The following is a 72,089-nucleotide window of genomic DNA, read 5'->3' as shown; positions in this document are numbered from 1 at the left end:
CACTGGAACATGTATGGATAGCATACTACCATCAAAAATACATGTATAGATAGCACACTACCATCAAGTTATTACATGATTTATATTCATTCATTAGAAAACCCATGGTCTCAATAATTTAAAAACATCCCCGTACATGTGGTCTCAATAATTTAAAAACATCCCCATACATGATAAGGATTGAGATTCTAAAGCAATGTATGCATATGTTGGCATATTCTTTTTCCTTTTGAGAAGATGTGAGATTTGAAAGTGATGCATGCAATGCTTAAATTCACACACACTATCCACATGCTCAAACCACTTGGGCTACCACCTCATCGATCTTCTTTTTAGCTATTTTTACTTTTCCATACTAGAACCTATCTATAAAGAAGTTGATATGAAAACCATCAATCAATATTGCAATATATACGGATAGCGCCTACTATGATCAAGTCATTATATGAGTTATATGTTCATAAATATCTAGAGGTATCATACTCCTTACAAGAAGTAAGTGGTACCTTAGTGCTCCTAGTAGAGAACCTTGCTAGCATATATGCATTTTGGCATACATATCCTCATCCATTAGACCTTGTTTCTATATGAAAAACATCCCACAAAGCTTGGACAAAGCCACATATAGGAAGAACACACACCACTCTCTCTCTATCTTTTTCTTAGTTAAGATAGAAAATCTCCTAATACATATACTTATCTATCTTTTCATTAGAAACCCCCCTTATATATCCCCTCACATGTACACATGCACACACACACACATACTCTCTCTCTCTCTCTCTCTCTCTCTCTCTCTCTCTCTCTCTCTCTCTCTCTCTCTCTCTCTCTCTCTCTCTCTCTCTCTCTCTCTCTCTCTCTCTCTCTCTCTAGATTTAGGTTGTAACAATTTTAATGTGTAACCATTCCATAAGCCTATTGTTGCTGGCCCTAACTCTTCTCCATATGTATTCTTTGTTTTGTTAAAGAGTTTGAATACTTTAGACTTAGATGCTTGGAATTGCTACATCTTTCTCACTATATGGAAAAGTCTCATAGAAATACACTGACTTAGTCCCATTAAATGATTAGCCTTCTTCTCTACTCTAGTATCTTAGGTGACCAAAATACACACCTTATGCTTAAGCATATGTTTTATTTGGCATTGATGAGGCTGATAAACTACTACTCTAATATCTTAGGTGACCAAAATACACACCTTGTGCTTAAGCATCTATTTTATTTTGCATTGATGAGGCTAATAAACTACTACATTTTTGTAGATTTGGGTTATCATTTTGTAATATATGTTATTTCATTTGCCTTGGGTGGACCATATTGAGAAATATCACAACTTTTTGCAAACCAATGTGTATGATTGTATGGTTGGCTAACACAAGTGTTGGTAGGATGGTATTAAAATGAGGGGGTAAAAGCTAGCTTGATGCATATCCAATTATATTCCCATGTAGAGAGTGATGCATTGATCTATGCAACCATGAATTTCATGAGCCCATTGAGCTATGTTATAGTCTTTATTATCACATTCTCTCTTTATCCCATTTGTCTAGAGATTTCCTATATGTTTGCTTTATGACAAGATTTTCTCTAGGATCTACCAATGAGTTGTGAATTCACTTCCATTAGTTGTATTTAGCAATACTTTCTATTAAAATTTGTAAAAGACTTCTTTTCTCCACCATAGGGTATTTTGTTAGTGTTGGAAGTTTGCAAAAAAACCTTATCACTTTCATGCATTCAATTAAAGGTTCTTAGAGATGGCCCTCTCATATTTTTGCCCCTTTTAGACTTGCCTCAAATCTTGATATGTCAAAAATGTCCTCCAATGATTGAAAAATATCTTCTCTAATGCTTAAATGGATCTTAAACAAACTTAATACACTTCACTTACATATTAATCAAATCCCATTATTTTCTAGTGCCAAAAATAATGTTGTTATGCTTCATAGCTTCCACACTCCCATTATTTTTCTAGTGCCAAAAATCAACTTAAGCAATCCCATTATTTTTCTATTGCCAAAATAATCTCCTTATGCTTCATAGCTTTTGCACTCATGGATCTTTTGGATAAAATTTCCTATCCTCAAACATCAATGTGTTTTAACCTTCCAATCTTAGTAATCAATATTTCTTGGGTTGTTTCTTTTACTTATGGATTTATAAGTTTCACGTGGTAATATCCCATGTACTATGTTTTCTTTTTGATTGATTGATTTATTGAGAGAGAGAGAGAGAGAGAGAGAGAGAGAGAGAGAGAGAGAGAGAGAGAGAGAGAGAGAGAGAGAGAGAGAGAGAGAGAGAGAGAGAGAGAGAGAGAGAGAGAGAGAGAGAGAGAGAGAGAGAGAGAGCTCCCTTGTAATGGAGAAAAGACGTGATGGATTAATGTGTAAATCAATGTGTAAGAGGCTAATTAATTTCAAAGTTGACAAAGGTTTTGAGGTTTGCCAATCATGCCTTCAATTTGAAGGTTGCAATATCCCTCAAAGGGGGGAGGTCATCCCTTCATGTGAGAAAAGTAGAGCCAAATTTTCCATTTGAAATAAAGGCAAGCTTATGAGAAGAACAATAATGCAAAGAGATTTATGCTTTTCTAGAGCCTTTCAATTTAACAGGAGTTAAAATTTGGATGTGATCCTCCTCTATAGAAGAGAGAGAAATAAGGAGTATCAAAACAATAGATTGAAATGTAAGTAGTATGTGTAAGTACAAGAATGAAGATGTCTAAAAAGAGATTGAATGAAAAGATGTCAATAAAAAGACAAAATAATACCTTGGCATCGGTGATGTAAGTCTCAAGTGGCAATTATGTTCGCATTTCATTCCTTTAAATATCTAGACTCACTTTACTTGATAGACTTCATGAAGGTCTATTCAAGCCTGAGCATTTCACTATCCTTGCATGTAAGAGCAATGATATTAACGATTTCATTAAATGTTTATTTATATGACTAAAAAATTGAAGTGAAAACCCACAAAATGAAGATTCAAAGAAGTTTTAAAATTTTAATATTCACGTCACAAGCAATCAAATATTGCCACAAGTAAGTATTTGAATACCATTAATACCTCTGATTAAATAAGGGGCATAGGTTGCCTACATTACATTAAGAAGAAAGACTCAAGTTGTGCCAAAAAAGGAAGTGAAAATGCAAGATAAACATAACAAGAGAGGTTGGGACAATATTTAGGTAGCATTGATATAAAAGGACTTATGTTGTAATTTTGCTTAGCTAATCACGACCTTTTAAAACATATAACATATAGATCACATATAGTACTCTATAAGTCAATTAAGTTTTGCCATGTGTACTATCCTCTTCACTATAGTTTAATTAAAATTTAATTATGAAATTGAGAGAATACTTGAGTTCAAGAGAGGAATAGAGACAACAGTGCACAACAAGAGAATGGGTATGATCTCCCCCTATGCATGAGGTGCTTCCAATGCATGTATCTATGGATTTGTATTTTTTAGGGTTTCTCAGAAATCATGAAAAGCATCCTTTTGGGCTTTTTTTCTTTTTTGGTACGGACACCTTGCTTTTGCCCAATAATTTTCCTATCTAATTCTATTGAAGCCTAAATCATGAATCTAACCTTATAAATCCTAAATTAATTATCCCACCTATCAAAGGCACTCCATTAGTAAATATAAAATAATTACAAATATATTACTACGACTTCTAATAATTTGCTCACTAGAAACAAAAAACACATTGATATCTTGCAATCTATCTATTTGACACAATGTAACTAGTGTTACACACACATGCACACATGAAAAAGTCATTATTATGGGGCATATAGAACATAATACTAGAAATTTACCACACAAATAAATAATATACTATCTTCCTAGTAATGAATGCTATAATATTGTGTATGCAAATGTAGGCTTTAAGTTCCACCATTACAAGATATACCCTTATACTAATGTTTCTAGCAACATTTTTATTCTGTGTATAAATTTCCCCTATCATCACAAAAAATCATTGCTATTAGCGATGCCATAGAACCATCACTATTAGCAACCCTACCACCCTTCTAGCCACATGGGCTAAGAACAATATTCTACCACATTGCATTTACAATCAATCATACCATTAAGTTTATTGATTCTATGTCTAGAAAAGTACAATGATAACATGATTATCATAGAATTGTAATGAGCAATAGGGTAGAACAATGATAGAAAAAGTCTCTATAATCTCAATCAATATGAGCCATATACAATGAAGGAAAAAGTAAGTATAAAAGTAAACTATATACAATGAAGAGGAAAACAATGTATAGAGCACAAGGCCAAAAAGGAAAAGGGTGCTCTAAGAATCCATTCTCCTATAGATGGTTGCTATTTGAAAGCTCATCTTGACACAAGGAACATCTAACAAACATGACATACCGTGGACCACTACATGTATAAAGCTTGTTAATGAGTGCAGTGAGACCATGTATTTTTGCATATCTTGTTTCAAGGCATATCATATCTAGTATATGTCCTTTCCCACTTGAGTATACTCCTTTGCATAACTAGGAGATCCCTGTGCATTTGGTGTACCTATAGAAGTGGCACTTATACGAGTACCGCCTACAAATAGCTGAGTAAATCCATGCATCACAAGAGTGGCAAGGCCTATCAGTGTAGCTAGTTCAAGCAATGGACATCCACTCAATTGATGAGAGGGGGACATTATATATGTATCTTCGTAGCAACCACCAAAGCCACCCTTTGAGAACCTTGACAAGAGTAAGAAGTGCCAACCAACCATGGGATCATAGCATCTGTATCTTCATAGCATCCCTAGGAACTAGTCCTAGTACAATGAGGAGAGGAAGTCTTTAGCTCTCATTGGCATCTATCGAAGCCATCACCTCCACTAGTCAAGTAAGACGTACCTAAGCCACCTTCCTCTGTATCTATCAAAGCCACCACTAAAGTGAGGCGTACCCAAACCACTTTCCATAGTATCTATCAAAGCCACCACCTCACCACTCAAGTGAGGCATACCTAAGCTGGCTTCCTCTCCAGAGCCAATCTAGAGTGTTTACTATGCCTACTGGAGATCAACATGGTGAATTGTATCAAGGTAGAATGCATGGATTCCAATCAAGATAACTTTGCATCTACTCTATCTTTGAAGTTGCCATCTGATATGGAGACATACATACAAAAACCCTCTCTAGATCCTCATCTATGAAGGATTGGCTCATACTACTCTTTGGATTAAGTGTGGTAACCTACATAACCAAAATGACATATCAATTAATTCAATGTAGAGGTGAAAATGAAGTACAATAACTATGTGTGTGTGTGTGTGCGTTCGTGTGGACGCGCATGTGTGTGTGAATTGATAGGTAAGTTAAAAAAGATGTAATAAACTACCAACATAAGAAAGGAGTCCTTTGACACTAAGCTATCATAAACACGATTGGTCCTATGGGTCCATAACTTTATATTGGCATAGCTCAATATACATTGGAATGTCTATGTAGAGGTCTCCACAAAAAGAATAGTATAATCTTCTCTTGAAGAATTCTTGTATGCCTACACCCTCTACTGGTTGTGCTAGATTTTTTAAGCTTGTCTCCTCCACATGATGTTGCAAGCCCTCCTCATCCTCCACTTCTTGCAAGTCCTTCTCCCCTACCTACACACTCTCCTTATCCATGCTAGGAACATTGCTTTCATCATACACTTGAGCTGTTCAAGGTGTTATAGGCACAATTTACATTTCAGTTTGTTGATTTTTTTCAAATGACATGTACCTACTCATAGTGGCTCGACAAGACAAATATGTCTCGCAAATCATTCCACTTCTTCTCGAAATCTACCTCTAGGAATCTAGATAGCCCTCATTAAATGATGGCCCATGTTCCCTCCAACACTACTTTAAACCACTACACATCAAATATGATCATGGAAAGCCTACAATAATCTATTGAGTCACACTTTAAAAGTTGCCAAAGTATTCCATCTCATCCACTACAATATTTGGTCTGTGGCCCGCTGTCAACTTTCTTGATCAAACTATGCCATGACACTACAATTCATCATTGATCATAATTTATCGATGCATTCTACTTGAAAATGTCACCCATGTGACCATGCCACACTATAGACTTTATACTCTAAATTGAAACTTTAGGGCTATCACTTATACTTACTAGATACAACAATGATAAAAGTATATGCTTATCTTTGGACTACATCCATGGGAGAACTCACACTCCTCTCCTATGATTACCTCACATTCATGTGATGTTCTTGTTAATGTGTCATGCAACCACCTCACAAGCTTAAACCATGGCAACTCGTCTAGGCCCTTAGGATATCGAACAAGTAGCTAAGGTCAACATTCTAGCCCCATTGCCTCTTGTTGCCTTTTAACAACCTTGTACCTTTGAAGCCACTTCTCCATGAATGCATGGTGCAACATACAAATACGATTCACCTTCTCCTCCATGATTCCATCCATTCTCTTCTCTATCCCATTTTCAACCATCATGTCTCCAATTAGTCTAGTTGTTGTCATTGAGGATCCATAACTATTTATTGTCTATATCCACTATCACAAAACCACTTAGAAATATGTACCAAGGCCTTTGAAAGTAGCTCCAATCTTTAGCCATGCTACCCTTAGGACAAGCATGTGGTTGCACAAAGCCTTTCAAGGTCTTCATGAACCCTTAAAAAAGAATATCCACCAACTATGCATTAGTCCTATAACCTCCACTTCATCCACAAGATGTTCTAGGAGATGGGTTTTTATCATGAGTATCCTTGTGGGTAAGTACTTCTCAAAAAGGTAAACTATCTCCACTGCTCCTTACCTTGCCAATTGAGTTGAGAATTTACTTATCTCCTTTTGCTAGATTCATTGCACTAAGGATGACAACTTATAAATGGTCGAACGAATCTTTGGAGTAAGACAACCCACAATCACGATTAGTAGTATGAATAATCACAATTCTAATGCGTTATATATTACAAATCAATGCAAAATAGAAAATGCAGTGAGCACTTAATCCGGTCAATGACTATCTTGGTTGGTACAAACCTAGAATATATTATGACAATCATGAGATTTGAGTCCTATTAGATAGTCATCTTTAGAAAATGTGGTCCTAAGAGAGTGCATCATATCCATCAACGTGTGGATAGACCTAATGATTTGATACACTTTGTGCTTCTCTTTAGTAGTTAAGACCCAAAGAGCATGAGGTAGTCATACATGACCATCAGAGCTTGTTTGTAGTCAATTTACCTCCGTCTTACCTATCTCTTTCAAGTCCATCCTTGCCTCCACATTGTCTCTCTTTTCTATGATATGGTTCCATAGTAAGCTACCAACATTCTTGCATATGTGTATGGGATCCAAAAGATGATTGATTTGCAACAAATGAGTCCAATATGGTAACTCATAAAAAACTAGGAACCGTCGCAATCCACTTGGAAGCTACTCTTCTTGGACCTTATACCAGCTTTGGGTATTCATCCTGTAGTCTAATGAATCCTTCTCTCAAATCATGGCCCTTTGGCAAGAATGTTGTGTGCCCCTAATAAACTATTGTCTTCATCATTCAAGACCTTTAGGAATCTCATACATGAGACATGCATGGTAACCTGAGGTGACTAGCCCTGCAACCAATGTATCTAGTCAACATGAACATAAAAGTACGATATTAAGAAAGCAATGATAATAGAGACATTTACCTGAGCACTCGTTGAAACCTAAAAAATCATATATGGTCCATATAATAATGGCCCTTATATCAATGGACTGCCTCCTAGAATGCTTGCCATAACTTCCATTGTAATTCCCTTTTCCCACAACATTTTAAGCTCGTTAACAAATGGACGAAGATAGACATCCATATTCTTTACTTATAGTATTCAAGCACAAGCAAGCTAAGTATTAGGTATCCTTTTTTGGTAAAAGGCCATGGTGAAATATTGTAGTTAACGAGGATTATTGGTCACACACTGCAAGAGGTTGAGCACAATTTGAATGGATTCACACCATCCATCACAAGACCAAATCAAAGATTCCTTACCTCTCTTTTGCAAAGTCTAGAAACATTGAATGAATGTGATGCTATGCCTATGAGTGTGCTACTATATAGTGGATACCATCCATGGGTCTATTTTGCAGATGCCATGTTGTCAAGCTTGTCATGCTTGAGATCTGAAACATATGATGGACACACGATATGAGTAGAAAGTATTTAAGAATATTTTGAGGAGTATATGATGGACACACGATATGAGTAGAAAGTATTTAAGAATATTTTGAGGAGTCGTTTAACCTTTCAAGTCTTATCGATACCTATATGCTCCACACTTCAGACATGTAGCCATGGGCTCATTTTCTCCTTAAAAGAGTATACAATCGTTGACACAGGCATGTATGCTATTGTAATCTATGCCTAGCTTCTACAACACTTGCCTTGCATCATCACAAGACTCTAATATAATATTTTTGAATGGCAATATGTAACATTTCAATGTTTTAAAAAATCCTTAAAATGTTGGAAAAATTAATATGAATTATTATACAATTAAAAAATTAATGTATTGTGTATCTAAATAGCTTGGTCATCCTTGCATTGCTCCATCCATATTTTGCTTGTATACTAAGGAGTACAAGAAGCATCTTTAAGCGAGATACCTAACACTTGTCATACAATGGTATGGAAGCATCCTCTTTCAATGGGTTAGAGAACTCGGCATCTATAGGTTGCAATGCCATGGCTTCCATCACGCGCTCCTATATTTGAAGGAGGTCCAGTTGGTCCCCAATTTTTTTCCAATGGAGGGTGCATTAGAAGGGAAGCCTACTAGAGGATGCATCTGCTTGGGTTCTTCTTATATGGTATTCCCATAAACTCTTCTTATTAGGTGCATGACATCCATTGCTTATGATCTACTGATATTCTCTTATGAAGATTTTCACATACAAACAATATATTAAAGAATATGACCATTAAAGCTTGACTATGCCCAACAATTAGTGCACACTTTACTTACTAGTAACTCATAGTTCAAGATCATCTAATCAATGCTTTCTGGTTGGAACTTGCCATAGCATCACATGGATAAATGACGTTTTGGGCAAATTGCAAACTTGCATTGAGTGAAGGGACATGGAACACACAAATTGAGATATGGCTCTTGATCTCCAATACCATGATCATAATCCTTAGTCATTTTGCTTACAATACGGGAAATCCATCATGTACGTGCTATGTCATGCTCTCACTCTCATTCTCTTAATTTATCTTTCTCTCTTCTTTTCCTTCTTAACTTCTCTTTCTTACTCCTTTTCTTTCTCCAAATCTCCCTAAACTCCATCCCCCCCTCTCTCTCTCTCTCTCCCTCTCCCTCCCTAACTTTTCTCTACTCTCTCTCTCTCTCTCCCTCTCTCTCTCTCTATGTATCTTTCTATGCATATATATATATATATATATATATATATATATATATATATACATATATGTATGTATATATGTATATGTGTATATATGTATGTGTGTGTGTGTGTGTGTGTGTGTGTGTGTGTGTGTGTGTGTGTACACACACATCCATTTAACTTTCTCCTTGTTACTCTATCTTTCTCACCCTCTCTCTCTCTCTCTCTCTCTCTCTCTCTCTCTCTCTCTCTCTCTCTCTCTCTCTCTCTCTCTCTCTCTCTCTCTCTCTCTAAATAATCCATGGCAAAAATGCCATGGACTGTTTTGGCATTCTTTTTTCCGTAATAAGATGTCATTATATGCATTTCTATATGTGTCACTATTAGCATCCATGTATTGTTGCTATTAGCTTGGCTATAAGTATCGCTATTAGTGTCACTATATAGCGATGCCAAAAAAACATAGCTACTTGCTATCGTTGTATTACCAATCCTTGAAGTGGATGCACAGGTTAAAAGTATGTAAACTCCACACCAAACATAGAGTGAGGAGAGAGAAATAATTATTAGGGTAAGTTCAAGGAACACATTTCTGTCATATAAATAAGACTCCAATAATAAACATCCTACCCTTATTTTTAAGGTATTATTTTGTGTTGATATTCTAAATCCCCTCATTTGATAGCGCTTATGAAAGTTGCAATTTGTGCATAAAGCTTTTTCATGAAATAAACATTTCTTAGTCTTGTGGGATCCCCAAATGCCTCATGCATTTGCTCCTAGGAACATCTCCAACTATTTGGATTAAAATCCAAAGGTAAAGTAAATACCTTACTCATAATTTCCCCTGTCAAATCTATATTGCTTACAATCCAACCATTGGTTTTCTTAAGAATATCCAACTGGATAGATGCATGGATATTCACTAACCATTTTTCCCATAGCAACCAAAAATGACAACATGCCAACATTCTCTAACCGTGCACAGTTTGCAACCTCATTAATGTCATGTACAAGTGTTGAATTCATGCTCCATTTGCTTTGCCAAGTCCAAGTCTAACTGAAAGTATTCCCCCTTTGTGCCAAATGTCACTTCAGTCTCATGGTCTTGTGACTCTTTAGACATGTCCTTGTTTAAACATGACCCCATTTAGGAATAATAAGATGAATAGGGATATAATATGACTACACCATTCTTTTCACTCTAAACCCATTAATAGCAAGTTTAAGGATATTTTCCAAATCCTTCAATAAAAATGTTCCTTGACCCAAATCTTTAAAATGGTAAATGGTCCAATATACCTCAATTTTAATTTACCAAGAAATTTTCGGAGTCTTGAATTATATACCACAACCCAATCTCCCTCTTCAAAGATCTTCTTCTTTACATGCTTGTTCACCCATGCTTGCCTTCTAGACTATGTGACTCCTAGTGCATAGGCAGTTAACCCCCGATCCTCTTCCAGCTTCTAGAGTTGTTCCAACCTATGTTATGCTCTATAACACTCCTTAAGGTGGAAACTATGAACTCCATGGGCATAATAGCCTCTAAGCCATACACCAACATGAAGTGTGCAAGTCCAGTTGTAACTTTATATGCAGCCATAAATGCCCATAATACAAAATCTAACTTTGCATCCCAATCCTTTCTATTATCCTCAAATATTTTCTTCAAGATATGGAGCAAAATCTTATTGGAACTCTCTGCCTACCCATTAGCTTGGGGATGGTATGGGGTAAACTTCTTATGTAAAATCATGTGCCGAGCTATCAATTCCTAAATAACTTTATTCAAAAAGTGCTTGCCCCTATCACTAACCAGCTCTATAGGGCATCCAAACCTAGTCATGATGTTGAAATATAGAAACTTGGCTACACTAGCTACCTTATTGTCTTTCAGGATGTGAGCTTCTACCCATTTCGTATAGTTGTCTCAGTGCAGACAAGAATATACTGATTACCTATCCTCTTTGCAACCAGCTTGATAGATCCCACAAAATCTATCCCCCATTTTTGAAATGGCTCAAGCGACAATACATGATGATCCTACATTCTATCCCAATGTACCCTCCTTCAAACATTGCAAGCACCCTTTGGCAAATTGGTGGACATCCTTCAAGACAGTAGGCCACCAAAAACCTACATGTAAATTTTTACCTCATGTAATCTCTCTAGAAAAGTGACCTCATGATAGTTCGACATGGGCCTTATGAAGGACTTCTAGCTATTCATACTCAAGCACACACCTCCTTAGTACATTGTCAACTTCTATTTTGTATAATGTATTCGTGATAACCTAAAATGATCTACTCTTTAGTGCCAACTTCCTCCTCTGATCCATTGTAAGATGTGCTGCCATAACTCCTTCCATCAAGAAATCTAGTAGTTGGTCATAATATGAATTTGGGTCTACAACCTAAACTTCAAAGAGTTCAGCATCAAGTAGCTGATCAAGAACCCCTACCTTTATATCATCATTTTCCAACCTATTGAGATAATCAGCCACTACATGTTTCTTCCGTGGAGCGTGAATGATTTTGTAGTCAAACTCTTGTAAGAGCAACATCCATCTAGCTAGCCCGCCTATTAACTAAGGTTTATTAATTAGGAATAAAAGAGTCTAGTGGTCCACATGGAATATCACTTGATTACCCAACAAAGTAATGCCTCCATTCCTACAAAGAATAAACCATCCCTAATGCTTCTCTCTCCATTACTAAATAATTAATTTTAGCAATACTTAATCTTCAACTTGCATAATGTATCCATCTAAACTAGGCAAGTACTTTTTCTTGCATGAGCACAACTCCCATAGCTACATCAGAAGCATCAACAAATACATGGAAGGGTAGGTCCCACATGCAAGAGGCCATAGTATTGGAACCATCATTAGCATTTTCTTGAGCAAAGTGAAAGCTTTCTCTTGGTTTTCCCTCTAAACATACTACATGCCTTTCTTGGTTAAAATAATAAGAGGAGAACACATATGTGATAAATACCTCAAGTATCTACTGTGCCACTTCACCTAGCAGACAAATCTCATGACTTCTTGCACATTTGGGCCTTCTATATTATTGCTATCTTTCTTAGATCTATTGCCATACCTTCGTTAAACACTATATGGCCTAAGAGCACGACCCACTTTGCTACAAAAATGGACTTAAAATGATTCAGGGACATGACAAACTTCTTGCACCTCTCAAAGCAAAGCCTGAGATGCTTTAGATGCTTTAGATGCTCATTCCTCTTGCCAAAGACACAAAAGTCATCTATAAACACTCTCATGAAGGTTTTCAACTATGGGTCGAACATCTTGTGTGCAACTCCTTAGAACTCTAAAGGTCCATTCTTAAGGCCAAAATTCATCATAGTACTGACATAGGCTCCCCATTTAGTGATGAAAGCAGTCTTAGCCATGTCTTCTAGATGCATCCTAATTTGATTATATCCTAAAAATCCATCTAAAAAACTATACATCTCATGTCTTGCTACATCATTAAGCAAAGAGTTAGTAAACTGCATCAAGAAAGGATTTGAATTTTTGATTGCATTCAGCTTCCTATAGTCCACACATACTCTAATCTTCCCATTCTTCTTAGTTACCACAACAATAGGAGATAACCATGTCACTTCATTAACTAGCTTGATGAAACCAACCCTCAACAACTTGTCAATCTCTTCCTTGACCTACTTAGCATAGTTAAGGTTCATCATGTACCTCTTCTGGATTATTGGCTTAGTATCCTTCTTCAATTTGATTATATACTAACATACTACTGGATCAAACCCCTTCGTACTAGTATAGTCCCAGGTGAAGATATCCAAAAACTCCTTACACAACTTAATATGATCTTGCTTGAAGTTCTCCTCCACATGTATGCTAACCTTGATAGGTTTAGGCTCTCCTTCCACATTCAGTTAACTTCCTGCACATCATCCTCCACCATTCTTGTAGACTTGCTCACAGTGTGTTCATATCTTTGCTCAGCCTAAATAATAGCCTTTTTTCCTTTCTCATCCTACATATCTAAGCTATCCATACATTGGTCCTCCTTAGTTTGTTGGTTTTCACATTTCCCTTGCTGCCTAGATTCAAGATAACTGGTTCTAGGGTCTTGAAGCATTGCAAACTCCTCACTTTCTAACCTCTCCTAAAATCCAATCTGCTCTTCTTCCACAAAAAAATGTTCATGATGCTATACTCCTGTGACCGAGTTTGATTAAGAGGTTGAATAGTTTGTTGTTTAGGAAGTGCATTTCTAGTCGTTCTAGGGTTCTCCTAAAACCCTTGAATGATTCTATCAACATATATCTCAAATGCTAGAACTATTGAAGGGTCTGCCTGAAGAAATAGTTCCTCCTCATCATCTTCCACTTCTTCAACAAGATTGATTGTCTGAGCTACCATAGGTCTGGAAGTATTCCTTGGGATTACTTTATTAATAGTAGATAATCTAATCTCTTTGGGTCCTCTAGGGATGCCACATAATCAGGCCCCCAGTCCTACCTCAACTTGGCAAGTTTGAACCATGGTCTTCCTAGGAGCATGTGATAAGAATCTCAAACTTCTAACATTATGAATATGACAAAACTTACCTTGAACTTTAGACAGAATTTCAAGCCATCCATCCACCTTTATTTGCTGATTCTTGAGGATACCTAATGGTTGTAGCCTCCTTTGGCCTACCATCTTCACTTGGAATGGGGATGGTAGCAATTCTCCTTGCTTGTTGGCTAAGTATGTCTCGTCAAGAACTATATTCCCTCCAAAACCACCATCAAGAAGGACATCATCGAGACATCATCATGCTTCTTCCTACATATTCAACTTGGATAGTGGGAACCTGATAGTCCACAACTTCCTTTTGTGTGGCTATTACTGCTTGACATTCAAGAACTGCCTAATCCTGAAATGATTTGCCTTCAAGAACCTCATGTTGCTTTTGTTGAATTTTCAATGAGTCATCAAAGCTCGTGAACTCGTACGACATCTTTGATATCCTGCAATCACCCAAAAAGTTGTGTCTTTTAAAGGAAGGTTATTACTTGCCACCAGAAGGGGTTGCCCACATTAGGGGGTTGTTGCCTATGCTAGAGAGTTGCCACTTGTACCAAGAAGCTGCTACAATTAAAAACACAAATTTGTGTTTGCAATGAAATGCAGAAAGCTAGAGTTGCCTGATGAGTGGACACGGTCACTTGGTCCTAGATGATGTCGCCTGGTCTTCAAAAGGGTCGAGTGGGCTCTAGACCACTTGTACAGGTTGTAAACACAATAAATGTAGGCTAAAAACCTATGTTTGGAAGAATACTTCACTAACTAAAGAATAATGTTGATACATTGATGATGGACTGATCAGTCCCTACACGTAACCCAAAGCGCCAGTGAGGGCACCAAATCAGGTTGATGATGGTGGTAGTAACAAGCATAGAGAGTCGGAGTGTACACCTACAAATGGAAGATTAAAGACTAAAGAGTGTGTGTGTCTCCCAAGTGAGGGGATTGGCTATAAATAGCCATAAATGCCCAAATTAGACAGACCTACACCAGATAGTGCCAAAAAAGTCGGTTGACCTAAGAAAAATGCCCAAAAATAGGGGTGACCCTAGAAAAAACCTAGATGATAATGACATGTCCGACAGGTGTAGGCAAATTGTGGAAAGTAGAAACTGGCCTAATAATGCACACATGAAGCCAACAAATAATGAAACCACACCTAAATTGCCAAAGCTCCTATGTCTCTATCAAACTTTGACAGGAGCTCACAACCAGGAGATGACAAATTGAAAATATTAACATAGACAGGCTAATAGAACCATCCTAAAACCATAGTCCTACATCCAGGGTTCAAGATTCTTCTACAACAAGAACAAGAGCTCAGTTTATCATTGAATAAGAGCTTAGTTTATCCTCTCAGGATCCTACCCAAAGAACGATACTTGTAGAAGCATCCTCCACAGCCACTACATCTTGTGTAAATACCACACAAGTACCAAGCCGTATAACACCATGAATAGACAATAGATTAAAATCTAAATCTAATACATAGAGAACTTTGACCAAAGAAGAATGCTAGTATGGCAATAAAGGAATAGTTTCCACTTCTTGAATGGGAATGGTAGAGTTGTCACCAATGGTGAATATGCCCCCCTCTGGCAGTCAAATCTTGAAGCAAATCTTGTCTACAGGTCATGTGAGAAGAGGCCCCACTATCAATGAGCCAAGGCTTTTCTTGAGCAAAAGAAGCAAGAGTTGTATTCTTCTCAACAAATACTGCACAATGACAGTCTCACAGGATGCCTTCATATCCTTCAAATCCTTCTCCTTTGGCTTCAAATGGGGGTACTTTTGCCAACACTTCTCTTCAAGATGAGTGCCCTTCCCACAATGTGGGCACTTGGGCTTCTTCTTCTTCTCATCCTTCTTGTCCTTCTGCCTTTTGTCCTTAGCTTGTTGTGCCTTGGCCCTTCTTTTTCTTCCCTCCACCTGTACCTACAATAAATGCATTGGTGGAGCTAGAAGCACTAGCCCCAATCTCTGTGAGTTGCTTGTCATGCTCTAAGACAAGTGGTGAAAGATCCTCCCATAAGAGTGTCTAGCAGGTCATTGATGTGATAAGGTTGGTGTAAAAGATATCAAATCGAGGAGATGGCAACGAAGTCAAAAGGATCATAGCCATGTCTTCAGAGGATATCATTTGACCAAGAGATGCAAGCTCACCTCTCATGTCCTTCATCTTTATGACATGCTCCTTCACAGAGGATGAATCATCAAGATTGAGTATTCACAACTTTTTCTCAAGGGAAATCTTGTGGCTTATGTTGATACAAAGACACAAGCTTCTTTCGCACTTTTGCCGTAGTCTCCAACCTGCGAACATGCACAAGGAAAAAATCTTACAAACTCATAAAGGGGAAGGATCAAACTTGAGAGTTGAGTTGATCTCACAAAGTTGCTCGATCCATAGAAGTTCCATCTACTGGATCCTCCTTAGGACAGGGTATGGAATTTGAAACAAGAGCCCAAAAGATCGAAGGTGTTGAGTGTGCACTCCATCTTATATGATGACCACAACGAATAGTGCGAACCATCAAGTTTGTCTTCTTGGGTAATGAAGGTAAGACATGCATATGCATTGAGGGTATCAAGGATGACATCTTCACTTCAAATGGAGCCTTCTATGATAGATTAATAGAGGGGGGATGGGTGTGAATAGGGGACTCCTCTCACTGATTATCATTGTGATAATCACATCTTCACTCAAAAGAGTGTCTAAAAAGAAGTTCCTCCTCTGAGTCATCAAAGCTCGTGAACTGGTACAACATCTTCGATATCCTGCAATCACCCAAAAAGTTGTGTTTTTTAAAGGAAGGTTATTGCTCGCCACCAGAAGGGGTTGCCTACACTAGGGGGTTGTTACCTATGCCAGAGAGCTGCCACTTGTACCAAGAAACTGCTACAGTTAAAAACAAGTTGCCTGATGAGTAGACACGGTCGCTTGGTCCTAGATGATATCGCTTGGTCTCTGGAAGGTCGAGTGGGCTCTAGACCACTTGTACAGGTTGTAAACACAATAAATGTACGCTAAAAATCTATGTTTGGAAGAATACTTCACCAATTAAAGAATAATGTTGATACATTGATGATGGACTGATCAGTCCCTGCACACAGCCCAAAGCACCAGTGAGGGCACCAAATCAGGTTGATGATGGTGGTAGTACAAAGCATAGAGAGTTGGAGTGTACACCTACAAATGGAAGATTGAAGACTAAAGAGAGTGTGTGTCTCCCAAGTGAGGGGATTGGCTATAAATAGCCATAAATGCCCAAATTAGGCAGACTTGCACCAGATAGTGCCAAAAAAGTTGGTCGACCAAAGAAAAAGGCAAAAAATAGGGGTGACCCTAGAAAAAACCTAGATGATAATGACAATGTCCGACAGGTGTAGGCAAATTGTGGAAAGTAGAAACTAGCCTAATAATGCACACATGAAGCCAACAAATAAAGAAACCGCACCTAAATGGTCAGAGCTCCTATGTCTCTATCAAACTCTGACAGGAGCTCACAACTAGGAGATGACATATTGACAATATTAACATAGGCATGCTAATAGAACCATCCCAAAACCATAGTCCTACGTCCAGGGTTCAAGATTCTTCTACGAGAGGAACAAGAGCTCAGTTTATCTTAGATGTTGAGAGAGCTACATATTCATGGTAGACTTCTAGAAGACTAACCATCAGTTGGTTATTAACAAACACAATGTCCACGTTGTTGCATGCAAAAACTTGTGTTGCCCCCTACGGTCCATTAGGGAGTGGAAGTCCCCTAATCACCCCATCTTGGACTCTCTTGTCAATTTTCCTAAGTGGAGGATTCGTAATGAGAGCAAGGAGGGGTGCCCAGAGGGGTGCCAAATGGGCACCCCTGGCTAATCGATCTCTTGAATGAAAAAGGAGCAAAGACTAGTCCATTTAGATTGACAAAAGTTGAGGTATTTTAAAATAAGGTTGGGTTTAGATGAGTGGCAACAAATATATATCAAAGGGGCACACTTTTGACATGGCATGCCCCAATTGGTTGAGATCTCCCTCCTCTTTCCCCTTCGGATCCACCCTCTTTTTGTAGCCCCGGCCCCCCCATCCTCCCCCCTTTTCGAAAGAGCCATGGTATTAAGAAGAAAGCTCTCTTATCTTCTTATAGCATACTTTGCCTTTAGCTTCATAGTTCACACAAAGGAGACAGAAGGCTAGTCATGATTTTCATTGCGATCGCACCCAGCCTTGACCAAACTAGTTGCCGTCGCACCGAGCCTAAAGCTTCGACCAAACTATTTGCATTGCCACCTCTGATCCATTAGGGAGTGGAAGCCCCCAAATCACTCCATCTTGGACCCCTCTTGTCAATTTTCCTAAGCAGAGGGTGTGCAGTGATTTGAGAAGATGTTTTGACATACAAATCTAAAAGGAAAATAGCCATCAAATTTGGGCACGAGTTGGTCGGTTGTGAACTTGTGAAGGCCCAAGGCTGGGTTGACCGTTGACCCTGGTCTGTTGTCACCAGAACGCAAGCCCCGGAAAGTAGTACGTACAATCATCAACCAATTTTACTGGTGGTCGGGCCAGGATTGTCGTGACTCGTCACGTCTCTCAGCCCTACAGTCCCGACTCCCGACTCCCGAGCGGACCCGATACTGAAACTACTGCCCTGAACTACCCTGCCTACGGAAAGAAGGGTGTCCTGTCTTTGTGGGTTCGGGCTCCTTGCTGCTAGACAGAGAAAGGCGGGCCTTGCATAATGCCTCGTGCGCAGCCACCCCATGAGCCTTACCTTCCGAACTCCATAAGGGAATGGTACAAACCCATTCCCGGCCCACTTCCCAGAACTGCTCTGCTTTATTGGCAGCCTCTTCTCAGTAGCCACACCCTTGCTCGAGCCTCTGACGACCAGTTTCCGAGTTTAACCTGGCAAGGAGGCTGAATCAGAAACACGCAGGGGCTAAATTTTGGCCCAAGCTGGGATTTTTTCAGCTCAATCTTAGCTGGTCTCCTCCATTGTTCCATTCATCATGGACTGCAGGAGCCTGTGCTGGTGCCTTTCGCTCTGCGCCGTCGTTCTCTGCCTCTGTCAAACGAATGCCATTGCTCCTCCGGAAATAAAGATTGGCGGCTTAATTGCTGAAAACACAATCATTGGGAGGATTGCAAAGTCTGCAGTAGAGCTTGCGGTCTCCGAAATCAACAAGGACAGTAGCTTGCTGAACCGATCAAAGATCGTCCTTCATATCCTGGACTCCAATTGCAGTGCCTTTTTAGGCGCTGCGGCCGGTAGGTGTACAAAGTTTTCTTTGTGAAGTCAGTTTATAAGTTCATGTGTATATGGAAAACTGACGTACAGATTTGTCTCAGCCTAATGGTTAAAACATGAGCTTCATAGCCACGAGGTGTGGGTCCGAATTTCCTCAGCACTATTGGTAGGGATGCCCATGTTTGAGAAGTGCTTTTTGGGGTGTACATGGCTCATGGCTCCTACCTCTTCAAGAACAACTTCTCTTTCAGTTGCTCCACTTCCTTGCCAGACTGCATGCACATCAGGCGATTTTAAGACTCCTGCATCAGCTTTTATCCAAAATGGCTCTCCCCAAGGATGGAGTGTTGGTGTGTGTGAGTGTCTTAGCTTTACATCCGATACCTGTGTAGCTTTGTACAGTCTTCTGATAGAACACATCTGAGGCTACTTTATTTCTCATCTTGATCATTTAAGATTGAGAAAATCGCTCTACCACATAGCAAGCGAATCAAAGATGTGCAATCATGCTATGTCAAGCTCAGTGCATCAGTCTAAGATAAAAGATGAATGCATGCAGCACAACTTATGGTGTAAGAGAGTAATACACTGCTTAGGGCATTGAAAGATGAAAAAAAGGATGTTCTAGCTAAACATCTGAGAATTTTGTAGTGTCGATAGTCTTCTGATAGAACAGTCTCTTCATCTTAATGATTGGGGAAGTTTCACCATATTGCCACACAGCAAGATAAGGCTATAGAGGGAATGATGTGCAATCATGCAGTGCTATAAGATCCATGAGTGCAGCACCAGCTATGGATAGACTGTGTACTTGTGTGACTGTATGTGTTCCGCTTTTCTGTTGCTTCATTAAACCATCTAGTCAGATTGCATCCAGTTTTCACATTGTTTCATAAATCAGTTCTGTTATTACTTCAGATGCAGGTATGATTTAGTAGGTTCCTTGTGGAAGATGAGCATATCATTCTTTATGTGTTTGCAGCAATGGAACTTCTGCAAAAAGAGGTGGTAGCAGTTGTTGGCCCACAATCCACAGCAGTTTCGCATTTTGTTGCACATATAGGTGGTTCCACACAAATCCCTCTGCTGTCATTTGCTGCAACAGATCCAGCTCTTTCAGAGTTTCAGTATCCATACTTTTTCCGTATAGCTCATACAGATTCTGTACAAATGGAAGCAATAGCAGCATTCATTGGAAATTATGGCTGGAGGGAGGTGGTTGCTTTGTACATAGATGATGACTTTGGAACAAATGGAGCTGCAGCTTTGAGTGATGCACTTGGGCCTGTAGGAGCTAGGCTAGTGCAAAAGGAAGCTTTGCCTCCAGATATCAACAGGACAGGTATCGGTAGCATTCTCACAGAGTTGGCTGCTATGCAGACACGGGTTTTTGTCGTTCATATGCCACAGTATCTTGGATTCATGCTCCTTTCTGAGGCCAAATATCTTGGTATGATGACTGCTGGCTATGTGTGGATTATAACGGACTCAATGGCTGACACCTTGGGTTCTACAGAGCTTGATACTGATGCTCTCAACACTTTAGAGGGTGTTGTTGGGACAAGGGCCTATTATTCTGAGTCACCTGAATTCCTATCATTTCTTTCCAAGTGGAAGAATTGGAGCAACAATTCCAATGGTTCCCATATATATGGTCTGTATGCTTATGATGCAACTTGGATGATTGCTCATGCCTTAAATAGCTTTCTTAATGATGGTTTCAACTTCACTTTCAAAGATTTTGCCATCTCAAGGACAGAGTCAGGGGGTACTTCAGAGCTTGGAAGGCTGAAAATTCTAAGTGAAGGGCCACTGCTACACACAAAAATCCTGCAAACAAAGTTTTCTGGAACTTCAGGTCTTATACAAGTGGGTGTGAAAGGTGACCTTGTACGGTCTGAATTTGAGATTGTTAATGTGGTAGGACGGAAATTAAACGTGATTGGCCATTGGAACAATGTAACACAGTTGTCTGTCTCCTCTTCTGGTCACAGTAGAAATGCAAGTTTGGACATCCTTTTATCCACATCTTCTCAAAATGGGACATTTAACATCATCTGGCCTGGAAATACTGTTGCAACTCCTCGTGGTTGGGTGCTTCCAAAGAATGGTAGGCCTTTGAATATAGCTGTTCCCAACAAGTCAGGGTTTAAGCAGTTTGTGAGCTGGTCTGGTAACTACAGCAATGCAACTTCAGTCCATGGCTTCTGCATTGATGTTTTTGAACAGGCTCTGAGTTATCTGCCATATAGTGTCCCTTACAATTTTGTGGTGTTCGGAAACAGTACACCTGTTTATGATGACATGATCAATGGATTAGCTGAGAAGGTATGCAAAACTGCAAATTCTTGACTGTTTATTACCTTTATCATTGTACACGTATTAATACTTTAGGGAACCTTGCATAGTTTCATAAGATGTGCTAGATTCATGAGAGCTAAGCCAGGTTTACTTAGGAAGCTCAAGGTGATCCAAGTGAGGGCTTTGACATCTTGATTGCAGGGGAGGGTGGAAAGTAAGACATGCAAGTCAATAGAGGTTGTGACAAATGCTCGCTCAGTATAATATGAGTTGTGTCATAGCTTACATGAATTAAAATGAAGCTTCAAAGTAGAATCATGTTGCTTTCAGTTGCTTTAAGGAAGTTTTGAAGTTGTGCTGAAATGAAAGAGACTTGGGGTAGTGGTATTTGTTTTTGCAGCATGTCATTCCCAAGGCCACTGCTATAAGTATGCCTCAATAACCTGCACAAGACTCATCACCCCACAAGACACAAGAAGGGTGCAGAAAGAATAAACCAACTGACTTGGTTTACTGCACAAAGGGGAAACTACTGCTACAAGAATGTGATCATGTTGCCAGGGCTGAGGCTACCATCATACACAAGAGTATGTGGATGAACTATGTTATCAGGCTATTGACACACCTGCAGTAAAAGAGTACAAGTCAATACCACTATACCTTGTCCAATTTGAGTGCATCTGCGGTTTTCTGGCTTTTGCTGCTGCCATTTGAGTGGATCTAGTGCCCAACATCTGATGCATATTCCCTTTGTTGAGCCACTAATATTAGGATTTGCACTGATCATTAACTATAGTGCAGTAATCTGAATTAGTTCTCCTTATAACATCCCCAAAAAGTAATTAATGCTGATTACAAAAAATAAATGGCTTTATTTTTGGACAGTAGGACAACTGCACCAAAATCCTCTATAGATAGAGTCAATTGTTTGTGCATCCCTTTATCCAAGATTATTCACACTCAACCCTTAGCCATCAGCCCTCTGCCCACACACTGCTGCCCACTCCTCATCTGGAGCTGCATCCCTTCCATCTCAGCATGCTGCCCATCTGGAGGACAAAGCCATCGGTGGAGGATCATTGTCAGCCTGCTGCCATGATCAGCATACTTTGCGTTTTGGAGCCTATCTTCTGCACATGACCTGTACCAGCCTGTTAACATCATTGGTGACCTAGGTGATGTGCTAGCGACCTGATCTGGAGCACTCCTAGCCTGGGTTTTGCTGCCCACATTGTCGTCTAGCAGCTGACCTCATCAGAGCATCATTCCTGCCTGCATTTTGCTGTACAGCAGGCCACTCTGCTGTCGTTTTCATCTTAGCAGCCCATACGAGCTGCTGATGTCATCGGGTTCATCATACACCTTTGTTTTACTGCTGGTCTCTGCATTACAACTGCCATCTTCATCAGGATTGCCAGAGACTGTGGAGGACTGCACATTGCTCCCTCTAGTGCATATACATCTTCATCTCAGCCTGGTGTACTGCTGCCACTCTGTATATCATGAATGTGGGTTACTTTTGAACATGTCGATAGAAGTATTCTAGCTCAGTGCGCTGACAGTGATCCACAAGAAGTGAAGGATCCTGTTATTGGGTTAGGACTTGCATGATAGGTAATTTGATATCATAATTACACTCAATCATTCCTAAACAGCACACTAAAAAGGAAAATCTCCAAACAGTAGAGATACTAGACACTCTGGCAAAAATGGCCCACTTGGTCGCAGGAAGAAATATCGTTGCCTCTCTACTATGAGGTGTTAGGGTCACAGACCTAGAATGGTCCCTTCCAGCCTTGCATGGCATGTTCTCCCAACGTGTGCCAAGTGGCAAACTAGCCCATGCATAGACCATAAAGAAGAGCTTGAGACAACATCAAAGGATCCGAAGATGGAGTGGTCTGAACCATCATGAATCAACACATGACGCATAGTGTAATAAAAAACAAACCAAGCAAACAATGATAGCCGTAGGTAACTCTTTAGAAGAGCATTGGCTCTTATATCATGTGGAGACACTTTATAGTTTGCAAAAGAAAACACCGAGTGTATGATCACGATTGAAACGTAGAGAACTCAAACACAAATGCAAAACTCAAAATGCAAGATGCAAAACGCAAAAACACAAATGGAGAAGAAAGAAAACTTTGAACTTTGAAGTAAATGAATGAATGATGTAAATGAAGGAAAGATTCTAGAAGATGTCGATGGGTGTCCAACAGCTGGTTGCTCTTGCACGAATGGGCTGAGGGAGGTGTTAATGTGTGCTGCCCACTAGAGATGGATCCCGAGTGCTCTAACCACCAGTCAGAGTAGAGGCTGATGAAGGAAAGTATTGAAAACGCAAAATGAGATGCTGTAGATGATTATTATGTCAGCAAGCTGCGACAAAACATAGCCTATAGGAGTCACTAGGCCGGAGGGTTGTTGAGAAATGTGCAATCACACTCTCTTTGTAGCCTCTTTGTAATGAACAACAAGGCAAAGGAACATACTGTAAATAAGCCTTAGACTACGACATTGCATGCATGGCTTATTAAAACCATTGGTAGTTGAATACCATGGTCCCCTTCCACCTTTTTCCACCTACCAATACCACCTACTGTAAGCCTATAAAAGGCATTTATCCCCACTCCATTTCACTTGAACATTCTCATTTAGTTGTACTTACATTATGCTTGAGTAATATCAATTGTTTTCTTTTGGCATTACTTATGGTGCATTATGATTGTCTTCTTGCTCATCAGTGATCCACTAGCATGTTCCTGATCATCTTTTACACGGTATCAGAGCTGGTCTCAATGCTAATTAGTCATTAGGGTCATTAGTTAAGTCAATTAGGTCATCACTGTTAGAGATTGTCATTCCCTGGACAGCTAGGAGAGTTTCCAGATCAGAGCAGGACAGTGCAGCAGGCTGGACACATCAACAGCCACGTCAGTAGGACACATCAGCAGCCAACGTAGATGCCACGTGGGAGTCTGCAGTCGGCCAAGCTGAGCAGTCGGATACAGTTTTTATGCAGTCGGCTGCATTAAATGCAGCTGACCTGATGCTGGCCATTTTCTTGTTATTTTCTTCTGCTATTTATAGCAGTCCTTTCCAGCACTTGTCTATCACTTGTATCTGACACAGAGAGCTTGCTGGTGATAGACAGCACTCGGGCTGATGGAGATCGAGGTCCTCAAGGCAGAGACATATGCAGATATTCTCTCTGCACCCGTGTGCATCCCTATACAGCATTCTTCATTGCAGATTTTCTGTGTTTCATTGTCTCTTTCTCTCTTCTCTCTGTGTTCACTCTCTCTGAGTCTTGGTCCCATGCTTCCGCATCGTTGCACTCTGACATGGTATCAGAGCGGTGAAGTTAGACTGACTAAGTGAAGAACCTATCTAAAGAGGAGATTTCAGCGCGACACAAGGCTGCGTTTCCAGCATCAAGGGTGAGCGGGAGGGCTGCGCATCGGAACAAGGCTGAAGCGAGCATGGGCATGCGGGAAAGGAGTCCAGTTGGTGAATTTGCTGCAGGTTGCTACTGTTTGAAGAGGAGGAAGGCTGCGTTTTTGGCCTTCCATTGCAAATTTTACTTTTTCATCACCTCCGGCAACTGAAGAAGGCTCAGGAAGCGGAGGAAAGAGCCCTAGCAGGTTGCGTCTTCACAGTTAGAGGGGGCTGCTTTTGCGTTTGTGCAGGCATTGCAAAGAATGGGTTACTTAGAACCAATATGTTTGTTCCTAGCTTGTCAATATTGTCTAGCCCAATTGGTTTGGAATCTAGCTTACAAATTCTTTATTTCTAATATTGAAGTCTCAACTAGACTTGATAATCTTGAGGGTTATTAATCTAAAGAAAGTACCTCCCAAGGTACAAATTGTTAGGTCTAATAATCTTTTTAATTGGTTTGAATATTACTTTAAACTTCTAGAAACCTTATAAAACATTCAATAATGAAATTTATGTTGTGTATTCTATTGTTTTGAGTTTTATTATCATTCTTCACTCTTCTTGTCCATCTTTTGTGTTTTTGAGTTTCTTTGTTGTATTTGCTATATTTTGCGTTCCTCCCTGCAAACCCTACCATTTCATTGCATGGTATCAAAGCAGAGGTGGTCAAAGAGGTAAAGATTCTCTTCACCAGTGAAGATAGAAGGTTGTAGGATTGGCAACACTCAGATTCCAGAAACTTTGTTTTCTGCTGTACCATTTGAGGGACACCATTATCTTCTCCCTCCTACCCAGCCAACTTGCAAAGAAAAGCAGTGTGAAGATAGAGGAGGTAAATGTAGTCACTCATGAGAATGACAACGGTGATGTACTTCTTGCTTCTTCTTTGAGTGCACATGCATTGATTGCAGATTCTGATGATGATATGCACACTTGGATGCTTGATTTAGGTGTGTCTTTTCATGTCACACCACATCATGAGTGGTTTTCCGACTACAATGGTGGTGCACGTGGTATTGTCCACTTGGGGGATAACTATGCATGTAAAATTGCAGGTATGGACAGTGTGAAATTGGAATTTCAGCATGGCTCTGTGTTTGTTTTGCATAATGTAAGACATGTACCTCAGCTCAAGAAGAGCTTGATAAGCACAAGGCAGCTAGACGACGAAGGCTATCATACCACCTTTGGGGATAGCAAATGGAAAATTTGTAAGGATTCGCGCATTGTTGCCAAGGGCTCTAAAAGGATACTTTGTATCCTTTGTATGTATCTAGCGTGCCTAACAATATAGTCGCCATAACCGAGCAGCCAAGCGTTTCTTTGTGGCATAGCCAGTTGGGACACATGATTCAAATTGGAATGAAAGTGCTTTCTCGTTTGGGTTATTTACCGTATTTGAGGTATGCTGATTTGAATAATGTGATCATTGTATTTATGGTAAGCATGCTTAAACGTCACATAAAAAATCTCTTTCTCTAAAGTCTTCACCCTTAGAGTTGGTACATTCAGATGTATGTGAGATGCCAGGGTTATCTTTAGGGGAAAAGAAGTATTTCATTACTTTTGTTGATGATGCTACATGCAAAGTATGGATTTATCCAATCCGTCGTAAAGACGAGGCCTTGGATAAATTAAAAAAAATTCCTGGCACTTGTTGGAAATCAGACCAGCAAGACATTAAAGTGTTTTTTCTTTGACAATGGTAGGAAATTATTGGGTTTTACTCACGCCTATGCTCACAGAGGAATGTCGGTGATTAGTATGACACTGGGGGCACTTTTTACTCTCGGTACGAGAGGTTTCCTTTCTCTCCAAAACCCCCCTCATTCCTCCCCTCCCCCCCCCCCCCCCCCCCCCCCCCCCCCCCCCCTTATTCTCTTCTTTTGTATGTGCTTATGTTACACACTTACGGGCACTTATCATGTTTGGGTGTGAACACCCCCTACAACCCTAAGGTTGAAGGGTTTTACTTTGTACTTTGAGCTTACACTCTTTCAGTCTATTGCATTAAGTGTCGTGCTTCACTTTCCACACTGTCTACTGCATTCTCAGCTGAGCTTCGATCCTATCAGCCTCTCACATTTGGTATCAGAGCTCTAGCTTCTCAGCACTTAGTCCAACAAACAACTCTATCTTCAGACCTGAAGGGCTGCCAAATAGCGCCCGATTGCCTCCAGTCCAATGCCGCCCCCAACATCGCCTCTAGTCTCTGCGCAGTCCTCTGGTGCTACACCTTCTTGCTTTGTCTCTTGCAGTCACCACCCTGCTATGTGCCGCCCTTGTGGCCCTGCTCCTAGTGTTTGCTGCCTTCAGCCCCTCCTACGCCCGTATGGACTCTGCCGCCTGGACCTCAGGCGCTTGCCGCCTCTTGCCTTGCCACCGTCTAGACTTTGCCGCCTGACGCCTACTACCCGTCTGCCGCCTGGAATGCGACACTTGACGCCTGGACTAAGACGCCCCCTACCCTGCAGTGCGCCATCTAGTGGTACTCTTCTTGCCAGTGCCACCAATACCACTGCAGCCTTGCCAGCACCTTTGGCCTGTCACACAAGCTAGTATGTCATTTAAATTTAAGGTAAAATGACATTTTTAATTAATTTTTTATTTCAAATCTTACTCGTAGGAAAAGGATTGTGCCTGGGCAGCATATCTTTGCATTTGCAAGTGTCTGGGACACATTTCGCGCAGAGATTTTGTGAAATTTTGGGGCTTTTGTGCTTTGTGAAGACATTGCCAAATGTACTGCAGTCTCAGTCTGAAATAGACTGTTTTTGACAATTTTGGGGTTTTTGCTCATAATGTTGCTGAGCATTGAATGCACCTTGGACTGCGTGTATTGTAGACAGTTTTGACAGAGTGTACTTCAATGTACTAATTGCAACAAGCTATTTGTTGTAATTTCTAGAAATTTTGGAGATTTCCAGGTTGGCCTAGCTTGGACATTGCTCTTTTGCTTCTTTTGGTATTGATTATCATGGCAAATCAAGGAGGGGATGTATTTACTTGTATATCCAAGGAGGCCAGATTGGATGGTAACAACTATTCACTTTGGTCCTTCATGATGAAAAATGTGCTGGTTGCGAAAAATCTTTGGGACTATGTGAGCAGAGAAGAAGTTAGGCCCAGAGTTGTGGCTCTTGCTACTGCTCCTCCAGGAGGACGTAGACAACGGGCATCTCAGCTTGTTCAGCCTGCTCCACTTCAGCCACTTATCCAAAGATCAGTAGCTCAAAAAGCATGGGATAGGCTTTGTTGGCGATTCCATTGGCAGTTCAACGGTCCATCATTCCTCACATTCGGTGTGCAGCTTCTTCATGAGAAGCTTAGCTAACTTTGGAGCATATGTTTGCTGGTAAGAATGAGACCCGTATCTCTTTCTTAAAGAAAGAGCTTGAGACATTGAAAATGGATGAGGGTGATTCTATGCAGGATCACTTGAACAAAATTCAGGACTTGCGTGAGCAACTTATGAATGTCGATGAATGCTACTCAGATGCACAGCTGATATCTACTACATTGAACTCATTACCTCCTTCGTACTTGGCTTTTCATATGATGCTAAACCTCACCATAAGGATTGCCCCACAGTTGATTACTTTTCTTCAGTTAGTCTGTTTGCTTCTAGAGGAGGAGCAAACAAGAAGAAATAGTGGTGTGGATGTCATAGCCTCTGAGCCGGCTTTTATGGCAAGACAAAAGGGCAAAGGCAACCAAGTAAAGAATGCTCCGCAGAGCTCTGGGACTTCAGGTACTTCACAGGGTAATAAAAAACAAGGGGGCACGCAAGCCAAGAAAGACAAATTCCATTATTGCTAGAAGCTAGGCCATTACATCACTGAGTGTAGAAAGCGCATCGCGCCAAGGAGAAGAATGTCTGTTTCTGATGCTCCTTCCACTACTATTGAGTCAACGTCCTTTGTTGCAGATAGGAACTATTGCTTTTATACATGCAGTTATGACTCTTCTTGGGCCGAGAGAGCATTTAGCTCTACTGAGGATGCAAGCACTTGGTTCTTTGATAGTGATGCTTTTAGGCACATCACATCTCGCAGAGATTTATTTGCTTCTGTTGGTGCAGCTCCAGTTGGCAAGTCTGTACAGTGTGCCAACAATGCATCATACCCTGTTAGAGGTATTGGGGAGATTGTGCTCATAGCCATTGATGGCTCTATTCTCCGCTTACAGGATGCTTTGTTTGTGCCAAGAATAAAGAAGAATTTGCTCTCTATTTTTTCTTTGGCACGTTGTGGATTGCAGGTTACCTTTGATGATGACAGATGCATGGTGAGAGATAAGGAACACATGACTTTGGTCTTGACTGGCACTTTATGTCATGGGTTATATGAGTTAGATGCTCTTTCAGTTGATCAGTCAGCGTACTTAGCATCCACTCTTACTCCTGCTATGTTACAGGTGGAGTTATGGCATGCTCGCATGGGGCATGCCAACTATGGTAGCTTGATGGACTTACAGCGTACACAGATGCTAGATGGATTACCTCTTTTGGAGAGACCTCCTGAGCACTTGTGCGAAGAATGTATTTTGGGGAAAATTCATCGGTTTTCGTTTCCCTGTGATGTTGCTTTTAGAGCCACAACCAGGTTATAGTTAGTGCATTCTCTGTTCGGACCGAGGGAGGGAATATATGTCCTCTATGCTGAATTTTTTTTTAAAGCAGAAGGGCATTGTTCATTAGTTCACTACTGCTTATACTCCATAGCAGAATGGGATTGCAGAGAGGAAGAATCGATCACTCATGGAGATGGCTAGATGTATGTTGAAAGCAAAGAGCTTGCCACAGTTTTTGGATGGAAGCCATAATGTGTGCTTGCCATGTTTTAAACAGATGCCCCACCAAAGCATTAAAGAATATTTTGAGGCTTGGAACAGTCGGAAACCTTCTGTTGAGCACTTTTGTACCTTTGGGTGTCTTGCATATGCATACATTCCTCAGGTACTCAGAAAAAAGTTGGATAACAAGGCTGTCAAATGCATTTTTGTGGGATATAGTAGTGAGAGCAAAGGCTATAGACTCTATGGTCCTGTCCCTAAAAAGGTATTTGTCAATAGGGATGTACTCTTTGATGAAAAATCGGAATCATCCCTTGCTGGTTTTGACACATATTAGGGTGCCCATGATGTATTTGAAGGACTGCTGCCCATTTCATTTGGTGATTCAGTTGGAGCTTCAGCAATGAACTTAATGTTCAGCCAGCTGCTCCGTTGGAAAATGCAGAAAAGCAGCCGTTGGCTGATTTGAATATTCAGCAAAGTGCTGAATCTGAAATTCAGCAAGAGCTTGTGCACAGTTAGGAGGCAAAACAAATGCCTAGATGGTATTTACAGACTATGAAAGATAGTCATCTGGATGCACCCATAGCTGGTCGCACTCGAAGGCAAGCTCGTATGCATGATACTACACATACCATGGAGTTTGTTATGGCAGCAAGTACAGTTGATGATAAGGAGCCTGAATGTTTTGAGGATGCACAACATAGTCTGCATTGGATGGCAGCAATGCAAGCTGAATTTGATTCTATCATTAAGAATCAAACATGGGATTTAGTGTATTTGCCCATTGGGAAGAAAGCCATTGGAACAAAATGGGTCTACAAGCTGAAAAGGAATGCAGGTGGATTCATTGGCAAATATAAGGCAAGGCTTGTAGCTAAGGGCTATGCACAGAATTAAGGCATTGACTATGAGGAGACATTTGCTCCTACCTCTTGAACGACTACCATTAGGTCTATGGTTGCTTTGGCTGCCCATTATGGATGGACTGTGCATCAATTAGATATTAAAACTGCATTTTTACATGGGGAACTTCATGAAGAAGTATATGTACAGCAGCCCATTGGTTTTGCAGTTGAGGGATCCGAACACTTGGTTTGCAAGCTGAAAAGGGCTTTATATGGCTTGAAACAAGTTCCTAGAGCTTGGTATGCAAAGATTGATGCCTTTTTACTCAGTCAAGGGTTTATAAACAACTTGTTTGAGTCTACCCTTTACGTATGTAAAGAGGGGGGATCCATGCTGATCATTTGTCTATATGTTGATGGCCTTTAGCTCACAGGAACACATGCTGATCAGATTTCAGCATTTACACAAAATTTGCAGCAAACTTTTGAGATGTCAGACTTAGGGTCTTTGCATTAGTACTTGGGCATTTAGTTCATACATGATACTAGAGATATTGGTTTATCACAGTCAAGATACATTGGTAAAAGTGTGTACATCAATGGAACTTGGACTAAAGCTGTCATTACATGATGACAGTGATTTGTTTGATATACACATATATGCTCCAGCAGTTGGATGCCTTATTTACCTATGCAACACTAAGCCGGACATAGAGTTTGCAGTTTCAGCCATGAGCAGATATATGCATCAGCCACACATGTCACATTGGCAAGCTGTTAAACGTGTCCTTCGTTACTTGCAGGATACTAGATCTCTTGGATTGCTTTATGCCAAAGGGGGACCACTTCAGTTACATGCTTACAGTGATTCTGATTGGGCTGGTGATTATGATTCACGTCACTCCACTAGTGGCACTTGTTTCTTTCTTGGCTCATCTTGCATATCTTGGCTTAGCAAGAAATAATCCACTGTTGCCACATCGTCAAGTGAAGCTGAATACAAGGTAGCTTTCACTACCATAGTTGAATGTGTATGGATTAGATGCTTGCTAGCTGATTTGGATGTATTTGTTACCGAGCCTACTCCTTTGTTCACTAACAGTCAAAGTGCCATCACCGCCCCTCATAATCCATCTCAAAATGGTGTTGCAGAGCGTATCAATAGGACCATTCAAGACAAGGTTTGTACAATGCTGTCACATGCTGCTTTACCTAATGGATTTTGGACAGAGGTTGTTAGGACAGTTGTACACTTGATTAATCAGTCACCAAAAACGTCTTTCGGGGGGGGGGAGGGAGTCCCTCAAGAAGCGTGGTCGGGCAAGCAACCTTTTTATGCTCACTTGAGAGTGTTTGGTTGTGAGGCATTTGTGCACATTCGTAAGGAAGAACACAACAAACTTGAGCCAAAGTCTTGCAAATGTATTTTTCTAGGATATGGTGATGAGGGTGAAATGGGGTATAGGTTATGGGATCCTGAAAAAAAGAAGGAAAATTATATGCAGCAATGATGTTATCTTTCGGAAAGATTGCATGCACAAATAGCCTGAAAAGACTGAGGAAGTTAGAAGGGTTGTATTCCGGGAAGATGTACCAATAGGACAACAAAGAATGCCCGTTGGATAGTAGCAAATACATGCTGTAAATGGCCTTGAAAATGCAAGGAATGATGCTGAAAATGATCAGCAAGATATTGCCCATGATGTACCACAATTTCCGCAAGAACAGATGCCTTTTGGAACAACTTGAACCGGCTGTACAACATGCTGAACTTGTAGAACAGCAAGTAGTTAATGTAGATTTGTAGGCTGAACAGCTAGCAAATCTTGATCATTGGGTCCATAGGTCAACCAGAATGCAAAGACAGCCAGATAGGTTTGTTCTTGGTGTCCATTATGTGGCTGATTATGTCATGTTGACAGATTGTGGTGAGCCATCATGCTTCAAGGAAGCAATGGACAGAAAAGACAGTAAGAAATGTCATAAGGCTATGTTGTCAAAGATGGAATTTCTCATGAAAAATGGCACTTGGGATTTGGTGCATTTGCCTAAAGGGCAGAAATTGCTACCATGTAAATGGGTTTACAAAATGAAAGTCACTTCTGGTTCTTTGCCAATGTACAAAGTATGATTGGTTGCTAAAGGGCACAAGCAAGAACATGGAATTGATTTTGATGAAATTTTCTCTCATGTAGTCAAAATGACTACTTTACGAACCATTTTGGGCTTCGTTGCATTTGAAGATATGGAACTCATATAGATGGATGTAAAAACAACTTTATTACATGGTGATTTGGATGAGGAGATCTATATGTAGCAACAGCCTGAGGGTTTTGTTGCAAAGGGAAAAGAGCACATGGTATGTAAACTCAGCAAGAGTTTGTATAGGTTGAAAGAGGCACCACGAGAATGGTATCATAAATTTGATACATTTATGCAGTCTCAGGGATTTGATAGATCTCAAGTTGATCACTGCTTATACACCAAGAAGGCAATAGATGGCAGTCTTATTCTCTTGGTTTTGTATGTGGATGACATGTTGATTGCAGGCAGGGATGTTCATGCTTTGGACTCCTTGAAACAAAGCCTACACAGTAGCTTTGATATGAAGGATCTTGGTGAGGCCAATCATAGCATACGTATACTTAGGGATAGATCGCAAGGTTTTCTCTATCTGTCAAAGCAGGAGTATATTACTAAGGTTTTGCAGCATTTCAATATGGAGAGGGGGAAGTCATTGGTGTACCGTTACCTCCATATGTGAAACTTAGTGCAGATGACAGCTCTACATCTGATGATGGAAAGGTTGAGATTGCCAAGATATCCTTATGCTTTAACTGTTGGTAGCTTGATGTATGCTATGGTTGCTATACGTTCTAATATTGCATTTGCGGTGGGAGTAGTTAGTATGTACATGGTATATCCTGGCAAAAAGCATTGGGAAGTAGTAAAGGGTATCATGAGATACCTTAAGGGCACAAAGGATTTGTGCATATGCTTTGGGAAGCAAAAGTCATTTGTTGTTGGCTTCATGGATGCAGACTATGCTGGTCATTCTGACTGTAGAAAGTCTACTTCAATATATGTGTTCACGTTCATAGGGGGAGCAGTCTCTTGAATATCCAGACTGCAAAAGTGTGTTGCATTGTCTACTACAGAGGCTGAGTATGTGGCTGCCACTGAGGCATACAAGAAGGCTTTATGGCTTTCACGTTTGGTGAGAGAGCTTGGCATTACAAAGGTTCCTATCCTCCACTGTGATAGTCAGAGTGCTATCATGCATGCAAAGACAAAGCACATATAGGTGAAGTATCATTTTATCAGGGATGTACTTGACAGCAAGAGCATTGAGCTTGTCAAGGTACATATCAATGATAACCGTGTAGACCTTCTCATGAAGGGTCTTCCAGTGGAGCGGTTTGCTCATTGCCGCTAGATGATGGGGGTTGGATAGTATATGTGTATTTTAGCTTTGTACATACATAGACTTAGCTGATTCTTTTCTCTACCTTCAGGCACGTTGCCTTTAGGTGGGAAGTTGTTGGGAATAAAGGGTCACCGTACCTTTTACGGTATTCAAGTGTACATGCATCCTTACACATGTACTATATATATATTATCAAAAACCTAAAGTGGTACTTAGAGATTGTACCCACATCGAGTCTTGTTCTCTCTTTCTCTCTCTCTCTCTCTCTCTCTCTCTCGCTCTACTCTGCACTCACTCTCTCTCACTATGCGAACCACAACATCGCATCTCTCGATCCTCGCGCACTCCGCTGATAGCCCATTCCTCATCTGACAAAGCAACATGCTTTTCTTGTTCCGAAGCAATATCACAATCCTTCAGAAACAGGATACCCTGCATACGATCTTTCTAAAGATCAAAATTGTGTGGCAACCATAGTATACATCAAGCTACCCACAGCTGAAACACATGGAATCTTAGCCATTTTAGCATTTTCATCATCAGATGTAAGGCTATCCTTTGCGCTGAGTTTCACATATGGAAGCAATGGTACGCTAATTGCTTTCTCCCCCTCCATATTGAAACACTGCAAAATCTTGGATACATACTCTTGTTGTGATATATAAAGAAGACCTTTTGATTTGTCCTTGAGTATATGTATGCCAAGAATGTGATTTGTCTCACTAAGATCCTTCATGTCAAAACTATTGTGTAGGTTTTACTTCAATGCATCTGAAGCATGAATATCCCTACCAGTAATTAGCATGCCATCCACATACAAAACCAATATAATAAGGCTGCCATCATAGCAACTAAGAAACACATTTCTTTGAATTTGAAACTTACGAAATGTTTCTTAAAGTACGAAACGTTTCTAAGAGTAAAAAATGTGGGCGTTTTTAACTTTTTTTATTTTTTTTGTGAGTTGAAACCCAAAACATGGTTTTTTTGACAAAAACTAATGGGCAATATTAAACATGATGATGATGATGTGTAATGACTCATGAGGGCTCAAGATTTTGGATGAGAGACTTATTTTTTGGTGATTTTGTTAAGTTATTGGACTTTGTCAATCTAGTATCTATTCTTGTCTTGAGATTTGAATATTATACGACTTTAGTCTCATTTATGAGTTATTTATGATATATTACGATTCATTCTTGATTTTGACATTTTGTAAGTTTGTTTTGAAATGAGAATCATGATGTTGCAACTTGACTCAGTCCATATTATAGATAGGCTATTTACATGTTAATTTTAATTTTCTTTGTATCATATATATGAATCATAATGTTTGAGTTCTAAACCATAGTGTGGCTTGTCCAAAGAGTCCAAAGACTAACTTTGACATAAGTGAGAAGTCAATAATGGATCATGGATATGTAACATATAATGTATTATTGTCAATTGACTCTATTATCACTCAAGCTCAATTAGCCATTCTTTGTTTAAGAGAGAGTTCCATAGAGGTTTAGAATCTCTTTTCCCAGTCAAAACTATTAAAAATCCCTATATTAAAAAACCCGCGTTTTTTATTTTACCCCCTCTTGAAAGAAACTTACGAAACACGTTTTTGACGTTTCGCTTCTAAACGTTTCTAACGTTTCTGGCTACTATGGCTGCCATTTGCTGCCTCTTGGTATATAAGCAGTGATCCACTTGACTCCTTTTGAATCCTTGAGATTGCATGAATGTATCAAACTTATGATATCATTCATGCGGTGCAGCCCATACAAGCTTTTGTTGAGTTTATATATCATCTTTTCTTGCCCCTTGGTGGCCAAAACCTTCTGGCTCTTGCATTATACGTCCTTATGCAAATCACCATGTAAGAAAGCCATCTTTACATCCATTTGTATGAGCTCCATATCCTCACATGCAACCAAACCCAATATGGTTCTCAAAGTAATCATCTTGACTACATGAGAAAAGATCTCATCAAAATCAATCCCATGTTCTTGCTTGTACCTCTTTGCAACAAGCTGTGCTTTGTACTTCGGCGAGGAACCAGAAGTGACTTTCATATTTTAAAACCATTTGCATGGTAGGACTTTTTGTCCCTTGGGCAAATGCACTAAATCCCAAGTGCCATTCTTCTTTAGAGATTCCATCTTTGACAACATAGCTTTATACCATTTCTTGCTGTTCTCTCTGTCTATTGCTTCCTGAAGCATAATGGTTTAGCACAATCTGTCAACATGATATAATTAGCAACATAATTTGCACCAGGAACAAACCTATCTGGCTGTTTGATATATCTGGTCGATCTACAAACCCAATGATCAATGTTTGTTGGCTGTTCAGTTTGCAAATCTGCATTAGGGTAAAGGGGCCAATAAAGTGACGCTCCCCAAAAACAAAACATACCCCATCCCAATTGAGTGACAAATTTGCGAAAAAGATGAAGCTTTTTGAGTCACTCAACATTATGAAACGATTTTTTTCATATTATATATAAGTTTAATGTGAGTTAAACAATTGAACCATGTAAAATTTTTTATATTTTGAATTTTGTAAGACCTTAAAACATTGCATCCTTGAGTGTCACTCTATTGGCCCCTCATTGTCACTCTTTTATGAACCCTTTATTTATAACTAGAGCTATTTGATAGAAACATCAAAATGACCCAAAGTTTTTTTTTGTGAGCTCCATATGATATATATGGTTAGACTATTCAAAAACATTTATGTAACTCACTTGGAAAAAAAAGTTATAATGGAGGATTGTTAGATGACACTTTATTGGCCCGTTTATCCTAAGAACTTGTTCAAATGGTTTAGCATGCTGTCTTACTTGTTCCGATTGTTCTAATGGTACATTTTCTTGCTGAAACTGTGGTATATCATGGGTAACTTCTTGTTAATCAATTTCAGCATCATTCTTTGCATTCATAGGGTCATTTACTGCAAGTATTTGTTGCTGTACAATGGGCATTCTTTGCTGTCCTACAGGTAGTTCTTCTCAGAACACAACCTTTTGACTTCCTTAGTCTTTTCGGGTTGTTTATGCATGCGATCTTCTCAGAAGATAATGTCATTATTGCGTACAATTTCCTTTTCTAGGGATTCCATAATCTATACCCCATTTCACCCTTGTCACCATATTCTAGGAAAATGCATTTATAGGACTTTGGTTCCAAGTTGTTGTGTTATTCGTTGCGTATGTGCACAAATGCCTCGTAGCCAAACACTCTCAAGTGTGCATACGAAGGCCCGACCACACTTTTTGAGGGGCTTTCCTCCCTAAAGATGTGTTTGGTGATTGATTTATCAAGTGTATGGCTGTCATAACAGCCTTTGTCCAAAATCCATGGGGTAATGCAACATGAGACAGCATGGTACGTACTTTCTCATGAATAGTCCTATTGATGGGCTCTGCAACACCGTTTTGGGGTGGATTATAAGGGGCAGTGAGCTCCCTCTTTATCCCTTTGTTGTCACAAAAGACTTGAAAGGCTTATGACACATATTCCCTGCCATTACTAGAGTGAAGACACTTTAATGTTTTGCTGGTCATATTTTCAACAAGTGCTAGGAATTTTTAAAACTTAAGGCCTCATCTTCACGACGGATTGGATAAATCCATACTTTGGTGTGGCATCATTAATAAACGTGATAAAAATATTTCTTTCCCCCTAGAGACAACCCTAGCATCTCACATACATTTGAATGTATCAACTCTTAAGGGTGAAGACTTTAACGAAAGAGACTTTTTATGTGACATTTGAGCATACTTATCAAATATACAATGATCACAATGGTCGAAATCAGCATATCTCAAACACAACAAATAACCCAAACAAGAAAGCACTTTCATTCGAGTTTGACTCATGTGTCCTGATCGGCCATGCCACAAAGATACACTTGGCTGCTCTGTTATGGCGACAACATGGTCATGCACACTAGATACATGTAATGGATGCAGAGTGTTACTCTTAGAGCCTTTAGCAACAATCCTAGATCCCTTATATGTCTTTCATTTGCCATCCCCAAAAGTGGTGTGATAGCCTTCATCATCTAGCTGTCTTGTGTCGATCAAGCTCTTTTTGAGCTGGGGTACATGCCTCACATTATGCAAGGTGAACAATGAACCATGGTAAAATGCCAACTACACACTGCTAATCCTTGCAATGTCACATGCATAGTTGTCCCCGAAGTGGACAACACCATGTCTATTACCACTATAGTCAGAAAGCCACTATGGTGTGGTGTCACATGGAATAAATCACCTCAATGAAGAATCCAAGTGTGCATGTCATAATTAGAATCTGCAATCAATGACTGGGCACTAAAAGAAGAAGCAAATAGTACATCACTCCCATTGACACTCTCGTGATTGACTACATTGATTCTCTCTATTTTCACACTGCTCTTCTTTGCATGTTGGTTGTCCTTTTTGTCATCTTTGCTATCATCAGTGCTTTTGCACTTACCCTTCTCTTTCTTCCACTTAAAGCAATTCTGCTTGAAGTGCCCTTTCTTGCCACAACGATGGTATTCTACATTTTTTCCACGAACTTGCTGCATGCTTTGTTTTCAGACTTGCCCTTTTGTTGGGATTTGCCTCTAGTATGCAGTGCATTGGAAGACTTGTTTGCTGAATTATTTTACCTATTTAGCTCTTCCATGAGTAAAGAGCTTTCCACATTTGAATATAACAGCATGGCATTGGACTTACTCATTGCTGTCCCAAAAGTGTCCCGACTTTTAGGCGAAGAGCATAGCAAAAATGTTGCCTTGAGCTCCTCATTGATGTTGAACTCCAAAGCAATCGTTTGGCTGAAAATAGAGTTAAAACTCATTCAAATGTAAAGACATAGCTGTACCTTCCTTCATACAAAGGTCCATCAAAATTTCAACCAATAAACCTTGCTTGCTACACTTTTCTAAGCATATAACTTAAGTTTTTGCCACATCTCACAAGCAGATTTTAATTTCTCTATGTTAAATAGCAAAGTGTCTGACATTGAAAGCTCTATGGTAGAGGGTGCAAGCTGATCTAACTCATTTCACTCATCTTGATCCATGGTTGTTGGTTTTACCCCTTTTGTCTTTATGGGCTAATGTGCAAAAGATTGTTGCTATCTCTGTTGCCAACCATGTTTCACAGCCCAAGAATGACTCAAAAGTCAATAAATGTAAGCCCAAGTGTCACACAAATGACCAAGGTATAAAATAAGTACCAACTAGCAATTGAAAACCAAGTAATTGCAGAAATTTCAGATCTGCAAATCAATTTTCAGAGTCACAAAATGTGTGCTACAGCACACCACAAGTAATTGCAATTGTGCCACAGGCTAATACATCAAATTGCATGAGAAAGCCCCAAATTTTAGCTGCAATTTCTGCTCCAAATGCATCCATGGGCACAAATTTGACCTACACGTGTAAAAGCCCCAAAATTTCTTTGCTCAAACTACTCAAATTGCATCAGTCATAACTCTCAAGTAGATTCCACAATCCAATACTGCCAAAATTTCACAAACTTTGTGAAAGCCTCAAATTTGCCCGGGGTTCAATGTGCTTAATTTGCATAGAAATTGTATTGCAAGTGCATATCAAGACCAAATTTGACACAAATTTTCCAAAGTTTGCAAAAGCCCCAAATTGTGTGGGGTCCAATGTGTTAATTTCCAGGAAATTGTATTTGTCATTGTGCAATTTCTACAAATACATGAAAAGCCCCAATTTTTGAGACCTGAATGTGTGCAAATTCCACAAATTTTACTTAGCCAAGTAAAATCTCCGAGCATACGTTAGAAGCTCCAAAATCGAGAGTAAATGCAAGCACAATCTCTGGGATTTGTCAATCTGTGCATACCCGCGCGTGACAGCCTGCAAAAGCTGCCAAAGGATGAACCTTTGAAAGAAAAAAAGTGATTTTTAGCTGCTGTGTGGGACCAGCGCCTAACCTGCGTTGACCTGGGAACTGTCGCCTAAACTGTCACCTGACTGCTGGACAGCTTTGCGTGACTTGTGCTGAACCTGCGCCAACCAGAAAAGTTGTCGCCTAAACCTGCACCAATCAGAAAAGCTGTCGCCTGAGCTGTGACCTGCGTCTGGCATGTGTACTGCTCTCGGTGACCTGCGATCTGCAACCTGCGCCTTGCGTGACGTGCGACCTGCACGATTTGCAATCTGCAACAACTGAGACAGCTGTGTGGGAGGAGCTTACACAGCTCGAACAGACTCTGAGAAGCGCGCTTGCGACAAACGACACTCTGATACCAAATTGAGGTGCCTGATGCGCAGTGGAGATGCAATGGTTAGTGATGGCGATGGCAGATTGAGAGAAAAAATACGAGCAGCAATGGAGAGTGGAGAGTGAGAGATGCATGATGTGTGGATACAATAGAGTGTACCTCTTTTAGGTTTTTGAGATAGATATATGAAAGTACAATTGCTAAGGGTGCGTTCACACCCGTGTACATATAAAAGGCGCAGTGGCCCTTTATTCCCAACATATGGAGGACTTATTGTGGACTTGATTGTGCAACGCTATGTAACGCAAGAATTTAAACTCAAACTCATAGAAGGTCGGCAATCAGGGCAATGAGATAATGCGTTGAATGAAATGGAAATATTTTTCAGGTAGCTTATTCAAAAAGAATGTAGCTTGATCGTTGTTTGACTTTGGGGAGCTAGTAGCAGTAAATTCAGCGAGTAATCATTGATTTTTGGCCTTGACTTTTAGATCATCCTCTTCCTTAATGGAAAGCTCTTGAAGCTCAAAGTTGGGATTGATACGTTGAGTGAGATCTTGTACCGCATAGTGGTCAATGAGATGACTTCAACGCTAAGATGCGAGGGAGAAATGGTGTAATTGAGAATGGAAGTAGTGGCAAGCCACTCATGAACATGGATACTATGGGGTGGAGAAACTACACATTGTCCTTGGGGAAGACCTCCTCTCAACCTCCTTGGGGTGGCACTACCATTGCTAGAAGGGATGAGATTGGTTTGGGAATGGAGATTGGAGTCAGCTTTGGTGTGGGTAAAATACCCTTAGCTATGGATGGTGTGATTTTGGATTTGGGTCTAATACCCTTAGCATTTGAGTGACAATTGTCATCTACATGGTCCGGTTTTTGACAAAATGTATGAAACCTATTCTTTTAATGTAAGTAATGCCATAAGGGTCTTTGTGAGGTTTAGACTTTGCCACTCTCTTTTTCCTTCAAAGGAGAGTAAGCATTGGTATCGGAAGGTGGTCCGTGTTTAGGATCAATCAAGGAAGGTGGTAATAGGTCTAAGTCGATAGGTGATTCGTGTCCACCCCATGAGTTTTTCAAAGGAGGTGGCTCATTAGCACAAGAAGAGAGTTCGTACTTTTGAGCAACTGGTGAGGGTGGTATAGTGTACAGGAGGGGAATTCACAGCACAATAGGAGTAGAGAATAGAGAGTGATGTACTTGTGGATATGGGGGAGGTGAATACTGTATGGGTGGCATTTGTGCAACAAAGCACCAGAGTGTAAAGTGGTATACCTTTGAGTATCTAGTGATGGCCTAAAACCTAAATGTGCATCAAAGACAATGTGAGCTATGTGGAGATATGCTAGGGGTTGCAAAAGAATACTGTGAGTGTATGACCTCAATAAAACACAAAGAACTCAAATACAAACTCAAAAACACAAAATGCAAAACGCAAAATGCAAACACAAATAGAGAAGAAAGATAACTTTGAACTGAATGAATGAATGTTACAAATGAAGGAAATAGTGTACAAGATGCTCAACGACGGAGCTATCCAATAGCCGATGGCTCTTATGGGAGTGGATTGAGGGAGTAGTCAGAGTGTGATGCCCAGTGAAGACGGAACCCGAGTGCTGTAATCCTAGTTGCTTGTAGGTGAGATGATGCAGAAAGTGGAAGGGCAACAGGCTGGAAACCAAAATGCAATAGTCTTTGGGGTTGTAGGTGAGATGATGCAAAAAGTGGAAGGGCAATAGGCTATAATCCTAGTTGCTTGTATATGAGATGATGCAGAAAGTGGAAGGGCAACAGGCTTGAAACCAAAATGCAAGTCTTTGGAGTTGGAACTGGTAAATGCACTAATGTAACCGCTAGAAGATGATGGCAGCAATCGATCACAGGTAGCAATGTGAGGTTGAGTGACAAGTGTCGGAGGAAGATGTGATGCAAATTGAGCATGCAATGTAGTAAACACAAGCTGTATGATGCCTAGGAAGAGGTTGGATGGCAGGGCGGTAGCAATGGATAGGATGCTAGGGACTGGGGATGATGTGGTAGCAATCGCAATAGGTTGGACAGCCATTAGAGGGAGAGCTGATGGGTGGCTTAAACTTGCAAGACAAGGGATAGATTGAATGCTGGGCAGCCTTTCTTGTACGGATGTAGAAGGATCCTCATTAGGGTTTTGCTTATGGAACTCTTTTGACCACACACCGTTTAATGAAACCTTTGGTACTTTATATGTCTTGGGGCTGTTTTAAAGAGCTAATCAGTTTGTAATGCATTTTTAGTTCAACATCCCCTCATAGGCCCAAAATTGGAACCAAGAAGGGACTGGAAAAAAAGCTCAAGCTCAATTTTATCCAAAGGCATCCCATTCCTAAGCAACTGGGGCATCAGACAAAGGGTGCACGTTGGCTGCCGAGCGGCCTACTAAGATTACAAAGGTGATGATTATCTTACCAAGGGAGCCTAGGTGATCACCCTAGAGAGGTCAAGGCATAGGTCAAAGGGTGCTTGTTGGCTGCCCCGTGGGCTAGTAGGACGTGCAAAGGCGGATGGAACCACATTGAACCTTTTTTTGATATGGTTTGTGGCCTATTGAGTAATTGTGCCCCAGGGGGAGAATGAAAAGGGATGGTTAGATGCAACCCATCACAAATGAACAAGCTATCTTGGGACCCAACCACTCGAGGGTGTCGATGTTGAAGGAAAAGTGAGAAGAAGTATGGAAAGTGTGGTGGTAAGGTAGTAAAGGAACTGCTGGTGGAAACAACTCAAGATTCACTCAGGGGTGCTTTGCGCAATGAGATGTAAAGAGTTATGTTACATGATAAGAATGCGCATGTAGTAAGGTGCCACTTGGACATTATCTCTCTTGGAGAAATTGTTCACTTGAGGGCTTATCATAGAAACAGGGAACGGCCGTTCCGGCCTGTAGGAACGGCCGTTCCGGCCTGTAGGAATGGCCTAACGCGTTCCAAACCCTCCAAGGAGGTGAAACGGCCAGGGAACGTTCCCTGCCGTTCCCTCTGCCGTTCCCTGCCGTTCCTTGCCATTCTCCCTGCCGTTCCTTGTTTGGAACGGTCGTTCCAGGCCTGTTGACTGAAAATTGACGTTTTTTCTGGCTTTTTTTTTTGCTTGGGTCACAGTCTTTCTATCACATGTTCACCCATCTCCATTGCCTAATGTGCACACACTAATCTCTCTCTCTCTCTCTCTCTCTCTCTCTCTCTCTCTCTCTCGGGTTGAAGATTCAAAGTGTCAAGACAACCCACAAGCTAATTAGGAGTCCATGCAAAGTTCAAATTTGATGCATTATGAACTCTTGCAAATCAGAATCAAATTTCAGCCGATCCTCAATTCCAAGGTATTCATCCATTTATATTGTCTAATTTCAAGGGAAATTGGGATGATTGGGGCAATTCAAGGGAATTTGGAGCTATGGGGGTAATCGAGTCAATTTTGGGACAAAAGGGGGGGGGGGAGAAATGTTACATCGGGATGTCTATTTGATGCCAGGGGAAAAGTCAGCTTTCAAGGTAGTTGAGATATACCCATACTTGATCTGGGATATGGCTCCAATGTTGACTAAATATTGTAGGCATGCCTGAAACACGACCTCAGGAGATGGCTCCAATGCTAGTTAAGAATGCGAAGGCACAACCACCAAACTAGTAGTGCACCTGTCATGAAAAATAAGCAAACTACTAGTGTAGAAAATGATGATAAAATGATAAAGACACCTCAACTAAAAGGAAAGAAAGACGGATGCTAAGATAAGGTGAAAATGCTCACAACCCAATCTTGAGAGAGAAGAAACTATCTCTATCTCCATGTTGATGGAGGCAATGCTCACCAAGGCGAGAAATTGAAAAGCAAATCATTAGGACCTACAGAGTAGACTGAAAGTTCTCTTGTCATTTTTTGATTGGTTTTGTTTTTGTTTTTGGTTTTAATTTTGATTTTGGTTTTGGTTTTGTGCATTTTTGCCTTGCCCTTGCTGCCACCTCAGAGAGATGGTCACAAGAGCCCCTCTTTAAGGAGGAGATGCTATGGAATTGATCAAACAACTAAGTGCAAGGTAGTAGCTCGCACTCAAACTCATAGAATGTGGGCATAGTCGGCTGTGAAATCACTTGCTGAATGGAATTTAAGTATTTCTTTGGAAGCTTATTCAAGAAGAATATGTACTACTCCTCTGGGGACCTAGGATCCTTTGTGGTGGAGAACTCAATGAGTAATCACCGATATTTAGTGGGTTTGACTAAGATCATCCCAGTCTGTGATCCCATATTCTTGGAGCTCATGGTCAAGATGAAATAATGATCCCTAAACTCCAGTCTCTCTAGGACCGGGGTAGAGAGTATGAGCTGGAGAGAGTGTTGTACTTTGATGGATCCTGAAATGCAGCAAAGAGCCTCTGAGTATGTGCAGAAGCAGCAAATAGAGCAGTGTAAAGCTGGATCAGTGATTGATAGATTGGGAAAAGAGCAGGTGACAGCTGCAGCACCAAAATGCAGCAGTAGATGATTTGTGGCAGTTGTACGGCAGGGAAGAACAGCAAAACACAGTAGATGATGATATCGCAGCAATAGATGACTGCTCTTGGAGGTGAAACACAAGCTGATCAGGCTCCCACAGCAGTAAATGCAGCCAGTCGGGTGCTGAATAGGTTAAACAGGCTGGATAAGGTGGACAGCAGAAAAACGCCGCCAGTCAGCACGTGGATGTAGGCTGATCAGGAGTTGCCAGCAGTAGTAGGAGGGTCAGATGCAGGTGCTAGCTGGTAGGCAGCAGCTCAAACTGAGATATCCTCCGGATGATGGGGTGTGGACAATAGAGACATGGCACCAATAATTTGCAAAACAAGATAGGGTCAAGTGGTGGGCAGCTTGTTTATTTATAGATGGATGGGTCCTCCCAAATTAGGGTTTGGCTTATGGGACACATACACTCTCTAGGATCACGTTTCTTTCTAATGAAAGTTTGGTAAAGTTGAATTTTGGGGTTGTAATTAAGAGCTAATTAAGTAATAATGCATTTTTAGCTCAACACTAGGAACTAGGCATTAATTAATTAATTAATACTAGTTCAAGGGTCAATTAATACATAGGACCATGTGGGAGTAAAAATGGCCTAGCCAATTTAATTGTGGATGGGCACTTTGAATTTTCTAGGTAGGGACAATGGAGTGAATTAAATTTTACAATTAATTAATTCTGAAAATTAATTCAATGGTTGAAAATCCTAATTAGAATGCTGCCAGTTGGCAAAACTTGCCCATGCAAGTGAAGGGAAGGCTATTAGAGGCTGATAGAGGTTCATTCCAACATTGGAGAGAGAGAGAGAGAGAGAGAGAGAGGATTTTTTGGCTGGCTAGAAGGTCTGGTGTGAATAGCTTGATTTAATTCAAGCTTCTTCATTGGAGAGAGAGAGAGAGAGAGAGAGAGAGAGAGAGAGAGAGAGAGAGATGGGTCGACGGTGCTCTTTGTTTAGGCCCAACGTTCATTGCAACCCACGATCGACGGTGCACTTCGTCTCTTGCTGCAGCTGTTCCACCTCGACAGGGTACTGTGCTTCTATGCCTCCATCTGGCCCGTTCCAGCCTTCCACAAGCCCTGCCCATGCATGCCTGTTATCTGCTGCTACCATTTCTGCTCTGCGATCAGAGTTTCACCCAGATCTCCTCCTCAGTCACAGTCCTTGCGTGAGGTGAAGGGACAGCTCTGCCCCGCCTTTGTGTGACCAGCCTTCACGCTCTCAGGCAGTAACCGACCTGCTGTCCTGTGCAGTCTGCTGCGCATCCTTTGAGCACCCTTATTCCTGAGCCTGCGGACCAGACATTAGTACGAGTGCAATCTGCCCCTGTGCACCGATAACGAGAGCAAACCTGCCCCTATATATATATATATATATAGAGAGAGAGAGAGAGAGAGAGAGAGAGAGAGAGAGAGAGAGAGAGAGAGAGAGAGAGAGAGAATTTGGTGTTCGGAATTTGGGGTTGCTATGGCTAATTTGCAAGAATCTAATGGCATTTCTTGATCAAGGGAATCACAAAGACTTCGCCGATCTGGATGGTGATTCCTCAGCTGATGAACTCGGGCCGTTGCAAGAAAGTGAAGAGATGGGCAAACGTCATAGGATGTCGGTTGAAGAACCGGACTTGGGTCCGAATTCGTCTCAAATCAAAGGTTCATGTTTCGTGTTCACAGCCCAATGGATCTTTACAGTTCATGCTAGTCACTGCCAATCATCTTATGTCACATTATGTCCATTGTAATGAGGATAAAACTAACGCACTATCGGATGGGGATTAAGTAGTTGCAGTCATGGGAACCGACCTGGTTTTACAACAGATAGTTGCTTTCCATGAGAGGGCAGCCATATTTTATTTTACTGGAAGGACTCCTTTGATCACCAGAATTCGTGCTTGGTTGCAGTCTATGCTTGCCAGTTTTGAACAGTGCTCCGAGGATGTTTCAGGGTGTATACAGGTCCCCTTGGTGGAAGAGATTTATGATGGCCCGAAGGGGCTCTTTGAGGTTCTTTTTCGTTTTGCAGAAGTACGGGCTCTTATTATGCAACGCATTCCTCTGTTTATGGATGGGCAACTAGTTCATGTGGTCCCTTGGAGACCCATGACTGAGTTTCAGGAGGTGCTGAGACAAGCATGCCCAATTTGGGTAGAGGTGGTGGATTTCCCTGCGCATCTCTAGAGACTCCTCCCTTTGGTTTTGAGAACCATTGGGGAGGTTTTGGTAGAATCTCAGCTAGCTTCCCGCAATTGGAATAGGGCATGTATGCTTTGGAATACCGGGAAACCCCGCTCGATGAAGATTTGTTTTGAGGTTCCAAGGTTACAAACATTGGTGTATGAGTTGAAATGGGGTACTTTTGCAGGACACTGTTTCAGATGTGGCTAATTGGGCCATTTCATTTTGGTATGCGACAAAAATATGGAGGTAGGGCAATGCCCTTTAGACCCAGATATGGAAATGCAAGATCATCTCCCTCAGCAGACGATTCAGAAGCCCGTGGCTGATCCTGAGCAGCTTTCCCAACATGGCCGTAATGAAGGCAAGAAGGTCGTTTCTCATGGTGATGGGGAGTGTGCTTTGCTTGAGGATGGGCGAAATTCGCCTCTTCAGTAGGATTCCTGGGTTACAGTGGTTCGTCGTAATGCAAGACAGGATTCTCGCTCCATTCTTGCTCATCCTCCGTCGCCCCCTATCACTCAAACCTTTCAACGTAGAGGAAGGGGGTTTTATATAAAATCCCAATCTTCGCGTGCTTCGCCAGTAGAAGATAAAAGGCCTTCTGATTTTGCTTTGCGTTTCAATGCGCGTGGGAGGCTTGTGCCTCCTCGGGATGGTTTCCGCTCCTAGCAACAGCACTTTCATTCTTGTGCTTCCATTGCCAGCTTGCAGAGGGTAGATCTTGTTGATGTTATTTGAGGTGAAATGGGGAGATTCCAGGCTGCTAAGGCTATTGATGTAAAAGGGAAAGAAAAAGCGGCGGTTCAGTAGTTCTTCTTATTTGTGATTCATCATGAAAATTGCTTTGTGGAATGTGAAAGGTATTTCTTTGGGCAGAAAGAAGTATCGGTTGTGGAAAGTGGTGCTTGCTGGAAAATGGGATGTTTTGTGTGCTGTGGAGCATAAACAGCACGCTTTGGCTGGATCTTCATATGTATATAAGGATTATGCAGTTTTCTTTAGTGGTCGTCCTCTGTACAGATCGGGAGTTATGTTGGTTGTCAAATCCTCCCTACAACCATGTTTGGTCTCTCAAGACCCTCATGGCCGATTTTTGATTCTTGAAATAATTTTTGAGGGTGAGGTTTTGTGGATAGTAGGCATGTATGCTCCTTCTAATACAAGGGAACGTCGTCAGCTTTGGGAAGGCCTGCACTGCCTTGCCATGGCTCGTCACGGCTTTGTTATGGGTGATTTTAATGCATGTGTCTTTGCAAATCAGGCGACCTCTTTGCATTCGGTTATGGATGGTCCTGAGAGATAGGCTTGGGACGCTCTTGCAGCAACATCTTTGAAACAAGACATGTAGTCCTGGATGCATCCATCACAAGATGGATACACTTATCGTTCTTTTCAGCATCCAAACACTTGGGCCAGACTGGATGGGATATACATCTGCCAAAGTGACTCTTTTCTTCATGCAGTCATCATCGATATGTGCGTGTAAAAACAACATGTTTTGTCAGATCATTACCCTTTGGTCCTGGAAATGGGCCACAGACCTGTTCATGCATTTAAGGCTCTCCTTGCCCGTTTGCCTCTTGTGTTTAATCAATCTTTTTTTCAGCTAAATCAGTTTTTGGAAGGTGTTCAGCAACTAATAGCCTCTTTTAGTTGAAGGGTCCTATCTACCGGAATGGAAGCATGGGCAGTTTTTAGGGATAATGCGCGAGCATTATCCCGACAATATGGTATTCAACATGCTTCCTCGTTTCGAGCTGAATTGCAGCATGCTCAATCCTTATTAGCTCATTCCTTGTCTCTATGTTAGACTGGGAATTCTAATGATGACTTTCTCACATGCATTGAATGGTTGAAAGGCAGGGTCCAATCTTTTCAGGAAGAGGACTATGCAAAATACAAATTGTTGGCCAGAGTTGAAGCTTTACATGATAACTATTGTCAAACTCATCAATTTTTTGCTCGTCTGCATCATAAATATGCTCGGGAAAATATTGTGCGCTTAACAGATGGGCAAGGTGATATGGTGACCGATCTTGCATCTATTATTTGGATGTTTGTTGACTTTTATAGGGCCTTGTTGGGTCCGCAAGAGATTCTTTCCGATGTTGTTCTCTCTGCTTGAACATATATTTGTGGCCTGGTTAGTAATCAGGTTAAACCAGAATGGGTGAATCTAATGGAGGTTGATATTTCTGAAGATGAAGTGGAAGAAGTGCTATCTCACTTGCCTTGAAGGAAAAGTCTAGGCTGGGATGGGCTTCCTAATGAGCTATTTTCAGCCCATGTGCAATTGCTTAAGGACCCATTAACTCGCTTGTGTCAGCAGGTGTGGAACTCTGGTATGATGCCTACGGATTAGAAGATTGCTGTCATCAGGTTGTTGCCCAAGGTTCCCTCTCCGACCTCTTTGAAACAATGGAGACCCATTTCTGTTATGAGATCGTTATATAAAATCTTCTCCAAAATTATTGCCAACAGATTGCAAAAAGTTTTTCCGCACCTCATTCATTCACATCAATACGGTTTTATTAAAGGTCGGAATATAATGCACAACATTTTGAATGTTCAGCTCGGAATTGACTATGCCAAAGCTTCTAGCCAGCAGGTTGTTATGCTTCAGTTGGATATTGAGAAGGCTTTTGATCATGTTAGCTGTTGGTCTTTCTTGCGATAATTAATATCTACAATGGGTTTTGGATCCCGTATGATTTTTCTAGTTGATACTATTAGTCAGGGTGCTGTGGCCCATATTGCTCTTAATGGAGGAATTCAAGAGGAAATTGCCTTATCCTGGTCCCTTCGGCAAGGTTGTCCTCTCAGCCCTTTGCTGTTTGCTTTGGTAACTCACCCCATGCTCTCATTACTGGATAAGTTGGCAGCTCAAGGTGAGAGATAGTTGGCTTAACTCTTCCGGGCTGTGACCAGCTTGTGGGTCAATCTTTGGCAGATGATTCTTTTATGTTTCTTAAGGCGGATCGTATTAATGTTAACTGGGCAATGGTGGCTTGGAATCTTTTTGCTTTGGTATCGGGTCTTCACATTGATACTCAGAAATCCACCCTTCTCTCCTGTACGGAGAATGATCTGCCTTGGACTGGAATGGAATTATGATCACAAGGGGTAATATAACCAGACACTTGGGATACCCTATTGGTGTGGAGGTTGCTCCCCGAGTCTTGCTGGATTGGATGGCCTTCCGAATTCATGACAAGTTCATGTACTGGAAATCCCAGAGTTGTCCACTACATGTTAAGCTAAAAGTGGCTCAATGTATTATGATCAGTATGATCTCATTCTTTCTGCCATTGCTTCCTTGGACTAAGAAGTCCATTTTGGATTTGGTTCAGCCTATCAGATTTATGCTCTGGAAAAATAAAGGCAATCGTTTGGGGCAGGTTTGGATCTCCTGGCAGCATGTGACCACTCCGAAAAGGATGGGGGGTGCAGCTTTGCTAGATGTCAATTTGCATATGGCTGCTTTGAGGCTTTCCCTGTTGCAGAGTCTATGTACTCAGTGCCATCCTTGGTCCGACATTGCCAAATTCCTCATAGAAAAGACTGGCATCTTTCATGGTAGCACGGTTATTCATGCTTCTTGGTGGCATGTGCTTAATTCGACGAGACCTTTAAAGGTCTCCTAGTCTTTTCTCCTTTTTCATTTGATGGCTTCCTAGCAGAAGATGCTTCGTTTTGCAGTTTGGCGTTCCTCGGATATTCGTAAAGAGGAAAATTCGCTGCAAGGAGAAATACTGGCTTCCTCAAGGTTATTCGATTGGCCACAAAAAGATTTGCAGCGAGACAAGTTCAATTGGATGGCTAGGTTAGGGTTGAAGACAGTCTGTGATGGTGTTATTCCTGGGCAGCCTTGTCTTTATTCCTTTAGGCATATTCGTTAGTACTTTAGGGTGCCTCGTGGATACAAAGATATTTGGTCGTCCATACAGGACAGTCTTCAGAGGTTCTTTCCTTTGCCTGCGTTACAGCCATTGGATCCTTGGCGTGACTGGATGTTTGTGCTTCCTGATGATTTTGGGAAAAGATTAGCTAATCAGATATATCATCAGATGGTGGAAGCCAAGAGATGGGTCATGGGGAAAGTGAATAGGTTATGGCATCGTAGGGATAGTAAAAAGAAGTGGCGGGAAAGATTTATCTAGCTTTGGAAGTCCAAGGTCTCGTATCAGGGAAAAGTGTTCATGTGGCGGCTGCTCATTGGGGGTCTTCCAATGGGAGAAGTGTTCCGTGCCCAAAAGATCTCTATTGGGTGTTGTGTTTTCTACACTACGTGTAATGAGACATTGCTTCACCTCTTTGTCTCCTGCCCTGTTGCGCGATAGATCTGGAATTTTATTTCCCGTGTGTGGACCTCGGTGACTCAACACCGCCTATCAGTTCGTTCGTGAATTATGGGAGATATGTTCTCTATGTCCTCTTTAAGTTTAGATTGTTCCTGCCTATTTCATTTCCTTAGATGGACAGCCTTGTGGCATATATGGCGTACTTGCAATGCCTTTATTTTTGATTCAGCATCGGGCATCCATGGGCATGTGGCCCGTGTGCGAGGAATAGTGTTATGGCAAATCTCCTCTATGATGTCAGCGGACCTGGTTCTTCCGAATATTGTTGCTCCCTGACTGGCGATTGTTCGCTCTACTCCAGCTGCCCCTTCTGTGTGATCTATTAGTACCGTTCATGTAATAGGTTGTTCTGGTTGTTCTGAGAGCTTGTAGGCCTCATGTAAATATTAGTTACACAAAGAGTAAGAGAGACAGAGTATGCTGACCTGATGGTCTGATGTAATAGAAAGTAAGAGATACAGAGAGAATGTTGACCTGATGGTCTGATGTAAATATTCACTATCTAATTCAATTATCTTCACGAAAAAAAGAGAGAGAGAGATGATCTTTTGGCTGGATAGGTCTGGTGTAAATACCTTTCTTCTTCTGCTTCTTCTTCTTCTCCTTCTCCTTCTCCTTCTCCTTCTCCTTCTTTTTGCTTCTTCCTGCTTCTTCCTTCTTCTGCTTCTCCTGCTTCTTCCTGCTGCTGCTGCTGCTGCTGCTGCTGCTTCTTCTTCTTCTTCTTCTTCTTCTTCTTCTTCTTCTTCTTCTTCTTCTCCTCCTCCTCCTTTTTTGAGGCTAAATTGGCCTATGAGACAAAGCCATGTACAATGTTGATCGTCACTAGGCATTAAGTGTGACATGCTAAAAGATGGTCAATGCTATATTGTGAAAAGAAGCTAAGGTGATGTACAAGACAAAATAATACCAATGTAGGGATATATAGGAGAATCAAGCAGTACAATGTCTAATTGTGTAGCTGAATCATATATAGATATCTTGTTCCACTCAATCAGGATTGGTGGGTATTATGCCATACATCCCTGATGAAATAGTATGGGGGTAGCATTTGGACTGATCCCTCAGCTCTGTCATGTGCTGCTCATGTTGCAGGTGGATCTCCCTCATCTCTCTGGTGTAGCATCTCTATTTGGTATCCTTGTATCTGTGGACGGCATGTTGCTTTGATCTCCTTAGCTCTCTGGACTATCACCCCTCTTTGTGTGGCTGTTGTGTGTGGAGTCACTATCTTCAGCCAGCCCGGCTACACACACGCACACGCACACGCACACACGCACGCACGCACACATAGAGGAGGCTGTTGCTGTTGTCGGCACTTGTTTGGAGCAGATTTCAACCATTTAGCCTTCAGGAGGTGAAATTTGCATGTAGCATCCATTGGAGAGCACAAGATCAATAGACAATTGCATTTATGACCCTCCTAGTAGCTGGACACAAGTAACAAGCATTTCATGATCATGCCATCTTGTTGATTGTAACTATCTGTTCTGGTGGATCTAGCCCACACTTCAAGGCATCAGCAGGGCGGCAACATTTATGGTGCTCATAGGCATTGGGTGGCAGCATTAATTGCTGCTTGGATCAAGTGTTAGCTGATCAAGCTTTGCTTTCGTGACAAGTTTTTAAAATTTCTCTCTCTTCAACATTCTCTCTCGTCTACAGTTATTCCCTTAGCCTGGATAGCAAAGCTTTTTCTGCTGTAAACTCTATTTTACAGCAGAAATTAGGGTTTAGTAGCCACCTCAGGGCCCGTGCCAGGAAATTTAAGCCTTAGTACTTGAAATCAGTTTTGCGGGAGTTCGAGGAATTGCTAGAGATTTCAAGAAGCCAGCCATCCCAATTGGATTTGGGGTTCATTTTGACTAGCCAAGGGTCAATTGGAGGCCAATCCCTTGTTAGATCAACGTGCAAATCAGTTTGAAGGCTTGCTGGTCATTTTTGATAGCAAGAGACACTGGAAAGTAAAGGAGATTGGAGCCAAATCTCAGTTTACTTCATCCAAATTTAATAGAAGCTATAGAAATACCAGAAGGGGCATTAGTTTTTGGGGTTAACCAGGAGTCTACTATCCAAGATTATTTGGTAACATTTTGTATTTTTCAATTTGTGTGAATTTAATGCTTGCTGTAATTAGTGCTTAACTAGGTCATTACTACCCTTTCAGAGAAGGAAGGCTTTGTTTTAGACTCCATGTAGCGGAGATTGATTTGGTCTGTGTGCCTACATAAGACAACATAGCAGACAAATACACCAAGGCTCTATTCTTTAGGCTTACGTCTATTTGGGGGTTGATATGCGACATCCTTGTTTCGTTCACATCATTCACTCTAGGGGGGATTGTTAAATACACCTTGTATTTTCCTCTAAGCCGTTTTAGTGTGAACACAACCCATTCATGGGCACTTGCGTGGGAGGGGTTTCCCCCATGTGAACACACTTCAGTGTGTCTCTCTATATGACGTCAGGGTTGTATCTTGTACTTTCATTCTTGTGATTCATTATTCTGAAGGCACTCTTGCAAGCTTCTTTGTGTGTCTACTCTCACTCTCTACTTCACTTCATGTCTATTGAGTTGTGCATTCGATCCAACAATGAGCGCATAGATACACAAGAGAATCGATGAGCTGGGAAAGGAAGCCAAGTAACAAGGATCAATGAGACACAACTGATGCATGACAAGATGCCACATGGAACGTGCTCAAGTCTCTTGATCCTCTCCTGGTATGTGCAAACCACTCATTCACTGAAGTGATCAGTGTGTTCAATAACCATGTCCCACCCCTCTATACACGAAGACACAATATCATAATGTGTGCACTAATAACCATAGATTGGTGCATAAGTGGAACATAAATGAGCACATATGGTATACCCATGTGACTACTAGTAACAGGCTTTGAATTTTCAGTTTGAGCTTAATTACATCCATGCTTAGTTTGTTAGCTCCTTTCCAATTCCAGGTATATCTAGTACATTGAAACAGCCCAATCTCATTCAACCCTAATCATATTCATTTGCTGTTACATATGTGTCACACTGTCTGATTGGGACTTGGGACTATCACTGTAGCTTCTGCAGTCCATGGCCTTCTCAGCACATGTCATTATTGAAAAGTTTGAACTTTATAGTGTCTAATCCAAGTGTCAATTTTCTCAATATTAGGACATCATATGGCAGTCTGATGTGCTCTTGAGGCTTTTTTGAAGGTAGGACTTCTTAAGTGACTTCCTAACTGCAGTTAATGGTTGTCAACCTGCAGGTATTTGATGCAGTGGTTGGTGATGTTACAATAACAACAAAGCGGATGGAAAAAGTGGACTTTACACAACCTTTCACAGAATCTGGGCTTGTTGTGGTTGTACCAGAAAAGAATAAACATCAAAACTATGCTTGGGCCTTCCTGCGACCCTTCACTCCAACCATGTGGCTTGTCACGCTAGCATTCTTTGTTTTTACTGGTGTTGTAATCTGGATGCTTGAACACAAGATAAATAATGAATTTAGAGGCCATCCAAACAATCAAGTTATAACTGTCCTTTGGTACGTGTTTGCATTCCTTGAAGTTTTATTGGAGACCATCCATGGGGATAAAAGACTTGAATTTTGTAATATGGTTTATAGCATCTATAAGCTTTGAGTTGTCTAAGCTGAGTTGATCCTATAACTGAGACATGCTAAAGAGCTGAGGTTTTCTGTAGTATGGCAAGTGACTAAAGCACAAACAGAAGCCTCATAATGTTTTCCATGTCAAATGTAGCTTCTTAGAATTTAAAGATTTCAAAGTAGCTGCATGTGATGAATTAATAAAGGACATATTGGTTGTTTCTATTAGCATGATTAATCTCATAAGATTTTGAAGAAGTTAGAAACCATCCAGCAGCACAATCAAATGAAACAAGTCGCTTGCAGTGTGAGATCAGCACTCGGTGAAGCCTCCACAAACTGGTGGTGTCCTTTGGGAAGGGGTGTGGGCAGTAGTGTGAGGGGGAGAGCTGAAGGCTGGCTGGTAGAATGAGGGATTAGGGATGTACTAATGCAGACTCCTATTTATGAGGATTGGGTGTCAAAAATAAGCCATGGCCTAGAAATGACCTTGCCTTTCAATTGATGAGGAGAGGGCGCACACTTTGGTACTTTGGGCTTCAAGTAGGCCTAGCTATAATTATATGACTCCCTTACAATGACACCAAACTAGTTACTTTTGACCAACTTATGACTTCCTTGTGGGTTGTATTAATTGAGATCCATAGAAGCACAAATCTGTTACTTTTGGCTGAGAATAAAAGTGCAAAAGACACGCAGATTCCCAAGGGGTTGGGGCAGTGATGTAGGCTGTAAACAATGAGTTCCCCCGATAAACAATTGTTATTTATGATTGGTGAAAAAAACAACTGTTGTGCAATGACCAAAGTTCCCATACATGTACAATTTATACATGCTTGCAAAGAATATGGGCAACAATCTGCCCAAACACACAGCTTATAACCTAAACAAATAGCCCTAGACAAAGTCCGGGCAGAGTGCCTTGGGATTGTACAACTTGTCAACATCTTCGCACATGATCACAAAGGAGAATCAGGTTGGAGCACTAGAAGGGGAGGAGAGAACAACTAGAGGAAAAGAAAACATAGAGCCGACATTGGTGAACAACAAGTCTTTTCTTCTCTTGACAAGCCTCTAGCCCAGAAACACTTTCTAGCTGAACTTAGGGCAATGTATTGTGCATCTATATGGGGAGTCAAGACCAAGGTTACACTAAAGGAGGTGGAGGGGGGGAGGAGGAGGAGGAGGAGAGGGATTCTAGAAGCTAGCAAAAGAGGAGGAGGTATAGAATAGTTGGAAAGCCGGTGGAGGGACGATTTCCAGTATGAATTGCAAGAAGTTATAATGATCACATGATATGTATCTGTGGCTCTAGGAGCAGCCTTTGTAATGTCCAAAACCTTCCCATATAGGCCTTTGTAATGTCCAAAACCTTCTTGTATAGATTATGGGTTTCTTAGTAGAGCTACTCATGGCTGGCATTGAAATCATCACGGTGGTGGTACAAGATGCTGGTATGCATAGACCAGTTGTCAAGAGGATGTGAAACATTTGATTAAAAGTTAATTAAATGTGCTAATGTCACTTGTATATGTGAGGTGCATGTTAATTGTTTTACAATGTAGGACCTAGGACCACGAGATATCAGTGCCAAAGGCAAAAGTTGTAGTAAGTTATGTTTGACAGTTACTAGGTGGTACTTGGTGTCAGATTTGGGCCTAGACCAATTTCTTGGCCACTAATGTCAGTAATACTTGGAAGACAAATTGGCCTAGCTAATTTAATTATTGATCGGTGGAATTATTTTTTCGGGCACTAGAATAATTGTTAAATTATTTTTAGAATTAATATTTTGAAAACTAATTTAATAAGCTGGATATTGCTGAAAATCGGAATTAGAAGATTGCCACTTGGCAAAACTTGCCCATACAAGTGGGAAAAATGTTTTTGGGGTTGGTGAAAGTCTATTCTAGCTATTGTGAGAGAGGAGGAGGCTGTTAGAGAGCAAGGAGATATTGCTAATGTGATTTGTAGTCACCAAGGACCATTCCTACAGTAGGTGACAATAGTTTGGAACCCTTTGGGTGGAGTTGAAAGTAGCCCAAGGTCCTTTTGGTGCAACTGATAGTATACAGGAGGGGGTAGTAGTCTTTCTGGCGATCCTAAGCTGTAGGTGACAGCTTCCATGGCTATTTGAGCAAGGCAAAAGCAGTTTTTCAACATTTCTCACGATGAAACTTTGAAATTTCTCTCTCCATAGTATTCTCTCTCATCCCTAGCCATCTCTCAAGTTATCGTAGCAAAATCCAACCATTTGGGTCGTCAGAGGTGGAGATGTTGGAAAATCTCTGCTATACATCCTAATTTATAGAAGAAATTAGGGTTTAACAACCACCTCAGGATGCGTGCTCAGAATTGAGGGCCTAGGACTTGAATTCCAACAGCTAGAATTGAGGAATTTCAGGGAGATTCAAGAGGCTAGACAACCAATATCAGATTTGGGGTTGAATTTGTCTTTCAAGGAGTAGGGTGAAGGCCAATCCCTGAGCAAACCAAGGGGCAAATTGGTTTGGAGGCTTGCTGGTCAGTTTTGACAGCAAATGGCACGTGGATTAGCGAAGGAGATTAGAGGACTCAGTTGTACACTATCCATTTTGCAATAAAAGTTGAAGAAATATGGCAAGGGGCACCAAATTTTGGAGCCAACAGGGTGTCCAATGTCCAAGATTGTTTTGTAAATTGTGCTTTTCAGTTTATGTGAATTTGCTATAATTACTGTCAAATCAAGTTAGTACCACCCTATCCGAAGAGGAAGGTTGGTATCAGCAGCACATGGCATGGTAGTATGCAGTTAACTCTTTCCAATTACATGTTGTTGTAGGCTACATGGCCTGTTTCAAAAGCTGGGCTTAGCTTCAAGAGGGAAACTCAAGATTCTGTTGGTCCAACTAGACGTCGACTTTGATGTACAGCTCTTAGGCTTACAGCAACTGTGAAACTTGTGAATCCTTCTCATCCAGCTCTTCAGGAGTTGAAAAAGGCTTGCATGTTGCTCAGTAAGATAAACAACACAGGCTGGTCAAATCCTAATACCCTCATCATCATGTTACTAGGCTGTGATGCATTGATGAATCCAAATAGCATTACATAATTAATCAGGGGCACTGTCTCAGTAAAGGGCTTTTGAATAATCATTATTTTAGACCAGTTTCCTCCTGTTTAGCTGTTCGGTGTGTATATGCTCAAAGTTTGTTCATGATAAGTGTTGTATTGATGAGAAGAATTTTCAGATAATAACTGCGCTTTTTGGTGCATATCTAATGAACTGTTTTAAGAAGAGGATCTTAAAGTTTTGTCAACCAGAAACTAATTTTTGTCTTCATTTTTTTTCTTGTAGGTTTACTTTCTCAACTCTTTTCTTCTCTCAAAGTAAGTGTAATTTATTAGTATTTTTATTAAATAATATCTGTCCCTCTATATTGATTATGCATTCAGTAGTCAAAGTGGTTTGATTATGCAGGAGAGAACACAAAAAGCACACTGGGGAGGTTCGTCCTTATCATTTGGTTATTTGTAGTGCTTATTATCATTTCAAGCTACACGGCAAATTTGACCTCGATTTTGACAGTCCAACAACTTACGCCTACTATTCAAGGCATTAGTAGCTTACAAGCAAGCACTGTTCCTGTTGGTTATCAAACTGGTTCCTTTGCGAAAGACTACTTGATAGGTTTGAACATAGCAAAGGAGAGGCTCAAGCCCCTTTCTACAATGGCTGCTTATGCAAATGCTCTTAACTTGGGTCCAAGCAGAGGAGGAGTTGCAGCCATTGTAGATGAGCTTCCTTATGTGCAACTGTTTTTGAGCACTCATTGTGGCTACACAATAGCTGGTCAAGTGTTCACCAAAGCAGGCTGGGGATTTGTAAGTGTCACTGATGCCTCCCTTATAAACAACACTTTTGAACAATGTCTAGCGGATATTCTGTTTTAGACTAAATACTATCTGATTGGAGACCTGTGCTGCTGCTATAAGCCTACAACCAAATACAAAAGTACTTGAGCAGAGTTGATGCTTATACGTGCTAAGAACATGGCTAGAGAGACAATGTACAATGTCTTGTGAAGAACAAAACATGAAAATAATGGGAGAATCTAACTGTTAACTCCAAGATATGCCAGAGCCCGGATGAACTAAACAGGCTCTTATATGTTGCCTGCAAAATCTAACAGAACCATAGGTCACTGCGGTTATGGGCACATTCAAACTAATTGCATTGAGTTGCACTGCTCATCGTTCAAAACCGAAATGCATGTGTGGAGGTGAATGAACTCTTCCCTACATCTTAACGAGTCTCCTTTTGTGTTCTATTCCTCTTGGTTATTGTGGTTCTTGCTACAGTAGTAGCATAAGTACAGCCCTATTTTGCTGTAGTTTACATGACATTGATCCACTGCTGGTCTTGCTGATGTAGGTCAAACTAAGTCTCTTATGTTTATGGTTTCTTATCAAGCTGTTAGCTTCACATCTTACATTCATCTTCTGTACGATTGTTTTTATACTTCATTCTCATTGTTGGAATCTCTCTCTGATTCAATTGTAAAGTTGCATGTTCTTCTTTTCTCCCTAATATTTACTAACAAGGTGCAGAAAATACATTCAGGCTTTTCCAAAGGATTCAGAATTGGCTATAGACATGTCAACAGCTATTCTTAGCATGTCGGAGAAAGGTCAGCTACAAAGGATTCATGATGCATGGCTTTCAGCAGACCAATGCAATTCTGGAAGCCCTCAAGCTGATTCCTACCAACTGTCTCTATCCAGTTTTTGGGGTCTCTTCCTGGTGACTGGGTTGGCATCAGTTACAAGCCTTCTCATTTATTTGATCAGGTTACTAAGGCAGTTCTCACGAAGAAGTGACGTGATAACATCTGACTCAAGCAGATCTATGTCCCGTAGTGCAAAGCTGATCAAATCCTTTGCTTCATATGTGGATGAGCCCAGGGATGCTTCAATGAACGAGAAAGGGTCTAGTGGCAAAGAGAAAAGGAAGAAAGAGAAGAAGGTGGCTCAAAGGCCAGATCAAAACTTGCCCGGACACTGTCAAAGCCCAGATGAAGACTCCCTTCAAAATGGGACTGGAATTCTGAGCTCTATACAGTTTTAAGCAAAAGATTTTGGACTTGTTGGCAAGGCTTAACTATGTTCAACCACTTGTAATGCTCTCATGGCAAGTAGAGGAACTTGATCTCTGTTCCAGATAATGGTGGATATCCTCCAGATGTCAATATAAGATCACTGCACACAAGGTCTAGAGCTTTTCAAAGCTGCAGGGTATGTACATTTCTCACATGAGGGAATACTGGCAGATATAAGCATGTGACACTGAGCAGAAAAGATTGACAATATGATGAATATGATACCATTTTTTGGCAGGTGGCAACTGTCATTACACTGAATATACATAGGAGAATGTCAAGTTGCTGTAAAGTTGCTTGGGATCTGGTCTTATTGTGATGTATATTCTCTGTTTCATTGGCATTTTTAAGTCTGGAAGGAGGATCATTACATGTGATGCACCCACACCTCCTTAATCACTTTGTAACTAAAGAAGGGACTTACAGATTCTATATGAACTGGGCCGAGATTTTAGCCAGTGGACTATGGGCATCTCGTGTTATTCCAGGTGCAGATGCACACATGTTATTGTCTTTGTAAAGCATTGCATTATCATTCAATATATAATTGCTTTAAGCTTTAACACTTTATTGCCTTTGTAAAGTGATGTGAAGAATGTAGGCCCTTGAGGTTAAAAAAACATGTGTGGCATGATGAGAGTGTTCTCGTGTTTGGCAAGCTTGCAACCATACACATCTTTTGACTGCTACATCTTTGAAGATCACTTCAGCAGTCTCTGTTTTGTATCACCTCTCTCTTCATGAGATTGGCCACCAAGTGCATTCACTTTTGTCCTCAATGCCTTTGATGGGTGTAATGCTCCCACTAAACATAATACATATTGGACATCAGTATAATGGATTCACTTTTGTCCTCAGTGCCTCAGAGAGATTGAGGACAAGGTCATTTGATGTGTTTCTTGAAATTGTATGATGGTCAAAATTTGGGATCATGTATATATACACGTAGTATTATATGTTTTTTCTCTAAGGAGATTGTTAGATGTGTAAATAGTGAAAAAAATGTCTAGGGTGTTGCATGATTACTTTATAAAATATGGCATGGCATGAATGCATTGATGCCAAATTGGGGTTAAAAGTAGAGTCTAGATATGCACTATGACATCAACTCTTCCACCAGCGAGACATCTCGAACTTCATATCCATGGTGAGAGCTTGCTTTTGGGAGAGAGTGTAGATGATAAAGAGGAGCAATAAGATGGGATTATCAAGAGTCATGATAAAGATCCTAGACAATATCATCACTATTTGGGCAAATTGTTAGAGTTCAAGCATGTTTCAGACCAAAGTTAGAAAATATAGTGCATGTGTGTGCACATCAACACACACACACACACACACACACATGCGCGCTATCGTGTCGCTACGTGCGCACAGTGTAAAAAGCTCGAGTACGGCTTTCTTATTGATTTAGAGAGTCAATGTCTTATTAATGTTAGTATTCGAAGTGTGGATAGTCCAAAAACACCAGATTTTTGGATAAGTTTAGCTAATTTTTGACACTTTAGATATTATCTATTGTAAAAATTCAAGAACTGTAGACAACTTCTAGAATATGATGACACGTAAAAGAAAGTATGTAGCTTTTGGCCATTTTGGGAGAATTTTATTAAAAAATAAGAATTGGCGAAATCGCGCTACTCGCGATCGCTGTTTTTAAGCAATGAACATCACTCCGAAGTGGGAGATGGAGTAATCTTATGCTTCCATTGGCGATCTGAGTATCATAAGAAGCATAAGATTGGCGATCTGAGTGGCATAGAGGAATGTATTATTTTATGCATGTTTTTGTCTACAAGAGATTTATCTTCTCATAATGCAAAAATAAATTGATAGACTTAATCTCTGTGAGTATTTTTTTATATTTTTTATTTCTTTTTGTGAGTATTTTTTTACTTTTTCTATTTCTTTAAACCCTTGCTCTTTCGTCTATTCCTCTCTTTGAATTTTCATTCACCCTACTGTCTCTTATCCTCACGGTAGACTTTCGATCCCAAACACTTCGACAGTGGTGAATCTGACATGAAAGTCGGCAGCAGAGGTGTGTAAAGATGGGGAATTTTACTGGTTTAAGTGGTGGTGACACTTTACAAGAGATGATTGCTTGGTTGTAGCAACAGTTACAACAATAGATGCAAACTCGACATGAAGTAGAAATTATTGATTTTTTAGCTATGAATGCATTGAAGGTAGTGGGACAAGAATTGAAGATGTTTAAAGGTCAAAATGTTTCGACTTTTATTCGGTTGTATGAAGAAAAGATGTTTCATGGGGTACCGCAGTATACATGGAGTCAGTATTTCTCTCGTTTGTCCATGCATGCATTGCACGATCGGATTGATGAGTTACATAGAAAAGATGCTGATTGGGCAGTTTTTAAGAAAGCTTTAAGATGAGTTTTTCTTGGAAGATGCTGGACTGGTAAATACAAAGACATTTACAATTTGGATTGGAAATCCCAATAAAGGGTTGGTTGCTTCGTGAATTTGAAAGTTGGTATGCACAGTTGGATGTCGATGAGTAGCAATCATTGGAGAGTCAAGAAAATTGATTTGTTTCTGAAGGCTCCAGATCCTATCTTGCAGGAGAAGCTAATTGATCGTTTAGAAGATGCCTCTTCTGAAATGGGACTAAAGTCAGATTGAGCTAATGTAACTGAGACAGTGTATATGTTGGTAAAGAGAGCGGATGAAATTAAAATGGGATACAAGCACCACATGTGTCAGTGCTTAGAAGGGGGTTGAAATTGCAGCCAAGACGCTTGTAGCTATGGTGAAACAACCGACTATACATGTTGATTCGGCTCTTAAATGTGATGCTGTGGATGAATTAATCAAAGGTATGCGTGATTTGAGGTTGAATTTGATAGAAATCTATGCAAAGGTCGAAAAGTTGGATGTTAAGTTAGAAGGGAAGGCTCAGGCAATAGCCCAAAGACCGTATAGAGAAGGATATAAGAGGAGATTCATTTGGTGTGATAGTTTACAGCATGAAAAGCGAGGTTGTACAACCTACCGTAAAGTGGAAGCGAAAAGATTAGTCTTTTGGAAAGATGGCAAAATACACGCAACAGAAACTGGTCTTCCAATAGAGCCAAATTTTGGAAATGGTGGCATGCAGAAGAGGTTGGAAGATATGGCTGCAAGGACAACATTTGTTGCCATAGATGCAACCACATATGGGTTGAGAGTTGAAAGGATAGATGAAGCTCGTAAAGGAGGCATGGTTGAAGCAAAGTCTTGTGTTTGGATACAAGCATTAGCTTGCATGGAAAAGGGAATAACGACAAAGTCTAAATTGACTGATGTAAGTCAGAGTTCATTTTCAGCCTATGCTTATTTGGCTGAGGTTCATAATTAAGAAGCTCTTGTGGAAGAAAAGAGAAGAAGAGATGAGGACACTGCTGGTCCTTCCTCTTCAGGCCCATCTAAACGCATAACGCGAAGTAAAATGGAGCAACAGAAAGAGACTGAAAAAGCCATACCTGAGCATGTTATGGAGGATGCATATCAAGAGAAGAAACAAGAAGGAAAGAAAAGGGACAAGTAGTCTGGTTATAGGTTACAATCGGATCTTAAGACTGCCACAAACCTTAAAAAAGTCTTGGAAGATCACATACTTGGCAGTAGAGTGGAATTCACACTTGGCAAAGTTCTTGGAATCGCGAAGCGTGAATTTTATGATGCAATCATTGATATGCTGAAACAAAAAAGATAGTTTGATAAAGTTTTGCAAGTGTTGATGTAGGTTGACAAAGACACAAAGAAACATCTTCAGAGGGAATATGATGATGTATGTAATGCTATTTTGGAACATGCTGATGTTGAAAATGGGAGTGTAGATAGCAAGCTTGTGGCTAAAATTGATCTTATGGGCAACAGTAAGTATAGAGAGAAGGTTATGTATAATATGGATGTCCATCAACAAGCACATGAAGAAGAAGATGTTAATTTTATTCAAAGCAGTCATTATTCATGAACGCATTGGGCTTGTACTATAACAAAGGCAATTATTAAAGTGGGAGAAAGAGAGACACCTTGCATAGCTCTCTTGGATCATGGTTCTGAAATCAATGTTATGGCACGCACCTTGTATGAGAATTGAGGTTGGGCGATTAATGTAGATCCGGGATGGCGCATGTGAGTAGCAAACAATTCATCAGGGAATCTTTATGCGACCTGTTCGAATGTACTCGTGACTATTGGAGATGTTAGGGATGAATATCATTTTTTTGTGCAGGATTCATGTAGTTATTTGGTGATTTTGGGATAGCCCTATATTTCGGAATCAAGGCTGGAAACAAAAGCCTTAGATGATGGTTCTTCATATGCTCGGGTTCGGAGTAAAGACAATACACAGGCGGTACAGTTTTACTGTTTATGTGAATCATCCCCACAATCGGGATAGGCTATGAGATGATCCTATGCCACCTAATGTACGAGAGTTTAAGGGTTTTAAGACAACACTACTGTAAGTGGAGGCTATGGTAGCGCCTCTAGGAAGATAATTATGCCTCCAAGAAAGGGGAAAATTGTGTTTATATCTGGATTGCAGGAATGGATAGCATGTAGTCTTGACAGTTTTAAGAATATTTCAGCCATGTGTAGGGTTGAAAAGAAATATGTAGGATGGGTTGAATGGTTTGATGGATGCAAATGAAGGTATTTCAGGGCTATTTTCAGGGCTGGTTGATGTTGATACAGTGGCTAAAATTTCTGTAGCAATTAATGTTGAAAACATGGCAAAAAAAGAGGTTATTTATGTTGACACTTTAGAGATGTATGAAGTCATTCAAGAGTTTGCTGAGCATGAACATGAGAATATAGAAGAAGAAGAGGTAGAAGATGAAGACATTGACATGACAGAGGATACTTCTTCTAACACTGCAAATCCATAAGACTTTGGCACATGCCGGAGGATGTGTAGGTTAGGAGGGGGTGGATGTCGTGCTGCTACACGCACACAGTGTAAAAAACTCTAGAGTGCGGCTTTCTTATTGATCTAGAGAGCCAATGCCATATTGATGTTAGTATTTGTAGTGTGGATAATCTAAAAACTAGATTTTTGGACAAGTTTAGCCAATTTTCGATATTTTAGATATTATCTCTTATAAAAATCCAAGAAGTGTAGACAACTTCTAGAATATGATGACATGTAAAAGAAAGCATGTAGCTTTCAGCCATTTTGGGAGGATTTTATGTAAAGATAAGGATTGGCAAAATCGTTCGACGTGCGATCACTGTTTTCAGGCAGTGAATAGTACTCCGAAGTGGAAGATGAAGACTAGAGTCTTCTTATACACTTCCAAGATATAACAATATGCTTTTAAACCATTGCCCACTTGAAACCTAGAATCTTTATATCTTTTGAACAAGACCCAATTGCAATATTATGAAATGAAATCATATGAGTACAACTTTTGATAGCAAACTAGAAGTTTTAGTAAACATCTTAAATGTGGGTATATTTGTATTAGTAGTCTACTCTACTATAAGGTTGAAGAGAAAGAGTGTGAATGTATTGTAGGGAAAAAGTCCAACAAGAGATATTTATTCATTTTTTATTTGAGAGAAAAAAAGTATGCAAAGAGAATGAAGAATGAGGAAGAACAAAAATCTCACCCTCTCAATCTTTGAATTGGTATTAGAGGATTGCAATTTGAGCGCAGAGTGTGAGTGGTCAAGACTAACTACAAGATGGATTGAAGTTGTCCAAGTTTTGATTAAGAGAGAGAATTTGAACATGTTATCAAAGTGATTGGGAGAGCTGTCAAGATATCAATATATGAATGGATTTTTCAGGGGAAAAAATAAAATTGGATTACTATTCAAATTGCAAGAAGAATTAATTTATTGAAGCTTGTAATTGAATGTGGAGAGGAGGAGAAAGCTTAGTGTATTTATCTTTTCTTAAGATGTTTTAATATTTTTGAATTAGAGCTTCTAAAGTGGATTTGTAGGACAAAATGAATACATCTTATCCTATTAGGACATCCTATGGGGCTATTGTAGCATTGACTAGTGGCTTGCAAAACAAAGTAGCTTGATGGCTTTTATTTTTCCTAATATGATCACTTAAGAAATAATTAATGTTTTAAATCCTTAAACCTTAACATACAAAAATATGATTTTTACCTTGGAACTAATCAAACTTGGTATATTCATATTGGTAGATGTGCGATCTAGTTGAAGAGGATTTTTGCTCACTCAAATTATTTGCATTTACATTGGGACAACACAAAAGGCCTATTTGAATGTAGTGTTTGGAGGATTTTGGCACTACTTCGGCTCACACAAATTACATATTTTTGTAGTATTTTGGGCATATATTTGAGGGCTTTGAAGATCTATTCTAGACCTTTGAGCAATAACTTCATACCATGCTTGAATTCAACATTGACGAGTAGTGGAGATATCATTGTTTGGCATGATCATATGGTTATTTTGGCTATATATTGTGCTCATACTTTCATTTGGACGCTCCTTGCATACATATTAGATCTATTGATGGGTTTGTGCTCTCTTTCCTCAGCATGCTTATGGATGTATTTTTATCTCTTTTGCCTTTTCAATTGAGTCATCATTTACTTGGTTTTGGATTGTTTAGTGTGGAGAGAAATTTAGGGCAGGATCTTATAGATAGATCATTTTTTGATACGAAAAGGCTTATGGGAGCTTATAGGATAAGTTTTTGATGGCAAAGGCTTATGGGAGCTTATCACAAGTAAAGATGCATGTCCAACACTACTAGGGACTATTTCTACCAAAGAATAGAAGAAGGCAAACCAAAGATGGCATGCATGAATTGGATTGGAAAGATAGGGAAAGTATTGCGTTCGATATCCATATGTGTCTTAGAGACTTTGACCACTCATATCACGAAGGCTAGCACATGTAGAAAAGATTGATATATTATGGAGAAGATGTATGATACATGCATTGAAGAAAGAAAATTAAGCTTAAGCAACATTTTGCATGGTGCTTGAAGAGGCAACATAGCATCGAAAATTTTGAGTTGAGATTAAGTAGATTGTAGAAGAATTGACGCCCATTGATGCACCTATTGATGATGATAATCTTGTATTGATTACCTTGAATGGTTTGGGACTACAATTCAAGTATTTGGATATCGGTACCTTAGCTTGTGGGGGTTCTATGCTTCATTTTGAGAAGTTGATCTCCCTATGTATTATAAACGACACTAGTGGTGTAATATAATGATGTAGTATTTTATAATTAGGATGGATATGGTAATATCTCTAGAGGTGAAGATTCACAATCATTTGCTAGAGGAAATAACTATGGATGTGATTGTGGAAATAAAAGGAGATTATGGCTAGAGCAATAGGGAGATCCTAATTTGGATAGAGGACGTATATGTACACCTCTAAATCTAAGAGATGGAGATTGCAACTATTTTGCATGGTGGTGTTCGTTTGAGGGAGATCGCTTTAACAAGACAAACATGCATGTAGAGGAATAGAAATGAATCAATATGGCCATTCTATAGGTGGCTATAACAAGAGGCACCTTAGGTTTACTTTGGACTAAAAAGTCACCTCCTAAGAAATGCCAACTTAGCTTAGAGAGTGATAATCCAAAAATTTCAAAAACTATAATGAAACCTTTTTTTGATCATTTGAATTCACGCGCGCACGCACGCGCATGCACACACACACACACGCACACGCATGCACACACACACACATGCACACACAAAGTATGAATTTTAATGACTTGTGTCTCAAAAAATCGACCATCAATAGATCTTTCAAATGTTTGACAATTGGAAAATTTTTTATGCTATCCTTTACCACCATAATCTCATTTTGCATTCTTTCACTTGCCTTGTATTGTAAATGACAATGATATTCTATTGGTGGTGCTTATGCAATATTACTTTTCTATTTCATAAGAGAAAACTATCCTATTTTCTCTATACATTTGGGGACATTGAATAAGTAGATGCTCGAAGGAGCAGAGCAGTCTACAATCTTTATGTTGAGCTTGATGCTAAATACCAATCTCTTTGTAAGAGAAACAAGCCTTTCACTTTATCGAATAATGAAAAACAATTGTTTACAGTACATGGAACAAATAATATAGATTTATCGATTGATAGGAGCTCTATCCCATGGACTCTTTGAAAAAATCTATAGCCATATTCAAGGACATAACATCTTTGATCAATTTTGTTGGTGATAGATATGATAAGTTTTTTTGGAATTCTTCATGTGGCTTTGGTTAGAGCAAGATTTACTTGAAAAGGAGAATAGATAGTTGACTCATGCTATGAATGAAGCTAGAAAGCACTAAGGAGACCATTTAGATATTACAAAAAGAGAAAGAAGGGTTACAACTAAAGCAAATAACATTGGATCTTTGCAAAAGAGAAAAAATACTTTGGGATATTGCTCAAACAAAGGTAGGAAGTGGTCGTATAAAAAAGGAGTACATGCAATTGAGCGATGAGCTCTTCTTTGTTGGTTTTTAAAGGATACACATATTGTCTTGGGTGGATAGGTCCCATTGTTAGAGAAGGGTTTGCTTGAGAAGGAGAATAGATAGTTTAAGCATGCCATGAATGCATGTTTGGAGAAGTTAGAACGTAGCAATGAGGCGATTTTGCAACTACCAAATTTAAAAGAAGGGTTGCGACTTAAGAAAAACACATTGGTTTTTTGAAAAGAGAAAATAACCTTCGAGATATTGCTTAACTGAAGGCAGGAAGTAGCAGCATAGCCTGGCTTTCTCAACAGGTCTCTCGGGCAAACCGTTCTCTAGCACTTGAACTACATCATCGGCCCAATATAGCGTCAAATCAGCCTTAAACAAGTCTCCTTTGTTAGACAGGCCAAAGAGATGAGCGTCCGGTAGGTCGTCAGGTATGCCTTGTCCAACAGCTTCTCTAATGGATATGTAGGACATGTGATCAACCATGTAGTGCTGCTTTCCCTTATGTACAACCACAGAAAAATCAAACTCCAACAAGAGAAGTAACCATCTTGCTATGTGACCTATAATGCACGGCTTGTTCACAAGATAAAGCAAGGCTTGATGGTCAATGAAAAAGACGAAGGGTGTGGCCAACAGATAATGCCTAAATTTCTTCACAGCAAACACCATGGCAACCCTTCCCTTTCTGTAGTGGAATAGTTCATCTCCGTCTCGGTGAGCTGCCTGTACTCGCAATCAAGTAAGGAGCTCTTCTTACTTCTTAATGCAATTAAGTATGCATGTATAGTCCACTATGTCATTTCTATGTGGAACATGTCTTGGTTGCACCCTGATCAAAGTGGTCATGTCATGCTTGACTTCCTTGGATCACATCTAATGTTGATCTTCTTGTAAAGCAAAAGAAAATGAAAGTAATAATGAAGTAAGCGAAGTTTAGGAAGTTCCCAAAAAAGCATACCAAACTTCATAAAAATTAATATACCACATCCAAAAGATGTCCAAGAGATTCTGGATGAGGTAAGCCTTTAATACATAGGCTACTTTGCAATGTATAAAACTTTATAGGCAATTATGAAGCAGTCAAATGTAAAAGGCTCATTGTTGTTGAATCCTATGTTTGTGAGATTTTCCCACAATCAAGTTAATAAAAAGGTTATGCATGTATATAGCTCAATCACAAAAATGTGATTTAAAACCAAAATAATAATAGACTATGTGATTTGGAGGCATTGCAATCCACCCCAATTCAATTGCTTGAAGTTACCCATGTAGAATGTGGTGGTATTTTAAAATTCGATATCAAACTTGATGAATGCCAAAATTTCAAGAATAAAAAATAGAACGAGTGACTATAACACTGATGAATAGAGCACTTGACCCTTTCACTAGGAGGTCCAAAGTGGTTCAATGTGCAATGTGAGACTAACATACTTCCTTGGGATCATTTGAGGTATATGGGTTGGGAAGGAAGTGAATATTCATTTTATACAATGACTCTCATACCTACCCTCATGCTTTTTCCTTGCATGCTCCAGTGGTAGAGGGTTGAGAACTAAAGGAGCACACTCGTGGGTCATGGAGCTTTGCAAGGGTGCCCTTCATGTTTGAAGGAAGGTCACACAAGCGTATTACAAGAGAATCTTAGTGTTTGTGATGTGTGCGAGAGGCTAGGTGAGAGATAATCCTCATACTTTTTAGATCAAGCCTCTTGAATGAATAAGAGGGTGTCGAAATTCCCATTGTTGAGCTTGTGGAGTACAATAGAAGGGGCCCTATTCTTTAAATAATTATAGGGTCATGTCTTGAGTAACACAAGGGGGAACCTTTCTAATGCCAGATGGGGTTACCTCATGATGTTTAAACTCACACTCTATGATGTAAATTTCAACATTTTGATGTATAGCATGTAAACCCCTGTAAAATTGCATCATGTTAGGTGCATAGAAGCAAAAATTGAAGACGTTAGGATCATGTTCTAAATAATGTGAGGGGGACCCTTTCTAGCACAAGATGGGGTTCACCTCATGGCATTCAAGTCACACTCTATGATAGAAAATTGCTTATATAAAATGGCGCTTCTTGTGGTCTTTCTTGTAGGCCTAGAGATTGATTTTTCAGACATAGAAGAGAAACTTGAGCTAATGTATAAAGAGACACACCTAGCATATATATTTTTACACTAATCATGGACTAGCATGTTGGATTTGCAACCCAAATATGCAAATTAATATGGAAAGAGAGAATTAATGAGGTTAAAAAAGTCAACACTTCTTGCTATTAACCATTGCAAACAAGAAAGGGAGTGATCTTTGAGAAGGTCAAGAATAGAAGGAGGAGAACAATAGATAACTCAATGGTGTGTTTAGACACCAACATATTGATGTATTTTGAAACAATGTATTGATGTATTGAGTTGGATCTTGATTGTTTCAAGTAATTTAACAACTCTTTAGTTTATGTACAATTCATAGCTATCAAGATTTTTCCACATCATTTTTTTGTGAGTCACCACTTTGTATGTTTAGCTATTGCTACCAAAGTAGTTTTTCTATTTTCTTTGTTTATATGTATCGATGTCTGATGGATGCTAGATGTTCTAAGTTAAGCCTTTCTCTTCACTCTATGGATAATATTATTGTAAATCCATTGCTATAATTATTATAGGCTATTTGCCCCCCCCCCCCCCCCCCCCCAAAGCCATTATGTATTGTATCTTAAAAGTAGTTGACCATACTGTAGTATGTTTTTTCCATTTCTTGCATTGACCATATTCATAGACTACCATGTTCTTTTGCAAACCATGTAGTGTGAGTGCAGATCATGTGTTGCAACATACGTAGCACCCATTAAGTATGGATACTTGCCAAATTTTTTACATAATATAATAAGTTGTTTGAGCCAAGTCTCTCATCACCATATAGTGGGTTATGTATTGGTCTATCCAGGCTTCAATCATTGACTTCTTATACTTATCAAGTGTTGTTTAAAAGGAGTTGTGATTGATCAATGTTAATACTATTATTTCATAATTTGGACATAAAAAAATTTCCAAGGATTCACATTTTGCATTCTGGCACATCTCTAGTTTGCATGGGTATGATTGCCTTTCTATTTGTTGTATAATAAAATTAACAAACTTTATATCCTATGATGCTGACATTGTAGCCATGTCTTATCAATGTGTTAGATGGTCATTATCCAGGGGTTATATAGATAGAAATTTTCTTTGCTTAATACCTCTTATGGAGGGCTTTATGGATACATCTTTTCTATTGTTTGATCTTTTCTCATCACTCTCCAACCTTACATTTTTTCCATACAAGCCAATTTTAGATAGAACTTTGTTGAGTGCTTTTATAAACTTTTCATTTTCTACTCTAGGATGTAAACACCATGCAAAGAATGTCTACAAAAATAAGAGTTTCTCAATGATTCTACAAAAGAGCATGGATTATAAAAATGTGAACTTTACATAGTGAAATATCATCTACTTTGAAAGTAGGGTCCTTCATGTGCCTATCTAGAGCTTTTGTACAGTTCCTTTTATC

General features: G+C 40.1%; 1 protein-coding gene across 4 annotated transcripts; it reads left to right on the top strand.

Annotated features, from left to right (window-relative positions):
- Nucleotides 1-18,589: 18,589 nt before the first annotated feature.
- LOC148026584 (glutamate receptor 3.3-like) lies at nt 18,590-60,655 on the top strand. 4 transcript variants are annotated; one of them, XR_015692849.1, is made up of 7 exons: nt 18,600-19,237; nt 20,200-21,545; nt 54,604-54,884; nt 58,285-58,316; nt 58,408-58,811; nt 59,551-60,221; nt 60,324-60,655. XR_015692849.1 is itself a non-coding variant. In XM_087691037.1 (6 exons), the coding sequence occupies exons 1-6, from the start codon at nt 18,979-18,981 to the stop codon at nt 58,547-58,549; spliced, it is 1,980 nt and encodes a 659-aa protein (XP_087547163.1). In that variant the 5' UTR covers nt 18,590-18,978; the 3' UTR covers nt 58,550-58,686. The 4 variants fall into 4 exon arrangements, 3 of the variants coding, with proteins under 3 accessions (XP_087547163.1, XP_087547161.1, XP_087547162.1); XM_087691037.1 differs by lacking the exons at nt 59,551-60,221; nt 60,324-60,655 and having other exon boundaries at nt 18,590-19,237; nt 58,408-58,435; nt 58,516-58,686; XM_087691035.1 differs by having other exon boundaries at nt 59,551-60,655.
- The last annotated feature ends 11,434 nt before the right edge of the window (nt 60,656-72,089 follow it).

Source organism: Lygodium microphyllum, chromosome 13 (genome assembly GCF_053477565.2).
Source record: "Lygodium microphyllum isolate KBCC chromosome 13, Lygodium_microphyllum_v1.1.10, whole genome shotgun sequence".
Classification (NCBI taxonomy): domain Eukaryota; kingdom Viridiplantae; phylum Streptophyta; class Polypodiopsida; order Schizaeales; family Lygodiaceae; genus Lygodium; species Lygodium microphyllum.
This window is presented reverse-complemented; position numbering and strand designations above follow the sequence as displayed.

Bases quoted from the DNA above. Each gene is read 5' to 3' on its own strand.
- LOC148026584 (XM_087691035.1), top strand. From the start codon at position 18,979: ATGGACTGCAGGAGCCTGTGCTGGTGCCTTTCGCTCTGCGCCGTCGTT. The intron at 19,238-20,199 runs GTAGGTGTACAA...ATGTGTTTGCAG, and splicing joins CTTTTTAGGCGCTGCGGCCG to CAATGGAACTTCTGCAAAAA. The intron at 21,546-54,603 runs GTATGCAAAACT...GTCAACCTGCAG, and splicing joins TCAATGGATTAGCTGAGAAG to GTATTTGATGCAGTGGTTGG.